The 72,089-nt window shown below is 32.4% G+C and overlaps 1 protein-coding gene across 1 annotated transcript; it reads right to left on the minus strand.

Moving 5' to 3' along the window:
- Positions 1-8,885: 8,885 nt before the first annotated feature.
- LOC124368752 (odorant receptor coreceptor) lies at positions 8,886-54,102 on the minus strand. Its single transcript, XM_046826096.1, has 8 exons — positions 53,770-54,102; positions 35,042-35,320; positions 31,217-31,430; positions 29,109-29,289; positions 24,810-24,909; positions 21,261-21,365; positions 11,727-11,882; positions 8,886-8,936 (listed from the first exon to the last, which is right to left on the minus strand). Exons 1-8 carry the CDS (start codon positions 54,097-54,099, stop codon positions 8,886-8,888), a joined length of 1,416 nt encoding a protein of 471 aa, XP_046682052.1. The 5' UTR covers positions 54,100-54,102.
- Positions 54,103-72,089: the final 17,987 nt, after the last annotated feature.

Raw genomic sequence — 72,089 nt, forward strand, 5'->3', positions numbered from 1 at the left:
TTGAATGAACTGTATGTCTGAATGAGAAATGGTATGCATATTTAAAAAAGTGAAGGCTTACACAAATTGAAGTTTGTTACGCAATTATGAAATAAACGGTTTTCGCAGTAGAAATGAATTGATTTTATATTGATTGTCTTTTATTTGCATTTACTTATTTATTTTAAGGATAGGCTATTCCCCTTTTAAGCTTTATTCTGACCGTCCTCAGGGGTCACTGGCCTATACGAGGATGTTACCAAACAGAAGGAGCGCGAGAGTCGGTACAGTAAAAGGTCGATGGTACTGATAAAAAGTGCTTCGGTCACAGACAGAATTTGCACCTGTGCTATCTCTAACTCAGACAAAGTCAGACGTCTTAGACCGCTCAGCTATCGGTTCTCCAAATGCAACAAACCCATTTTGGTTTTCGATACTTTTGGTCCATCGTATTCAATCATAGTAACTCCGAGCTGTTTCCGCTGGAGTTTTCAGATAATGACGGTTCAAGGTTGAAAATAGTTAAGGGTGCTCGAATTATCTCTATATAAGTCTTTGGCATTTCCTCTAACCATAGCAGTTATTTAGTGGATGTGACGTCAGAGACCTACTTTAAGTCAGTTATAGATCAGATGCCTATTGGATATTTGAACTCTTCCCAAACAAGTAGAGACTTGTATAACTTTGCTTATAAAGCAATCTTAAAATATTCTATCATAACGTAAACTTGACGGTCACATATCTGAAAATAGTGATTTTTGACATCTGTTGAAGCCATCGTGATATCATGAGTGTAATAGTAAGATTTAAACAACTAGCTTACGGTAGCGTACAATTCGGGCTAACCTCACCTATAAATAAAGAAATTAAAAGAAAGCAACGATTTCAAGACATTTTCTATCGTCATTCATTATTCACACAATTTTTCTTTCCACCTAATTTGATTTCAATAATCAAATGCCTTCCTTTTTGGTAGGGACAAAAAAGAGTGGTACCCTTATTTATTTAAGTCTATATATATATATATATATATATATATACAGAGAGAGAGAGAGATATTTATTTATTATTGTTCCATATCATGATTTAAATGTATCAATAGCCTCATCTAATGTTGTAACAGGCAACGTTCAGACTGAAATATTTAACTAAAACAATATAACGTTTTATAAATATAATTGTTTACACATTTTCATGTAATGCATTTAAACACATGTGTTTGTGCAAATATGAATAGTGTATAAAATAAACTCTAATATAATATTACATGTACTGTATGAATATATGGAATACATTATATTGCTTGACACTTATTTATATTCATGTGAAATGAAACATTTTTTTTCATTTATACAAGCAATCTTTAGATTTTTATCCCATTTTACATTTATTTCCCCCCTATAAATCATACTTAAATGTCATTTACACATATTTCTTAGTACTAACATAAGTTTAAAAAGCTTAATAAGCGTATCCCATAACCTAATTTACAGTCTCACTCATTCAATTATTATTATTATTTTTTTTTTTCAATATAGTTTCAACTTTTATGTGTTTACAGTGTTTCAAAAAAGTGCAATAGTTCGCTTTTATTTGTCTTCATTTAATTTTTAACTCCATCTATTATCTAAGAAACGAATAGTATATGCTTAAAAACTTACATTACTGTTATCCACTTTTTTCGGTTCATTAAGAACCTAATCCGATCAGACCAGTATATTCTGACTAAAAACGTTAATTAATCCTAAAATAACCCTTAATTTGCATATATCTTTTATCATTCTTCTGGCACAACTTTTTTTTACTTTCGCTACATTTTACCGCTAAAAAAATTTTTTTTCTGAGTACAAATCGATGATGGGATACGGTTTTATGTATATTTACATCTCTATAAAAATAGCAAGTAGAATTACTCTATACATTGTATATTTATGATTACTGTACATTGTATTGGTTGGTATATTACACAAACTTACTTTGATTGCAGTACATAGAACATTGTTTGTGAGTATGTGGAAAATAATTATCTCTTCTGTTCTACTTTCTATAAATAATTAAGTATGCGATAAAAATTAATATAGAACTCATTACACTCTACTACACTTTAAGCTATGTTTTTAACTATTTCTTACAGATTTAAACTACAACACCAATTTTAAAATTGACGAATTATCTTGCTAGTTAGATATAATAAGGTGAAAACCAAAACTTCAATAACATTTATTAAAAATGGTGAGCTTTTAAATCTGTTTCATCTATTTAGGCCGTTCGTGTTCTACTTTTTATTAGAAAGGTTGTACTAAATCTAAGTCACTCAAGACAAAAACAGTGTTGAGAAAGGTAAATGGTTGAACGGGAATTTCTCTCTCACGTACAGAACATTGTCATTGAGAGGAAATTTTTTTCATACCTAGTATTTTGTGCGATAATGCGGTACCTAGAACGTTCTGCGAAAAAGTTATATTCGTTCTGCTTGAATGGGCTAGCTTTTAACTCTAAGAATATTACTCTCTTGGGCTAGTACGGGTAATTTTGGGATGGATTTTATTGTTTGTAGGATTTCATTCTTTTGTTCAAACACGAGGCGGAACTATATGAATGGCAGGGACTGGACCTTAACCTGCTTTCTTGGAACTATTTCAGGATCACGGGGTGCATATTCCTGTTCTATGCTGGAGTGTACTTAGACCTGTGTTTTTTGTTTAGCATGGGGTGTTGAACGTTATCCTTCGATTAATTGGAACTATCTTGCTTGCTCTCTTAGGCTCACTGCTTGGCCACTATTCATTAGGTGCGGAAATATTTACGTTATGCTATATCGGAACGTTATACAGGTTTTCAAACTTCTTTCGATAAACAAACTCACTCGCTTGCTGATGCAAAATGAGAAACATCTATTTTTTCAAGTTAAATTTTGGTGTAACTTTTTTCATCGTCCTTCTCTAGTGCAACTACGAGGAGTACTTGATGATATTTTACACTATATTGTGTAACTTATCACCATGCTTCTCTAGTGCAACTACGAGGAATACTTGATGATATTTTACACTATATTGTGTAACTTATCATCATGCTTCTCTAGTGCAACTACGAGGAATACTTGATGATATTTTACACTATATTGTGTAACTTATCATCATGCTTCTCTAGTGCAACTACGAGGAATACTTGATGATATTTTACACTATATTTTGTAACTTATCATCATGCTTCTCTAGTGCAACTACGAGGAGTACTTGATGATATTTTACACTGTATTGTGTAACTTATTTTGATTCCAGAACTACTAATCGGTTCTTCTGGATTTTTTATTATTTTTCGGGAATTATCTTTCTATATTTTGAGAGCTCGTAATACATCTTTGTGGAACATTTTTGAACGTAACTTAACTGCCCTTAGTGACCACTTTAGTCTAAAATATGTTTTAAGAATCCGTGCATCAACCGGGTTTTTTTTATTTCTCCTGTTAAAATTTGTCCTGTTACAACTTCGTGAAACCTTCTTGAGCTCAATCGTGTGCTGGGACTCATTTTTTTGGAAATTCACATTATCGATCGCCATTTTTCTGTATAAAAAAAATCAATATCTTAAACTCACTTTTTCCTGAAAAACTATCTGATCCCTTTCGACGCCTTGTAATATTGTTCTTATATACCTCACGCGAAAAATGTCCCCTACATGAGCTTTAGTGATTGGAAATATTAAGTTTTGATACAGGTTATTATATTATAAAATATTGTACCAATACTATTCAACTATAATTTGCTAATTATTTACGGTCACGTGATATATATATATATATATATATATATATATATATATATATATATATATATATATATATATATATTTATTCGATTGGAACATACAGGATTATGTTTTAGCTTTTGTACATCTAAAACCTCAAAGAGTTTTTATCTTGTTCAAATTTTTTATATTAATTTTCACGTATTTGCCTTCTTATTGGTTCCAGGCCTTTTTTGTCCTTAAATATTTATACACTAATTGTAACAGAGAAAAGCAATTTAAGGGAAGAGGAAAGGAAGAGTGTAGATATTCCAATACCAACTTTATATCGTAAATGAGTACTTCAATTATACGTATGATAAATATAGTTTGAGGTGTATATTATCTTTTTAATTTTACACTTCCACCACCTTTCTTTCATCCAATACAATACAAGTCCGGAAATGTGTTTTTTCAACTCACACATAGAAGTAATAAAACGTGGTTCATTGAACAGTTCGAGGAACGTAGATTCTATCTGTGACACTTCGATAAACTACACAGGTCAGAATTTCTGTAATATAATAGATACATATGTGCTTTCTACAGTTATATAAAATATCATTAAATCTACAATCAGGCCTAAAATAAAAACATAAGGTTTTTTTTTAACTTTATTGGCGCAAAATAACTCACAGTAAACTATTTTTTGATGGCCTGAAATCGAGAAAAAAATTAAAAAATAACGCATTTTTTCAAACTTTATTTGTGTATAATATGGCCTTAAATCGAGAAACTTTTCGCGTCCAACTAATGTAACGAGGTTCATCCAAACAGTTATTTTCGCATGTGCTTTACAAACTTAAAATAAACTATCTTTATTCTACTATCTTGCCTAAAGTACAAAACTATCGTAATTTTTCAAAGTTTATTTGTGTGAAATATATCAGAGCATAACATTTTTATGGCCTGAATATTACAAACAGGTATTTTGCAAATCAATTTATTTTTAATATGGATATTTAGTTATCTGTATACTAATGTATAGCAATCCCCACGAATGAAAACAAGACAAGACTAACGGATAAATACAGGGATGGGATAATATAGACATTTTGTCTACTTTTAAGTCATAGTTTTGTTTGGTACAGTTTTCTGTTCAGGTTCAGACGATTAAGTCTACTTGACGAAGACTATAGTACTACAGCTTACTCAGTAAAACATTAACGACAAGTATAATCCGGAATAAATTACCATGTTACAGTACGATACAATTGTTTAAAGAGCAAAGGTATTACAAACGTCTTAATACTGTATAAGATATGTTCATTTATGTTTGTGTATGAATGTTACAAATAACGATGTTAGCTTACAATTACTACCGCATTAAAAGTCTTATTCATAAAAAAATTAATAATCTTTATTATTAATCTTGCTGCTACTTTTTGATTTTTATTGCTATTTTTCTGTCCCTAAGGAAAACATTTTGTTACTTGATAAAAATAAAATAAAACTGCGACCACTAGGAAAGCTTCAATGTCAAACTGTATTATTCAGTTTATTTATATTTGAAAGAGTTAATAATGCCAAAACAAATAAAATGAAAACGTAGTGTACATTTGAAACCGATTTATCATTAGGAATTCAAGCACTTCTTAAATATTTATGAACAGCAAAATTAAATGTTAGGGAAAAAACATAGGGATAAGAGCATAAAAAGTAAACTTAAAATAATGAAAAGTAAGTTTATCGATTGTTAAATAGTGGTTTCTTTTATATAAAAGTCACTGGTTTCATAAGTTCCAGTAAGGGCTATTTTTCGGCAATAAAGTGAAGTTTACCGCACAATATTACTAGCCCAAAAGTGATCAGTCAGATATTTTTTCGAAAAGTATAGGTGCTATAAAGTTAGATGTTCAACTAAACAAAAGAACTGTCGTCAACTAATCTATATGTTCGTACATCAGTTAAAACTTATGTCAGCGCAAAAAAAACAAAAGAGTGTGAAGAATTTATGCTGAAGAATAATCCAAAAGAAGTCGCCTAAGAGTTCCAGCTAAATATTCTACAATAAAGCATAACCGTTAACCACACAATAATGTGAGTTTTCTATCAAAAACACACCCATGTCATCCTAAGAGTGGAATATTGCTTTAGTACAAAATAATGAGAGCCAACACATTAACAATTCTAGCCACCATATACCCCATGCAACCCAAAAAAATTTGAAGTCTACTCCAGCAAAACGGAGAATAGAACAGACTGCTATTTTAAAACATTCAGCAATTTTATTTAACGTGATAAGAATTCATTCTGGAGTAAGATAAAGATAAATGGTATGGAAAACATGAACTGGTAGATTGGAATGACAGTGCTGAAAAAAGATTTTAATTTTGACTTGTAAAACCAATCAGGACATATCCCTCCTAATCTATTAACTAAGCATATACAAAATTTAAATTGTATGGGTTGTTTAGATAACAAAATAGGATGTCTGTAATAGTGCAATTCATATAAGGTTAAGAAAAACCCCTTAACTTGTGAATCGTTTAACGCATACTTGTTTCTAATACTTATATAAGTAATAACGAACTGTGTTAATAACACCAAAAAACATTCTTAATATCTGCATATAACATAAGTTATAGAACAAGAAACATTTGCTATGATCCTAATAAAAAGTTAAACCTAAACATGAAACAAAAAGTCTCTCAATATCCTGTCTGTCAATAACCGTAATGATTAGAAAATACTGCATTTGATAGAGAAGTAAATATTTCAGCTTGTGATATGAGGGATATATACAAATCTTAAAATTAAACAACACTATCACTATGAAATATAACTTTGCATTTTTTTAAATAATCACAATTTATCAATTATAAAGGTATTTAGAATACATCAAATTGAGAAAGGGAGTGAACAACTATTGTAAAGAAGAGCTACGCATTTATTTTAATTGTATAAATCGCATACTAAGCACAAATTAATATGTTAAATACAATGCAAATAAATATCTCAAATCCAACATTTAGACCAATTCCAAAATTAAGACACTTATCCAAGATTGCAGTGAATTTTATCAACATAGTTTTGTAGTTTTTATAATATTATCATAATATGATTTATAATTTTGATTCTAAAGTGTGTTATTGAGTCCTTCCTTAGAAATAATGACGAATATATTATATTCCATCTCGGTATACATTTATCTGTACGTTAACATTAATTTTTGAGTTCTTTACAAAAACTTGTACTATGAATATAAGTGTTTAATTTATTAATACTGATGAATGGATCTATCTGTATAGCATTATATGTCTAATAGTTTATTTAATAATGTGTATCAAAGATATGTCTTTTATCATTACTATAGTCTCGCAGCTCCCAAGTATAGGTTTTTCTTTTCCTTTAGACTTTCTTCTACTTAGCTGTAGCTTACAATTTTAATGCATTTATAACTTTTAATGGTTCACTCAACTGTGTTAGCGATTGAAAACAATTACGCCGTATACAATTAGTTTCATATGTGTTACCTTAATTATCTTAATGCTTGTGATAAAAACTAATTTGATTTATAGCTATAAGAATACTTGAATGTATTTGTATTGTTATCGTATTACAGATGGTAAAAATTCATTTTAATCAATAATCTTTTACACAAATTAAAAAAAATTTATAAGCAGATTGCGTTTTTTTATAATGACTTTAGGTACTAAACTAACCATAAATAGCATTTGATGGGTTTTGCTAACAATTGTGTTTTTATTATTACGTTTTATTATGACTTTATCAATTATTATGTTTTTACTCTTATTACGTCATTTTATATCGAACACAATAGTAAAAGAAGAAAACTTTTGTTCCACAGAATAAAAAGCTTTATTTCAGTCCCACAATTTACTCAAATACATTAAATAAATACTTCATTATATTAATTTATTATGTTATTAATAATTACTTTTTGTTTTTAATAGTTGGGATGGATTTGAGAGACTTGGAATACGTAGTAGTGCAGAAGCTAAATAAATATTAAATTACTTGAAATATTTACTACAACTAGATTGACTTACAGTTACGTATTACTTTTAATACAATATCACAGTTTGAGCTTCCATGGTTAAATCGAAATGTTAACATAAATAAACCTTAATACTGTAATGTATAGCTTCCAGCAGTTTAATTGTGTTTAGAATCATTGCAGATATTTATAACAGTATAACATCTAGTAATTACTTATTATTCGAGTTACAGCCGACGACAAAAGTTTTGCAAGCAATAATACTTTTAACTGAGCAAAGATAATATGAGCATACCTTACAATTGTTTGGTGTACTTATTTAAAGATATCATATACTTAATTTTCTTTGTTCCTTATTTATCTTTGTTTTATTTCAATAATGGATACATTATTTACCTACATTTTTACTCTAAATTTTGGTGCAATGTGTGGTATTCTCATTATCCTCAGATTCTTTTATTACATTGTACAACAACTTTAACATACAGAAATTGGCCTGTAAAACACAAGCCAGGTAAAAATGTATTATTTGATTACAACGAAGAACTTTTTGTACATTCTGATAACTTTATAAATATCTACAATTTTGCTACATATACAATACGACTAAAAGCGCAAAAGCGATAATTTTATTATTCTACAGTTTGAACTATGCAGAGCCAAGTTTGCACATAATGCAATTTTATGTAATAAATAAACATAATAAAGATAAATAACATAAACCAACATCGATATGTCTAGATTGCGTGCTGTTTGTACACATTTGTACATATGTGAATTAATTATGGAACTAGGCTACATTGTGTTTTGTGTTCACTAAATATATTTCTTATGCAAAAATTACATTGGTTAACGCAATGTATAGTACAAGTAACAAAATAAAATATCAGATTCAAAATTAACATAATTAGTACAATAAAGATTTCTTCATATCCTGTTTTTTGTTCAGAGGATTAACTGAAATATTAGGGATTTGGCTGGGCCCATGTAGGCTTACGCTAACATACTCGCAGCCCCACACAAGTGTACAAGTATGTAGACATATATATGTGAAATACTTTATTTAAATCTACCACGACAGACTACTGCTATAAATTAATGAACCAACAGAAAGAAACTTTAAGAGTGACCTGACTCGATGGAGCTGATTTTCACGTTTCTATTTCAACTGAATGAGCACCATGAAGTACGTCACCACAGCCCCGAGAACCTGCAACCAGAATTTTATATAGACATAATATTGGTTGAACTACCATATACATGGGTATATTCCAAATTAGATAATAATTTACGATACCTCACTGTTATTAGCCTGAAATTAAACTGATATATAAAATATATTGGATATATACATCATCCAAGCGAGGTATCGATGAACCAAACAGTGCTTCGTACATAAAACGAGAAATAAAATGAATAAAGTCAATTATGGTAAAAAGGAGAACTATTTTCACAGTGATACAGCTAATACCTTTATGAACACGTATACATGCCAGTGCGAGCACATAAAAAATATCTTTTTTTGTTCTCTTAGGACAAGAAACTGAGAAATGACGCTTAGTGCTAAAAGGACCTTCGCGCTGCTTCCGGAGTGATAGGACGTTCTGGATGGGTAAGTTTGGGGGTGAGAGCTGCATCCTGTCGAGATCCCTAAGGCAGGATTGTGGCCATTAATCTGTCATTTACCCTTCAAAGGAGGCGAAGCCAGTTCTGTAGCAGCCTCTCCAGTCAAAGTGTAGTGGCACACCCTTATGTCTAGACTAGCAACAGCCCTTAACACTTAGGGAGCCCACAAAAATTTAACTGTCATCTCCCTCTGGAGACTAGACTTATTAATCTACTACCCTTGCACCCCAATATCTTGAAATTTTCGGATTAAATGACACATCGGTTTTTACTGTAGCCTATCAAGTTTGGATTCACCTGGAAGTAAACCTTCCTGGGGATAAAATACATCTTTCACCTGCCCCTTAATTAGTATTGGCATTTTTACAGTCACAGTCCTTTAAGACATCTTCACTGACATGAATTGTTAAAAATTTCAAATTATTCAAGTTATTCAGAGAAATTTGAAATTTTGCAAATATAAAGCTTCGATTTATACGTAGATGTCTTTTAATACGAAGACCTATGAGCCGACTTTAAAATACTTTTATTTTATGGACAGCATCTTGTTTAAGAAGTCGATAATATTTTTGTTATATTTCAGAAGTCAGTGTTTAAAAAAATACAAAGCAGTGTTCTGTATAGTGTCAAAAATAAATCTTAGGCACTTTCTAATAAACATAGCCTAACCTCCTACGGACAACTAGTCACTGTTGTACTTCACAATTTTCTGGAAATGTATTCTCATACTGACAACTAGTCACTGTTGTACTTCACAAGTTTCTGGAAATATATTCTCATACTGACAACTAGCCACTGTTGTACTTCACAATTTTCTGGAAATTTATTCTCATACTGACAACTAGTCACTGTTGTACTTCACAATTTTCTGGAAATGTATTCTCATACTGACAACTAGTCAATGTTGTACTTCACAATTTTCTGGAAATGTATTCTCATACTGACAACTAGTCACTGTTATACTTCACAAGTTTCTAGAGGTGTATTCTCATACTGACAACTAGTCACTGTTATACTTCACAAGTTTCTGGAAATGTATTCTCATACTGACAACTAGTCACTGTTGTACTTCACAGTTTTCTGGAAATGTATTCTCATACTGACAAATAGTCACTGTTATACTTAAAAAGTTTTTGGAAGTGTAGAATACTTTATACTACACAACTAGGCATGGTATAGTATTGTTCATGGACAAAAAATGTAACTAAATCAGCTTAAACTGCAAAAAAACATCACAAGTAACAATAAACATGAACATTACCAAAGCCTAGCAAGTGACAGTGTGGTAAGTCCGTCACGCGCCTGCAACTAATCAGCTCCAACCCAGCAGTGCACGAGCAACGGCACGTCCAGTTCTCTTCCATCATGGTAAGCAAAGCTTATCTATTTTCCTGAGCCATTACTTGACTGGTAAAAAAGTGGCTGGTACATAATGGTACAAAATTTATAAAAAAATATGATATAGTTTATTTTAATTTATGACAAAGTTGTGTTTCTAAAATGTAGACCTGTGAGCCCACTGTTTAATGGATAATAAGTTTGCAGTAATTGGCACAAACATTTTTTTTCCAACGTAAATTTAATAAAATGAGACTTAATATTACAATTGAATTACATTTTTTGTTACATAGTCAAAAGAGTTCGACATAACGCAAATATAAAACATTCTGTTTTTATTTTCTAAAAATTATTTTCTGTTATCAGTTTAGACCCTTCGTTGAGCTACGTTAAATAATTGTTTAGTGAACGCCTGGTATATGCGTAAGGTCTGTAACAGACTTTGTTTGTCGTTGTGAAACTCATCTTACCGTTTGACTCATCTTATCTCACCGTTTGACGTTGACGTTTTGCACTCATCATAAATATGAGAACTAGGTAGTTACTGGCTAGTATCAAAGACTCGTTCGTTATAATTGGAGCGAGCTGGAAAGAAGGTTAGAACAATAGTATAAACAACAAAGATGGTCGTTGTTTAAATTACAAAACACATTCTTGAAAAATATTAAAACTACGTTTTGAAACTGGTCGTTGGTAATACAAACTATGAACACACTTTACGTTATGAACCTTTGAATTACGAAACACATTCTTGAAACAAATAATAACATGACGTTTTGAAACTGTACGATTTTAAATGACAGACGTACCAACATTAAATATAATAAAAACCATACATTTGAACTTAGACTACCACTATAACACTTTTACACATGGTAGTACTGAAATTTCCAAAAAACACTCTTTTAATCACAGGTTTCCAAATATTTGTAGGATAAACCAAAATCCTATTCTACAAATAATACCATCACGTCATTTGTACCTATGTAAAGGGAGCAAATAGAAAAAATATATTTAGAAAATTTGCTTTTCTTACCGAGGCGAATAAATCCAGTGAGACAGTGAAGAACTTCGCCCCGGATACGGACAACGACTTTTGGCATTGCTGACACACAATTTGTATGAATGTCTTTGCTTCCTCTGAACCATCATACCAGTGGCAACTGTAGGCAGCTTCCATCACTGAAGAACTCTACAATGAAAAGGAATATTTCACATTTGAGACATAGCTTGTGCAAGGTTTCCACATACACATGCTTTTTTCATATATTAAAACCATTTATAAAAATGATACCTACATACCTGATGATGGGGTTTTAAATTATATATACATAAAATGTTGAAACCAATGTTATTTTACTTTTTTCTGATCTTATTTCATGCGGCAAAGGTTCGACATTAATGAAAGGTTCGACAAATTATAATTTATAACTCAGTACATGCCTGTTTCAATTTTGTTTGCATGCGTTGTTAAAATGTTATATGTGTAATTGTTTATGTATATTTTGGTGCCGTCATTCCAAATCACATCAAATAATTTAATGCCCACGAACAGAGTGAACTACAAGCCCTCTAAATATAGACACCTAGAAGTAAATTCACAGAATGACTTTTACACATATCCAGAACAACAATCGTATTAGATATACAACAGCTCATTATCTAACTGTGCAGAAAGAAGGCTTTTGACTCTGTGCATACGCCAAAATCTATTGATTTATTTTTAATTGCCCTAGATTACGCCTCTCTACAACCTGAAACTAGGATAACCTCTGTATTGTAGCATGTCTTCATCCCCGTCTCTCAAGTCAAGCGTCTTGTCACGTTTTGCCTCAATACTCGGGTTCCAGTACAATTGTCACTAGGGATGCTCCATAACAATCTTCCCCCGCCTGCCGTCATATACTTCGATCGCCCACCTAGATACCTTAATCTCTTTTTAGATTATGCTCCGATAAACCACATGGATTTTTACAAACAGTTTGAGAGTTGGGTAAATCACCAAATATATTATCTAAGCCCCTGCTTTTTTATCATGGAAGTTTTGTTTTATCCCTTCTACAGAAACCAACCCACGCTACACGTTGATCTATCCTACCGATACAACTCGTTTTATATTTTGCTTTCTTGCACAACTAAAACTAACACACAACCTCACCATGCCATTTGACATATATAGATACGCCATTCTAAGTTGAGGTAGGCTACCTTAAGGGCTGCGTTTAACTGTCTTTTAACGCAGAGCCCCATCCCTTTTATCATCGTGTCTCCTGCCTGACTTTGTATCTCAACAGTGCCCTGGTCTAAAATGCCTTTTGGCGTCATACTAGTTATAGCCGAAGAAGAAAATCACAACCAATCGAAAACCTTGAATACAGCTACGTATTGAATCAACCCTGCCCATCATAGCTACATTACGTGTAGAAAACTCGGTTTCTCAACCATGATTAGAGATAGCGTCTAAAACATCGTAGTGCACTAAATTTTGCATTTGATGAGCCAAGGAGGATATCTCTTCATCTGAATTATAATTTATGATGTCTTGATTCGTCTCTGATGACGAAACGAAGCAAAGTTCGTTCTGAACTTTTTGGAACTCTTCAGACTCACGTTGACTCCAGAAGTCAAGTCTTTGACAGCGTCAGGTTTCAGATGCTGCATTACATAAGCGGAAGGTGAATTGGAGCTTAACTCATATCATTGGTATTCTGTGAACATTTGCCACCATAGCTACCGTATATTTATAAATCGAGGTGTAAGAAACTATAGCTATGATGTTTATCTACGCTTCTGGTGATTTCCAACGATTATAAATATTTTATTCGTTCTACATGGCTCCCACAACACAATACGTTCTGTATTTTGTCTATGGTTCCTGGCTTCCTGTATGATTCTAGCAGTAGTTTGAATTTCTTCTGGTTTTCTATTTATTTGACGATTCTATGTAGTAATTTATAGTTCTCTTATTCGTCGGTGGTTTGTGGTTTTTTACAGCTCTATTTATTCTTTATGGTATAAAAAGTATTTTCAATAATAGAACTAAACCAACTACCTGGTATTATTCATGATCTGGAGGCTTTCTATAGGTCTGCGGGTATTCTAGAGTTTTAATGGTTCTCTACTGCTCTCGTGGTTAGGATTCTTTGAGGTTAAGTCAGCTAACGATTGACCTTTTGTGAGAGCCGGTGAACGCACGTTGTAAGGCATCAGACTTTTTATTTGAGTTAGGGGATAGCGCAGGTTCAAACCCTGTATTTGACAATTTTTATCAGCATTATTGACCTTGTACTGTAAGATTTCCCCCTTAGGCTGACCGCCCATTTCATCGAAATAAACGTTTTATTTTGTTCCGTTCAGCTTGTCGAAAGTGATTGAAGCTCTGCATCCGACACGAGACAAGACACGACACTTACAACACCAATAGAAATGAAGTATGGGGTTCCTCAGGGCTCCGTACTCAGTCCAATCCTTTTCCTGGTATATATCAATGATATAGAGTCATCACTACTACACGGGAGACTCATGCAGTATGCTGATGATGACACGACTCTCTGTTTGAATGCAAAATCAAAGGAAGTGTTGGTAAAACAGGCTATTGTTGACCTGAATAATTGCGTCCAACACTTCTAAAGTCTCAATCGCACAACAAACGCCTCAAAATCCAATTTTTGTGGAGATTCTGGGTGTGGGCCTGCCATAATGTTGGCAGACTCCGTTCTAGAAGAAACAGAATCCACTAAATTCCTTGGAATACACCTTGATCAAGGGTTGACATGGAGTGGTCACATCGACTCAGTTTGTATCAAATTAGCCTCAGGCATTTATGTTATGAGGTCTTTAGCCAAATACTGCCCGAGTACAGGTCCGATGACGGCATATTATGGTCTGGTTCACCCACATCTTACCTACGGATTGGTGTTGTGGGGCTCTAGTGTAAACAATCAATTTTTGAGCCCCACAAAAAAACCCTATATTATTATTATTATTATTATTCGAATAATTGCAAAATTGAGTTTTAGAGAGTCGTGCCGACTAGCTTTCAAACTCTTGCAACTCTTGACTCTACCCTGTCTATACATCCTGGAAACAGTTTCATGTTGTATGTCCAAATGTACCCTGATGAGGGCCCGTGACGTGCACATAATGAGACAAGAGGCAAAGACAACTACCGTTCTTGAAAACATAGAACAGGGGTTTAAGAACACTTGCTTTCGTAAGCAGGTGTCCATTTTATCAACAAATGGCCAGCTTCCATTAAAAATATACCAATGCCTAAGGGTTTAAAAACCCGTCTTAAACGCTTTTTAGAGTCAATGGCATTTTATAATGTCGGCGGGTTTTTGGCATGTAACTGGGAGACCACCCATTTTGAAAATAGACCCTGGCGAAGAAAATGGTAAAAATTGGCGAGTGACTGGAATTAATGAATGCAAAATATGTATGTATGAATGTGACACTGTAGTATATTTACAAAATTTTATACTAAATGGCTGACTTTTACCATATAATGTATATTGTTTACGGTAGTAAAAGGTTTGAATTTGAAGTTTAATTTGAACACGACAAGTCACGACACCACGGGACCCGACACGACACGAGACGAAACGACACCACGCGATACGACACGATACGACACTACGCGACACGACATGACACCACACGACACGACACGACACCACCCGACACGACACGACACGAGACGACACGGCACCACGCGACACGACACCAGGCGAAACGAGACGACACCAGGCGAAACGACACGACACCAGGCTAAACGACACCACACGTCACGATACGACACCACGCGACACGACACGACACGACACCTAGCGGCACGACACGAGACCACGCGACACGACATGACTGTCTTTGGTATCTGTCCAGTTGACCTAGATGGGACTTGCACTGTCCTCAGACATGAACGAATAAGGTAGTATTTTGTAATATCCCTGCGATTAGTTTATTTATTTAGGCGGTTAAACTACGGTACGTTCTTTATGTTCACATTTAGCCTTGAAATGATTGGTATCAAAATTATTTAAAATGTACTGCAGAGAAGAAGAAAAGGGCCTTTTATATAATGTTTTAGCTATATAATAGTATCGGTAGGTGCTCACTGAGGTACTTTTTAGAATGTTTAGTTTATTTTTAAATTGTCTCAATAGTAGATTTTCTTTGTTAAAAAAGTGAGACGGATTTTTCTAGCCTTATTCTGTCCCTCCTCATTGCCTGTATACTTGTGAGGGGAAGTCATCAAACAGAGTAAGGAGAAAAACCAGTATAGTAAAAGGTCGACAGGGCTGATGAAATGTGCAATGGTTAGAGATAGGATTTGAACTTGGGCTTTCTCAACTCATATGAAAGTCCGATGCCTTACACTGCTAGGCACCAGGTTTATCAATGGCACTTCATTGTGTGAGAGAAAAACAAATAGTGCTGTTTATTTTTTGGTAAAAATTACTCCTCCGTAAAATAAAATAATAATATTATAAACAATTACGCAATTTTAATCATGAAAATGTTTACACAACGGATTTATTAAAATACCTTTTCTGATAAAGCACTATTTGCTTTCTTAATCTAGATGTTTATTTTTTATTTTTCTAGATTTCTAGAATTATTTGAAACAGTTGTTTTTATAATATGAACTACTATTTTTTACCTGTTGTTAAAATATAAAAACACCTATATAATCAACCAAAGCTGATTTGAGCCGAATAGGTATGATGTTTACATATAGATGTAATACAAGTTAGAGGTTTAATTTGGATTAAAATTAGAATTTATCAACGTCCACATCATTAGCAGAAGATCAAATATCGTCCTTTTGATACATGTTATACAGTGGACGAACAAACTCGGCGATTCTTTCGTTGTACAACAAACCGCAAATTCTCATAGTCCAAAACTAACCAGGGTCACGTGACTCGAAGGACACACTCCTCATGCTAAGAGGTGTTTGATAGGATTTGGCGCAACTTTCGATACCGTACTCAGATAAAATACAAATTTTCAAAGGCGTTCTATCGTGGTTTTTTTGCAGTGTGCAGCAGTTAAATTATTCATAAACACACGTTGTCAGGCGCCTTCCACCTAAATATCATGCAGTGTCGTATTAAATGCAGTGGATGACCAGCCATATTCTGTTTTATAAAATCCTCCCACAGGCCAATGTACCATAGGGATGGGCAGATTAAGGCTAAAATGTGGGTTGACCCCCCATTAAAAAGGCGGATATATATGGAGTCCTCTGCATCAAACTGTTAACTGAGGTTCAGAGGATGTTAAGAGGTGAAGGTGGTCCTCTGATGTGATAATGGGTAACCACAGAAGCCGCTACTACAAGGTGCGGTACATCGGGATTTGCTCACTTCCACATGTTCAGACATTGAGGTCACTCGACCCATGGATTGACATGCAATTGAGATGGGATTCCCTGATGCGGTTCAGGTTGTATTCTGGGGATTGTTCCAGTATTCTCATCAAGTTGGACTAGTGGACAGTTAATTAAGCTAGATTATCTAGTTCTGTTTGTGGTTCTATCTAGGTCATGCTTCGTTTATGGCCACATATAGCTTTGGGAGCACTCATGTATCTCCCACATCACTCACCTTAACTTTCTTCTATAAAAGTAAACATATCCTTTTTAATTCAATTTTAACTCGTAAAATATACAATTTTACATTTAACTTATTGTGATTAACATTTGAAGAACAAAGATGATAGAACTTGTTTTTAATGTGCAGTACTTTCTGATTTTCTATGCCGTTTATTTTGTAAAACTACAAGAACGTTTTATTTCAAGACATTACCTGAAAAACACTTTCTATTCAAATCGTAATAAACCTATTCCTGATCCTATGGACTTTAATTTACTTTATGGTAAGTTTCTGAATGGCTACAGTAATAAAGTATTGCTGGACAAACTATGTACGGATAAAGCAAAATTAAATTTATTAAAGTGTTGGTAATGATGCTTACACTTTGAGAATATGCAACATTACAAAAATAAACAAAAGCTATTATAATGACCACTAAAATTACTCGATAATTCCACTAAATAGATACCAATCGCTGGATTGGTCCCAAGGAGCCTAGGGACAGAGCTTATTTCACATGGCCTCCACGTTCACCAAACCTGACGCCATGTGATTCTAACTTTTGGAATTCATAAAGGATTGTGTGTATGTGCCTCTGCTACCAGCTGCTACCCAACTTTAGGAACAGGACTGAAGCAACAATCACTTCAGACACATATCAAAGTTTTGGAAGAACTAGACTATCGACTTGTGTGCTGTGTGATCTGGCACCACAAGTTTAGCACATCTTAAATTGGATAAAATTATTTTAAATACAACCTATGTATGAGATTTAGGGTAGTTTCATTTGGTTTCTTTAACATAGCATTCATTAACCGTTCACCTAATATAAGTTTAGGACTCCTTATTTGTCTAACTCTGTGTATGTTAAGGCTAGTAAATATATAGCTAAATGCATATAATCTAGTGTTGCTGTTCGTCACTGACTGATTCTGACACTACGCCGACGTATGCGTGTTCTTCCTCCTATGGAATTTAAAAACACAAAGCTATAAAGAAGATATTTTACCAATAGATGTTACTAAAGGTCTCAAATAATCCCCAGCAAAGGGGATGAATAAGTTCTTATCAGTAAAAACCTGACCCTGAATACTTTAATCGTAAATTGGAATTTATTTTACAGATAAATAAAAAAAAGTGCACGTGCTGCTATTTCCACTGAACAATCCCTAAGTACAAGCTATCATTTATAATCTCAAAGCATTTTGAAACCAGTGAAATGCTTTTTTGGAATGTACCATTCCAATCCAACTATGCCTTGTACATTGTTGTGTTTTAATGGTTTTTCATTTAGAATTACGATACAATTTGAGGCCTTGCTTCGGGGCTTTATATTACTGGGATATTTTAATATCGACTTTCTCAGTCAAAGATACTTAATGAAGAGATTCAGTGATGTATTGATGTAATTTTTTCTCCCGTGGTTGGTAAACGTAACGACCGAAGTGACAGCCGTTTTGAAACTATTATTACAAACATCTCCATCACATTAGTCATTATTAGGCTTGCATCTCTCATCACAATACACAGGAAGCTATTTACGCCTATATTCTTTTATGCTTTCCGTAGGCCAAAAAACCAAGTGATGTCCACAAAACGGGAACTTTAATCTGACAATGTTACAGTTGGTTTTTTTAAGGAGGTGTCAAGTAAAGTAAGGATGTCTTGTTTTACCAGGCAAAACTAGGGCTAAGAAGCCCTCTCTAACACTTAACCTGGGGACCAACGGCTTAAAGGTGACTTCTGAACCACCATCAAAGGCCGGGCAGGCGGGCTGCTATCAAGAATAGGATCGCTCAACGGTCGCCCATCCCAGCAGCCACGTTCGACGTTGCTTGATCCGGTTATCTTGTGATAAGCGTTGTACCCGCTACACTGCGCCATTGGCCGGGGTGTGGTACGTGTTTAAAGTGTTTCATAGTGTTTCTTACCTTCACGTATAAAATCTCAGTCTTTTAAAATCAATAACTCAAAAATATCTTAAACCACTAAATTTATAAATTAAAAGCCAAATTCGACATCCATCAGTTATGGCAAAGTTAAATCTTAAAATGATTTAATCAGCTATACGAAGAGGGTCTCCGACGTGTTTAATTTCTTCCACTGTTCGGTGATTTATCTGAGAAGGAAGAGAGCTTGTCTTGGCTGAGATAGATATGTCTTATATCACCCTACTAACGACACAAACATCAAAGTGAACCCATTCCCTGATGCTTCCTACATTTTTGGGACGCTGACTATAATAGTCAACTGTCCTGCATAATTTTAAATCATAATTTCGATCATGAAACATGGTAAGATTATTCCGATTTCCAAAAACTACTGTGTTTATACCATGAAACACTACCACCCAATTTCTATTCTTAAAATAAACTGTCTTACGAAACAATGCAATTCTTAGGAAAATAAATAAGCACAATAAAGTTCTTAGAAAACAAAATCTTCTTGCCAGAAAACAATTTGCTTTTATAACTGATGTTGACAACAGACGCCATAGTGAGTTCATATTAGAGATCGAAAACTACTTATTTATGCGTTTCAATCTTTCTCAATTATTTAAAGAACTTATAAAATTACCACTCAATAAAGTGTGATTATATAGTGTACTTTGAATGTGTTTACCATACAAATAAATGTTTATAAGTCATACATTAAAAAATAAATTTAGTAATATTTATAGTTGTTCTTTGAACAAAAACTGCGATTTATTTGTGAATAAAAATGAATATGTAGAAGAAATGAACCTTTTAAGAAATAAATATCCAAGGAATTAAAATTTTTTCAATAAAAAGTAAATATTTATTTCGGATTTTCATTGTAATACTTACAGAACTATCTAATTCAATAAAAACAGTATTTATTAGTTAATTTTGGGAAACAAATTAATAGTTAAAAATTTAATTAAAACAATCAAGAAATAAATATTTAGTTGAATTATACAATTTATTTTATGGAACCTTTACATAATAACATTAAATATACATTATGTAAGGAAAATTATTTAGTAAACTTAATTTTTTTTCTTTAAATAATCAATAAAGATGTTTTAGACCTTTAATTTTTCTCTAATTTTAATAAATTACTTTTTATTTCGTACATGCAGGTAACAAATGAATAAGTGAGTAATGTATGTGACATATGGCCATATAAGTAGGAACGATAGTAGAATTTTACGTAAATCCTGGCTTATGATGAATTTATTCAAGGCTTTGTTGTGTATTTCAATAATTAAGGTTTATTTTTAATACTATTATTTCTGATTGGATATTAAAAGTTTGAAACTATTTCAAAATCAATAGTAAACGCAGTATCAAAGAATATAATTATCCTTAAGAATAGTAAACGAATTAAATAATGGAAAAATGATTACTACCTTGATTTTAAAAATGGTGCATGTTGGAATTTGGATATTGTGGTAAAGAAAATTGTATTACAAATCAACGTGTATTTTAGTTGATCACTTTTTAATTTTTAACACTGGAATAATGTTTATCTTTCGATCACAAATACATCAACCACCCAAAAGGAAAATAATTGTATTGTAATATAGTTTACATTTATAATACATGATTATTATGCTCATGATAATGCATATTGTACACGTGTGTATTTAATAACAATCAAACTTCTTGATTCGTGATTCTTGATTCAACATTCGTAGAGAGTTCTTTGTGTACTACAATTATAATATCTCATACCTAGGATGGGACGAAAAACAACTAAGTTAATAATAAACTACATTTACAAGAAAGAAAAATTGAGATGCCAATAAAACCTTATATATAACCAGCATTATCAGAGCGAGACTAATAGATCTAGATTGACGGGCTCTAAGATTCCTTTGTTTATTTATTGTTCTGTAAAGCCGCAAACACTTTGTTCTAAAATGTTAATATACATTTATCAAATTACTTTGCTGAAGCAGCAGTAAGAATTAAGCACAAATTATAGTAGCATATGTAATAACTCACTTCTTCTATAAGCTCATTTCCATGAATGCAGAACACAAACACTTGGGTCAATGAGTAGAAGAGGTAGCTGATGACATAAACCGCAAACAGGTTAAATCCATCGATCTGCAACATAGGGTTTGTCGTTACCACAGACAATGTCTATGAGCACTGGTGGCAAATATTGAACTTAGTGTATAAGCAGAGAAACGGCACAATCTACTCTTTGGCCAATTATATTTCTATTTTTTATCATCAGATCCCCCTATAGGTTTGCTTTAGTTCATTCAGAATGGACTAACTTACTACACGAATGGGTTGTTACGGCATCACTGAACAAGTCACGTCTTATAATGTAATTTCAAGAACCTTTAATTGCAAGGCATATAAATTCCACAAGATAATTGTGTTAATTAGCAGAATTATTAGTGTAGGTTATTCAATGGAACTAATTTATAATTTACATGAACCATAGAAATGTTTCAAAAACATAGAAACAAAATTGAATGCAGTAATGAACAAAAGTATCAATCATTTTCTCCTGTTCTTGGAACTGTTTTAATCGGAATATTGAACATTTTGTCTGTTAAGAGATCCCTATATTTGGGTTATTAAAACTTTATGGTGTAACAGGAGTAGCTGAAAGTTGAAAATTTTCAATCAACTTATCTTTAAATTGTTGGATTAAGGTGAAAACCCAAGGTTTATTGCCAATATTTGAGAGTTTTATAGAACTCAGGTTTAATCATTGTAAAAAATCTTGTTCGTAATTAAATATTATAAACATCAAAAATTAAATGTGGAAAATACATTGTTCTGTTAACACATCATGGTATCATTAAAATGTTATTTGGAATGTTTCGCTTGTAATACTATCAACATTATTGTCACAATATCATAAAATTTTGAAAGAGCATTTTTAGAATTTCCGTTCCTGTAATTACCGCATTATCGTTAACTTTTGTGGGATTTGTCTTTCAAAAACATCTGCGTGGTGAGTAATAAATATATCTATATTGAAATTATTGAACGATGAATATTATTTGGACAATTCCATGTTGAATACATGAATTAATTGCACAGAAAATTATAATATATTTTATGCCAATCTAACGGGGCCCTTTGTTACGAATCTTGCATCGACTTTAAGTATACCAATTTTGAGAAAACATCATAAATACATTAAAACACGTAGAAGTTATTCATTAGTGTTATTATTAACTAATAAGGTACGTTTTCTTTATCAATGTTTATTATTAACGATTGATGATTTATTAAGATCCTTTCAAAATAAGATATGCTACAAGAAATACCAAATAAATGGTTACCGTATTACATTGGCTTGGAATACAACAGCTCCAATACGCATAACTTATAATTCATCATGAGATTATACTTTCAAACCATTTATTAACCAACAACTTAATACCTTTGTTCCTAAGCAGGTTGGTTTCAGGAAAGGAGTCTTTGTACTATGCAATCCCCAGGGATTAAATTTCCTATTGAAAAGTAAATTCTGGTCTTCCAAACTTCATATTTCCAGCAATAAGATATTTTTTTCACTCACCCCTCATAAATCTTACTACTTAATTCTAAACATAAACAGAATCGCACTCGCTGTATCTTATCCGAGTGCCCTTGTAATTTATTTGTGAGTGCAAACTTTCTTAAAACATATCTGAGAATTTGTTTAATTACAAAGATGATAGTTTGGATAAATCCAAACTCAAATAGCACACCCCTGAATCAGGAATAGATACTGCACAGAGTACCAATAATCGTGTATCGATTGAGGTCCGGAAGGACTACGATAGATTATCACGAGAGTTTCTCCAATATTAATTGTTATTGCCTTTCTGATGCCAGTAATAAATCTTTTATGAGTTTTATATGGCTGAATTTCATCGTCCACAATATGTACTTCATGGCGTGAACGTAAATACCCATTAAACTGTTCTAGGATGTAAGGTTTTTAATGGTTAACTATTATGGTTATATTACATGGTACCTCATATTTACCTTTTATGACTTTAGTTTGTCGTATATAAATGCACAATATATAAATACGGTGTTTAATCAGATAACTATTTCTATCCGGGTGATGGAATCAAATGAGTTAAACTACTTTTCTATACAGGCTGTACATTAAGTCCTGATACGCCTGGATATATTCCAAACGGATTGAGGTATCAATGTAAACTTTTCGTCATGCCTATTAAAATATTTTTGGCTTTTTAGAGCGTAAAAATATTCGCCCTAGGGTAGAGGGGGGACTCTAAATGTTTCAACTGCAATCCCTATTTGTTCCATTTCATATTAAAGTTCTATTCAAAAGAAACACAATGACACTATCGTGATCGGGCAGATAAGGCAAAAAATAATAAATTGAAGGCACAATGCCGATGTCTTGCGCATATGAACACAATGCATGCGTGATATATTTTAGTAAGGGATAAGGGACCCAGCTTATCCCTTTATGTAATGTTTCTTGTGTGTAAAGTTTTGGTAAGAGTTGTCTTTTTCTTGGGGGCATTATAATATAAGTGATTACTTGCCTTTACTTTTGCTAGGCTCGTTCTAAACCTGTTTTTTTTTTCATGTCATTGTGTTTCTATGACATTGATATCTCAATCCATTTGGAATATATCCAGGCGTATCAGGACTTAATTTACACCCTCAGTTGTAAGGTGTGGTTTGCCCATAACCATTGCTAGGATCGCTGTAGAGATTTGTTTAATCATATCACTATGTTTCTTTTTATTTTCCCTTTCAAATGGCATGTCACAAGATAGGATTGGCAATTAGACCATTTAAAGTGATCCCCCTCTAACACCCTTTGAAAAAGTGTGGGAGGAATATTTTTATCCTTCGAAAATTCCAAAAAAGTATTTTAATATGGTGAAGATTGTACTTCGATATCTCAATCCGTTTGGAATACATCCAGGTGTATTACTTAACTTACACCTGTATATTCTTTCAAGTAATTTTAAATACTGAGACCTCTTTTAATAATGCATGGACTCTATCAATTGTTTAGAAAATAACAAAAAGAGATGTGTTTTATTAATTCCACACATAAACCCTAATTTGTTCTTACATATAATATAATGGCAAACTATTTTAGTCCATTAAAACTTACACTTATTTATTTAGATAGATAATAAATAAACACGACCATACATATATCTTTTATTTACTTTCAACAAATCTTTTAGTCATATCGAATTTCTAGTATATTCAGTAATATATTTGGTTTAATTCCTGTTTATCCAATGTATTTACACAATCAAAAATATATTTTAAGTATTTATTGGCCAATTATCCCTAAACTTTTTAAATATTTATAGTTTGCAATTACTTATATTATTTTTAATAGAAAGAAATATTGTGAAAATCTAGAGTTTTATTAAGGTTTTCAGCACATGATCCTATAACTAAAATGTATCAGACAAACACCATGCATTTTCACCACATTTTTAAAAATCACGTAAAATTTCATCATACATAAAATAGATTAAACACTCTACAAAAAATACTCATAAGAGAAGCGTGAATCGTAATTGTTACGACCTTGGTGGCTTGGTAGGCGAGAAGGGTCAAGGTCACTGTACTGGTCAACATGTGGAGCAGAAGCGCTGTTCCGTAGAAGTCACCAATGTTTGTCACGTACCTGAAAATTATGTGACAGACTTTTAACGTGTGATTAACTCAAAAGTGTGTTTGCGCTGCTGCAGGATAAAGGCTCTATTTTCAGCTGGGTGAACAGTTGTGTGCTGTTGAAAACTGTATCACTAAATGCAATATGTCGGAATAATAAAACAACTACTAAGTGATAGACATGTATATCTAACATACGTGTATAGTTAGGGAAAATTTTTTTTATTTTTAAATTCATTACTAGAATGACCCTTTACTGGGTATTGATGTATAACCTATATATACATATGTATTTGAGAACTTATGTACACATGCTCACTTCATCAGATGTTACTTATCTTTATAAAATTACATTGTCACCTCTAAACCTTTTTATACTAAGATAGGTTGCATTGCAATTAACTGGAAAGTACAGTTTAATTGCAGGACAAAAAAGGATTGTTAATTAATTTAAACGTCAGAAGAGGTGTTGCCATCGTTTAAAGAATTATGTCGGCTGCTTTAGGTCTCGCTTAATAGGTATAATTGTATCAGATTCCCTTCAATAAAACGCAAATTCAGTCCTCTTAAATGTTTATGAATTTATCGATATTAGTATTTCGAGTTATGTGTTTCTTTTGTATCACGCTACTATCCCTCGAAGAATCAGGATTTTCCGGAAGTTTCGAGCTCCGCAATCCGACCTCTTCCTCAAGTGGATAACTAATTTAACACATAACTAAAAGTAAAAAATGCACATCATTGTTGACCCGATTTGGGATTATAAAATATAATATCTGAGGAAACCCATTTCCTTAAAAGGAAATTAATCGAGGCTTCACGGAATTAATTGGCACATCTATAAGTAGTCTCATTTAGGCTACTTTAGTTGCCATTTCTAATAAACCACTGGGGGTCAAAATATAATTTTGAGAAGTTAATCTAAAATGAACCAGTAATAAAAAAGGCCCACCCCTGTTTCCTGATTTGCCACAATTTTTGTTTCTGCTATGACCATTACATTTTTCTATTTCCAAAGGCATACACCAAGTTGTATTAACAAAATACAGTATTAAGAAAATCAATTGCTTTACACGCAGAAATAATTACAACATTGTAAATGGTTACAAAATGAGTTAAAAAGTACAAAAACTTAATAAATAACAAGAAATATTACAGTCAAAGGTATACATCGCAACAATAACAATGGGGTTAATATACAAAATAGTATTAATAATAATAATAATGTCAAAAGACAGATATGGTTGACAGACAATAAAGCAAATTCACTGCAGGTTGTTTTTTAATACATATTGAGGGATTTAGCTAGATAGCTATAAAAATTATAATAATAATAAACCAAATAAAATAAATAATTTACGGTATTAAGAATAACGAAATGAAATTTAAAGGAACAACAGTAAGAAACTTTATATGAATAACAAAAACATACTACGAAAACTTACCAACTAAATACACTTTAGGAGTCACAATAATAATGAACTTTGGAGAAAAAACGTCGATTGAAATCACAAAATAATATTCATAATAATAAATATATAAGAAACAAAACATAAAAAAGAACCTTGAACAATAAGAAACAAACCAGAGATATACCAAGAAGCCAGAACAAGATTAGATGTGACCCACATTGCACTGGATCACTTTTTAGCACCTCACTTAAAGAAATCCTCATAGAGATGTCATATCCAGATCTCTGAAGTCGTGAAAGGCTAGAGTTGTAAACCTAGCTGTTTGGAAGGTATCGTCTTCTGAAAATTGATCTGGACCGGGTGCCTTGGGGATTGGTGATGTCGATTTCGTTTAGGAGATCAGGACAATCAAATTAGGCTATTTACAAGTCTGTAGAGTGTGAGGATATCGAAGTACTTGTGTTTTAAATGCAATAGTAGGAGGTTGAAACGCTTCATGAAGTCATTCACAGGAACAGTGAGGTAGGTGAAACCCATCCGGCAGCCCACCGCCCTTACGAAATATGATTGGATGGACTCAACCATCGTGATGTGGTTTTACTGGTATGGTGACCAGATTACCGACCCCTGTTCCAATGTGGGTAGCACAAGTGCCTTGTAAAGGCCCATAAGAGGCCCAGGAGAGCCCTTTATTGGCGTCTAGTTTGTTTTCAGTGGTTGGTTGGTAATTGCAAGGTCTATTGTGTTATCTGTATTCGTTCATATTTTAGAGCTAGTGTTCATGGAGATCACACATTACCTCTTTTTATTCCTAACTTACGCTTGTCAAACGCTCTGGTATAGTTTTTAACATAGGTGTTAGTATATCGGGATGATAGTTATCCACCTGAGGAAGGGATCAGATTACAGATCTCAAAACTTATTAACACCAATTTCTCGCATCACTGAACGATGGAAAATGCCCTTGAAAATCCTTCATAACAGAATATTCTAGAGGGTTTCATCACGAATGTCTACTACCAATCGTGCGAGCAAAGGCAATACCATCATATTCCGAAATAGACTGGCAGGCTAGATTTAGAGAGGCCTTAGCAGTATTAATAAGAGTAAAAAGCACTTATAGTCAGTAAAATTAAGTATAAATAAATACTAAATAAATAAATAAGTAATTATAATAAAATCTAAATTTTTTTACTGCGACATAAAACATATTAAACCATTAACACCTTATTTTAGTCAAGTAGTACAGATAAACCCCTGACTCCTGGGGTTGAAAGTACGAGAAATATTTCTTTATTACCTTCAGTTTTACACGCGGCAGTCATTAAGTAGAGTACACGGTTCTCTAATCGTCGCTTGTGTCGACAGATTGCGTTTAAGGTTAGAAGGTTCACCAGCTTCATATATATTATGTATCAATTACACTGTTTGGAGCTTACAGAGATCATTGACTATGAACAAATCTATTCACTTTCTATAGTGATAAATTTGATCAAGTTCCTTATTTAAGCAATTTCAAAACACAGGAAGAGCGTAATTTCTTGTTGAAAATATCAAGGACTTAAAAATGTGCAGTTTCGATAACAGACGAATTAAAGTTCTAAACCCATTAGAAATTCTTAATTTACACATTGCGCGCTGATAAATATTTTCAACCTGATTGAGAAAATGTAGCTCAATGTCAATTGTGATTCCTAAGAATTTTCATCTTGATCAAGTCGTCATTAATACATTCCACAGCTTGATAGACGCCTGAAGGAGGTACCGGTACGGTAACAGAAGTTGAGTGCCGTCTGCATACAAATAAAGGGATCAATTAATTTGCAAGGTCAGCGATGTATAAGATGAATACCAATGGTGCCACAAACTAACCTTGAGGGACACCCATAATTTTCTAAATAACATTAGAGTAACCAAACTTTTCATTTTTTTGTCTATCCTTTACGTAAGAACTAAACGAATTCGTAAAACTGTCTGTGAACGTACAGATTTTTAATTTAGCTAGAAACTATTCAATTTTTACTCAGTAAAAAGCAAGAGAAAAGTCCAGTGTACTCCCATCTCTGTATACAGCTTATCCGTAATGCTCAATAAGGCCCATATAATGTTTAAAAACATTCTAAATCATATTGATTTTGACGGATAATGTTTTCTTCTTTACTGAAGGTCGTTAATTAATCAAGTACAACCTTCTCGAGAATTTTAGTTAAGTGAGGTAAAATTTATGTAGGTCTGAAGTGAAATACCAGGTGAGGATTTTTTATTTTGGGGATGGGTGTAATAACAGTGTGCTTCAAAACTGTTGGGTTAAATGGTTGTAAAGCAGATTTTAAGTAAGTAATTATATTTTGCTACAAAGCTGTTGCTTACTTGACAACGTTTATTTGCCACTCCAACCAATACCTGAAAACTGAGAAAATCACCAATAAAATTAAATATAAACTAAGTAGTACAGTTTACGACAATTCCAATACTTTCTCGATAACATGTTTGTGCCACTCGACCCAATACTTGATGGCCGTGCATGATATCAGTAATACAAAATAAACTAAGTAGTTACGTTTACGACAGTAACGATGCTTATTCAACAATATGTTTGTGACGCTCACCCCACACTTTATGGCCGATCAAACTATCAGTAATATAAAATATAAACTAAGTAGTTACAGTTTATGACAATGCCGATGCTTGCTTCCTAAATTATTTGTGCAAATCAACCCACTCTTGATGGCAGATCAAACCATCATCAAAATTAACTAAAAACTTAATAGTTACAGTTTACGATAGTGTGGATGCTTACTTGACAACATGTTTGTGGCGCTCTACCCAGTATTTGATGGCTGAGCGAACCATCAGTTCCTGTTTCTTGGTGAGACCGTTCGGGTTGAAGGATTGGCGGTTGAGGATACGAGACTCGTACCCATTGTAGTCTGGGGAGTTGGAGTAGAGGAAACTCCCTCGCATATCTACGTCATCTTCCTCTGCATCAACAGGCATAATACTTTATATCTTGCTTTTTTAAACAAACGTGGCTCAAAATGTGTTTTTAAGTGGTTTACTCCTTAACAACTTAAATATGAATTAAGAAATGTGACATCTAATAAGTTTCCAAACGGAGCATTTCACCAATAAGTCATCAAACAATAACCCTGTAATTTAAGTCATTATGAACTTATTACGAGTATATGAGCTAAATAAAAACACAAATACATCTGAGGAGATAATCCTTACTTACAAGTACATTAATAAAGTAATCTCAAGTATAGGACTATCATTTCAGGTTTAATTTGCACGTTTTTAATTACACTTGTTTCCTCACTGTGATGAAATTTACGAAGTATGAATATTATTTTTGATACAAAAATTAAAAGTGTTAGTAACATAATTTGCATACACTTGTAACAACAAGGTATAAAATATAGCGAGCAAACTGTAGCCAAAGAACCAACTATTATCTAAAGTAAAACTATGACTTGTGGACAATTAAAAGATTTGCCCATTTTAATAAGTAATATAATAATTATAAATTCAATATATGATCAGTTATTTTTATGGTTGTTAGTATTTCTGTTTTTAATAAAATAAAATACGATCAACCTTTGACTTTTGGTTCCCACAAAATATTAAACCCTAGTTAGTAATTCTAAGACTACAAACGGTAGAGTGTACCGTCAAAGCCCATGCGGCTTTATTGGATGTTTTATTCCGCCTTCTAAGGTAGAATAACGCAAGATAACGCCATTCAAAATCTGTTTGATATTTAAACCGTCCCTAGTACTGTGAAATACTCTAGTTCAACACTTCTTTTGTGGAAACTTTGCCAATAAGTCTACGTCACATGTAAGAGCAATCCGAGCCAAATCAATTTGCTTATCATGCTACAAGAAAAAAGGTACTCCTGAAACAACCAAGGACGATGATTTGTACAGTCTTAGCAACATTCTACACATGAAACTAAGGATGGAGGGAGAGAGGAGACATGCAGTATAAACCTGCAACGACCGGGGAGGATGATTTGTATAATTGTAGCAAGATAATAAACATGAAACTAAGGATGTGTTACGGGAGAGAGGAGACATGCAGTATACCCCTGCAACGACCGGGGAGGATGATTTGTACAATTGTAGCAAGATAATAAACATGAAATAAAGGATCGATTAAGGGAGAGAGGAGACTTGCAGTATACCCCTGCAACGACCGGGGAGCATGATTTGTACAATTGTAGCAAGATAATAAACATGAAATAAAGGATGGATTAAGGGAGAGAGGAGACTTGCAGTATACCCCTGCAACGACCGGGGAGCATGATTTGTACAATTGTAGCAAGATAATAAACATGAAATAAAGGATGGATTACGGGAGAGAGGAGACATGCAGTATACCCCTGCAACGACAGGGGAGCATGATTTGTACAATTGTAGCAAGATAATAAACATCAAACAAAGGATGGATTACGGGAGAGAGGAGACGTGCTGTATACCCCTGAAACCACCGGAGAGGATGGTTTGTACAATATTATTAAGATACTAAACAAGAAACAAAGGATGGCTTAAGGGAGGGAGGTCACGTGCAGTCAAACTAATTGACAAATGCGATCAAGTAAGCATTACTTTCCCAACAGTAATATCGAATTGCAAAACTGTAATATCGAAGGGGAATGAAAGCAAATACATATTGTTGTTTGTGTTGGTAAAAATGCACACCTTTGAGATTCACACGTAGTGTGTAACACGCATGTTATTCTAAGGTAAATATGAAAACTAGGCACCTTTATCTTCGTTACTTTACAGATTGGGAAGAGAACATAAAACATATTTCCCCTTAAATAATATTATTTTAAAAAAATATTATTTTATATTTAGAATAAAAAAAAATAGCATGCTGACATATTTCTTGGCGATCACATACGGTTCGCTATGAGAGGAATGTTTGAATCTGCTGATGAGACGCGGAACAGGTTTCCAGCATTCGGCACAACCGAGTCTAAGGCAGCACTGAGCTCCATCAGAGGTCTCATGATTTCCTTCAAGTGCTTCAGTTGCTCACAGGCGAAGATGGCGAATGAGCAGAAGATCACGTCAAGCAGGTTGCAGTGAACAAGGGTTAAAAGCACCCAGTACAACTGTTAACAGAGCAAAGTTTTTGTTTTTTAATATACAACATACTAGTTAATACACTGTTACATATGTAATAACTCAAACATATTTATTTAAAAAAATTACCATCCCATAATGAGACATCGGATATTTCTTCCAAAAAAAACATTACTTTGACTTATATTAAGACCGTATGGTATTCATTAAATAATAGTTTACTAATTTATCGATGTACACTGTCATTATATTTTTTTTAATTTGTAGTCTGTACAATCAAGTCTGGAAAATTTAAATTAAAGGAGAGTAAATTTTGTAAATTCTAAATTTTAAGCACAGCTCAGTGACTTCTAATTTATGAACTTTACGTAAAAGCTTAGAAACTAAGGAAAATAGAATGTTCTTTGTAACCCGTATTTTCTAATGCTACTAATGGATGAAAATAATTGATATCTAATAAAAATTTCCGGACATTGTTACAAATTCTTGAAACAGGTAGATTGTCATTACATACCAGCATAACGTTTAACAAATGAGAAGTTACTGAATTGGGCTTAAATTTACAATTTTTAGCTTTTCCATAAGGTTAATTAGGTATAGATTGTAAATAGTTAATTCTTACTTCTAAAACATTCAACTAGAGGTGACATCATTAATAAAAGAAAAAGTTAAACATCCGAGATTACTTAATGATTGTTGATGTCGCGACACACAACATTAGTATACTCCCTCTCTCATCAACCTTTATAACATTTGACACATCGACTTCCACTGACTGCGAATGCACTGGAACCAGACATTACCGCAACCATAATACAGTCTGGATTATCAGACCACACAGCTCACTTATGTAGGCTTGGCTATCAGAAAGAAAAATATGACTCAAACTCACCGACTACAACTGAGAAAAATATTGACATACTCTCAACAAAACCATGATATGATATTTATGACGTAGTTGATACTGAAACCACTAATCCAAGAAGAACTGCACATTGCCCTAGATATATCTTGACCACTAAGAAAAACGGGGCATAAAATAAAAAAGATCAATATGACAAGCAATCAGTTGCTATAACAACCTAGTTATATGTATCTCACAGCGCCCTAAAACATTATGAATTTGACAGGAAATAGACAAGATATATACGTTAAGTTGAGAAGAAGGAGGCTTATGACCAGACAGGATACGCGAACAATGCAGAGTTCATAGAAACATCTGATAATAAACCTAAATCACTAGGGAATCTCATTAATTCTGAGAGATAGTGAAATCAAATTATTCAGTCTCGTTTTAAACTAACTGTTAATAACAAAATTATAAACATTCCAACTGAAGTAGCTGAAGATCTCAACACGTACTACACCCAGATATCAAATATTGATCTGCAGAAGTCTCATCCACAACAGAAAAACAAGAGATTATTGAAAAGGCATCAACCAGATACTACACTATAAGTCCTCTCGTAAAAATTTATTCATCTGCCTTCCAAACTCAGAAATAGTTCAAAATCTGTAAATATGAAACCTAAAATATAGATAACGTAGTAGTGTGGATTAGTACTGAGCTAAAACTATAAAACACTGTGCTAAATAATTATTTCAAACCCCTCATTAGAATTATAAATAAATTCTCTTTAAAATACAACCCAAATAAAAAAGTACCACCATCAGAACCTAAAAATAATTGTCAAAATTAATGATATATTGGTTTTGAACAAGACTAATGAACCATTTTAAAAAACATAGCGTAATTTATACCATGATTGCGATCATGGGTTTCAGAAACAGAAACCAAGACTGCTATCATAAACCTATTAGATACAACTATTGACAATATTGATGACGAAAAATACGTGACGGCTTTACTCGACTAAAGCAAGGGTTTGGACCTTTTCGAGAACAGCCTTATCTCTGAACAATGTACATCATTAATAGTTAGAGATATTGCAATAGAATAAATTGTGAGTTATATGCAAGAACGATCTTAAGTTGTTGGGCTGCAGTACACCGCATCTGGACTTACAAAATCAAGTCAAATCCACAGCCAATCACAATAGGAATCCCTCAGGGATATGTGTTGGGCACTGTAGTATTTATATTGTGTACTATCGACTTTCTATCTTGCATAAAAAACTACAGCATTTACTGAAAAATGTATGCAGATGACACAAACCCTGTTTAAAAACGACTTTGCAGAAGAACTTTATTCTAACTCCTTGATATCTCTGCAGAATACCTTCATTTAGATTAAAAATAATGAACTAGCACTAAACCATGAGAACTAGCACAGGAAGTACACTTCAGTAAAAGAATAGGCAAAATATCAAGTACCCCTGATGGGATAACCAGGGGGTTATTTTAGACGGTACCTTTCACGGACAGAGGATGTAAATAACATCGCCAAAAACATCAGCTCTATGGCGTCTACCTTGATTGAATAAAATATATTGCAACCCAGTAAGCTGCAAAATCAGCATTAGTTGAATGTCATATGAGATACGGGTTGGTATTTTAAAGTAACTTCTCTGGAAACCTCAAAGTAAAACTCATGCTACAGAAGAAAGCAGTTAGCTGGCGTAGAATTTCACTTAGCATACTCAAACATCTATGAAACCATCTTACATGTAGAGAGGCTAAACCTACAAGCAAATGGTGTTGTCATCACCTAATTCCTCCAGTTCATCCAGTCAAAACATGATATCTCTTTTTTTTATTTTTATCGGCATATTTCGACCTCAATATGGACAGCCCATCCTTAGTGAAGAGATTTGAAACAGAATTTGCCAATAATAACACCCAAATATACAGGTAAGTTGGTAAGAACGGATCTGAATCATGATTGGCTAAAACCTACTCAATTACCAACTGGTACGATTAAAAAGATTACCAGTGACTTTTGATAGTTTAAAAGACGGTTATTTATTATCTGTAATAAGACAATCAGCTTTCTTCTAAGGCAATATTAAAAACTGGACACGTGAGTATAAGTACTAAGAAAAGCAATTTTTTTTATTATTCGTGTATTTTCTCTAATTACTCTTAGATAATACTCGCAGTCTAGTGTTATTAAGTTTTTTAAAGTTTTTATATTGCATATTTGATTTCTGTGTTCCGCTACAGATGATTTTATTCGTTATCGTGACGTTTTATAACCCAAATAATACTGTTAACCCAATGTATACTGTCACATCTGCAACAAATTTTGTAGGCTTCAGGCGTACACAGTGGAATTGTGTCACTGCAACTATCAAGCATAAATAATGAGCGTAAATAACACTTTATTGCAAATAAAAATGAGTATTATAAAAGTAGTCAACATATTTTGTTCTAAAGAGAACATTTATCTGTGTGGTATGCAGCGTACGGTCGAACTTAATTTGGTAAGTTGCCTAGTTAGTTGCCAGAAACAGGTGCAATTCTTTGCAATGGGCTCGGTCTAGTGGGTACCGCGTTCATCGCCTGATAACCAAGTCAAGGAACGTCGGGCGTGGCTGCTCCTCGGATGGGAGACCGCTAAGTGATCCCACTGAGGCAAAATCAGCCCACCTTCCGGGCTACTTCGGTGGCGGTTCGGAATTCCTGAGGCTGCTTTATAGCTCTAAATCCACCAAATAAGACATTCTTTGCTTCCTCTCACCTGGTACAGGAACGTGAACACGTAGGCCATTCCATCGTTGGGGTCCCATATGTAGTGAGCTCCAAACATGAGCCTTGGCACTTCGATGAGCACGGTCTCGTTAGGGTTGAGAGGGTCGTGGTAGGGTCGAACTGAGTCTCCTACGAAAGTGACTGAAGCCCAGCAGAACACAGTGGCCAGAGTCCCTATTCCGATGATGACTAGAAGTTTGCGCGTGCGCATCAAAGACGTGGTCCGATGCCGAGCGTTTGATTCGGCGAACAGTGGGTGCGAGTTCATCTTAAATATAAATGAGATATGCAATGTATATCCACTGTAATAAAGTAATAAAAAAGAGATGTGTGTTTACAGGAAAGTTAATTCATTAACATTAGGTTTTTCTGTACACATGTTGGGACATGAGTGGTGTACTGTTATGATAATGGGTTAGAGTAATTATAATAAGTAAAAACACTTCCTCACTCGTCCTCTTTTATAACACAGAAGTCTGAAACGAGTTATGTAAAACATGTTATTTATAAATATCATTTAAAAATATCGCAGGTGTACCACTGCTGTTCTAAATACTTGGAGATTAATTTTAAATCGTAATTAACACTAATACAATTCAAATATAAATAATTAATTGTTAGTAACTAGTATTCTAATAGTCTTCTTAGTTAATTGTGATGACAGTCCGATAGCATGGCAAATATATAAAGCATTACTGCTAAAACTGCACTTTGCAATACTTAATGTAGTTCAATCACTAAGTGTACTTGCTATTCAAAATTGTACCGACATTTTATCCTACTATAACTGGTTTAATCCTCGGACAGTACTATAGACGTTCGCCGTTGTGGGCCTAATAACTAAAAAAATGAAGAAAAATTCTTCTCTTATTAAAATATTGACCTAGCTAGTTTTCACAGTATTGAAACAATTGGATATGCAATATGCGATGAAATTACTTCTTGATTTTTATATAACTAGCGAGTGATGTTATTGTGAATTTTATAATTTCAGTTATGAATATTATAATGATTTAACTGTGGAACCAACACATTATATTTTGCTACTGTAATAATATTTTATTTGAATGTGACTTTCTTTGAAACCATCTTGTATACTTTACAAGCCAAAAACTACAGTATATTAAACATTATCGATCTTCGGAATTATAGTATGTGTAAAATTACAACTGTTACACAAACAAGAACAAATAAACAATATTTACTGGCCTTAACAGAAATTGATACAAGAGTACACGATAAACTGTGTGATTCAATATAATAGTTGGAAGAGCTTAATAACTAAAGGAACTGTGTTGGGTCGAGGAGAGAGTTAACAATGTTTCTCTGACGATGCTGGTGTTTAAGTAGATACGTGTCCGGGAAAAAGATGATAAGGTGAGGAGAGGTTGAGCCGCTAAGTATGTGTGGCACGTCGGCCAACCTGTTACCTTTGATGCCAGCCACTTGGAGAACTTATATTGCATTCTCCGACAAATAGAGCATTCTTACTCTCAAGCTTCCTTCTCTATATTACCTACTTATGCTTTATATTGGCAATCAACCTGACAATAAAATATTCAGAAATAAAACATTCTTACTACCAACTTTCCCTCTTTAATTTAGTTAATTAATATTCATATTTATGATGTTCCTAACCATAAAACATCTACAAAAAACATTTTAATCCCAAATTTCCTTCTTTATATTACCTACTTATTCTTCATATTGGTAATCAAGCTAACATTAAATACCACAAATCAAACATTTTAACTACCAAATTTCCTTCTGTATATTAAATACTTATTCTTTGTATTAAAAATCCACCTAACAATAAAATATTCACAAACTCTTGTAGTCTATGGGTCATTTTATATCATTCAGATAGTTAACTCACCATACATTTTACATAGTCGCAAGTAGAAAATTCTCACTTTTTTTTCTTTACTATTTTTACTACCAAGTTTTCTTCTCTAGATTACCTACTTATTCTTCATATTGATAAAACACCTCGCAATAAAATATTCATAACTCTTGTAGTCTATGGATCATTTTATATCATTCAGATAGTTAATTCACCATACATTTTACATAGTCGCAAATAGAACATTCTAGCTTTTTTTCTTTACTATTTTTACTACCAAGTTTTCTTCTCTAGATTACCTACTTATTCTTCATATTGATAATCTACCTCGCAATAAAATATTCACAAACTCTTGTAGTCTATTGATCATTTTATATCATTCAGATAGTAAATTCTCCATACATTTTACATAGTCGCAAATAGAACATTCTCGCTTTTTTTCTTTACTATTTTTACTACCAAGTTTTCTTCTCTAGATTACCTACTTATTCTTCATATTGATAATCTACCTCGCAATAAAATATTCACAAACTCTTGTAGTCTATTGATCATTTTATATCATTCAGATAGTTAATTCTCCATACACTTTACATAGTCGTAATCCAATTCAAAAATATAACAGTAAGAGCAAGATAAAATACAACACCCTTGTACATTTATAGCACTGTTTGAATAAATATGTTTGATTTATCTTGGATTTCAAACTTCCCCCCATACAACTGTGTGTGTGTGTGTGTGTGTGTGTGTGTTTTGCTTTTACAAACATTCCCATTTAAAAGATGATTTGATGTTCTTTGCTTACTATCTAATCTCAAGACTTATTAGCAATCATCTGTCTTCAAAAAGAGAAACTCCTCGACTTAAACACCTGAGTATGTAAAAACATACGGTGTGTTCCAAATTTTATGCAAACTGAAGGGATCTTGGAAACTAGATAAAATATATACATCCAATATTAAATGGGCCTAATTGTACGTAATAACCAGACCGACTAATTAATGTGGGATTATTGGTTTCTTCGTTCACTCGCTGCAATTAAAAAAACTTATTTTTGTCCAAACTTTTGAAATGCCACAGCTCTTTTATAAGTACCTATATTCAAACTTTTTTGCGTTAAACCTGCATGACATTTCTATTAGTTTTTAATCATTATAATTAAAACATTTTCAAGACCAGCAAATTTGAAATGTAGGATTAGAGTTGAGTATTTTTAATGCAATGACCCATTTTTTTACATAACCAAAAGCAAGGAGATTTCTTACTGATTTTAAAATACCATATATGTTAATACTTTCCTCGTGGTTTTCATCAAATCATTTATTAAAACACGTTTTTGTATTATAGTGAGAAGGGAATTTTCATTCTATCATTCAGATAGTTGGTCAACCTGAAAGGTCACTGCACACATTGTTGGAATCAGCTGCTCAGTAAAACATAGAAATTATCCGACAAGGTCAGTCTAAAAATTTCTGTTACTAACAATTATGTGATTGATTAAAACAATGTATTGCTAAATTCAAGTTGTATTGTATTTCATAATTTTATGAAATCTATACATCAACATATAAAATTAATGAATCAGCGTAGTTACATTTTAATGCAACTAAATTTATTACTAATATTATTGAGTTAGTAACTCAATTGTTTTATGTAATAGGGATGTAAACGTAACGACTACGATTTCAATACAGCGTGTTACTCTACGCGTATAAACCTTGTTGGAGATTTATTGCCAAATACAAACTACCCAATTGTTGCAAGTGCTGTGGACGTGAGGGCCAGCGGACTTTTATTAGTTACAGTAAAATAAGCTGTACTCAAATTTAATTTGTTTCATTGTATTCATACGAAGGCTTTTCTTTTTAGTTTTTTTTTATTTTAAATTATGACACAATTTGAAACTAACATGCTTTTTTTAATCAATTACAAAAAGTGTCAGTATTAAGTATTTTTAGGTTGACCTTGTCTAATAATATCTGTTTTATTACACCGCTGATTCCAACAATGAGTCCAGTGAAATATCAAGTCAAATCCACCAACTTGTTTTTATGAATCATTTGATGAAAACCACGAGGAAAGTATAACATAAATGGAGTTTTTAATAAGAAAACATTTCTTTCTTTCTATTAAGTACAAATTGGGCCGTTGCATTAAAAAAGTTTACTCGAGGTCTAAACCTCATGCTTGCTGGTTTAAAAGATTATCAATTATAATATTTAAAAAGTAGAAGAAATTTCATACAGATTTGATGTAAAAACGCTACAATACCGGTACTAATAAAAGAGGCGAAACCGTTTGAAATTTTTGTCCAAAATTAATTTTTCAAGCCAATGAGTGAACAAAGCAACCAATAAACTTAATCACATTAAATTGCTGGTCTTGTTCTTACGCACGATCTTGTCCATGTAATCTTTGGCAAGTACCTCTTATAGTCCTCCATATCCCTTCAGAGTGCATATAATTTCTAAAACATATAAATAAAATAATATGCTATCCACGAAACCCTTTACTGACTCGCTTTTCTTAGAAAACCTCAAGGCAATCAATCATCTGTTTCCAAACGAGAATAGTAACAACGTTTACACAAGCACAACAAGACAAACACCTTATGTTACCTTGTTATGTTAGCACAAGGTATTCAACATAGTTTTTACTTAACACATACTCTCCTCCTAATCACCTGAGTATATAATAGGATTCAGACATTACTTTTATTGTCATTTTTATATTTTTTGTTTGTTTTCATTTTACCCTCACGGTTCAATTAGACGCTACATTTATAAGTCAGATCACTTAGAAGGCGCCTGTGGTAGTTTATGTTCGTGTCTCAAACATATACACAAACAAGAACACTGGCCAGTATGTGGGTACCCAGAGTTTGTGTGTTGACCCGGCACCCCTACACAAACATTATCACACAACACATCATCGACGTTGCACCACTGTCAAGAGCAGACATGCAAATGTAAACTGCCGCTAGTTCCGTACCCGGTACCTTTCACTAAAATACTTATACTTTTTTCATGTGACTTTTCCAAATTAGTGACACAATCTAAGTAATATGACTTTATACGTTGTCCAACAGAGACTTTTTAGTTGAGTTACTACAAATGTATATAATTTCCCTTTTGTGCGTCTGTTCTTAAATAATTAATGTATTTTTAAACTTAAATTTTAAATTACACCAGTCCGTAATGATGCTTTAATATGTACTGAGGTCAGTACTCTAGCTGTGATTCAGGGAGTAAAACGATGGTACTGTATTTATACCTTACACAGCTTGTCAACCTCATTGTGGCTTGCACTAATATTTTGTTTGTTTTATGTAATTCATGACGAATTTGAATTACTCTATAAACGTGTTCTTGACATACCGCATTTTCAATGATGCAAATAGGTTAAAACCATCCTGAACCATGAAGCAACAGCAGGGTGCACTAATTGGTATTTAGTTGGTTCATACCTTCCAATAGAACCTATAATGGGTACAGCAATAACCGATGCGTCACTTTAATATGGTCAATTCAATGGTTGTCCTGGAGCGACACATCACTAACCACAAATGCCGATATATTGTGGTGGAGGGGTGCATCGGTAGGTATAGTCTACTGCGGGGAAAGACTGTTGGAGTGGGTGGAGCTCTCTTTTTATTAAATGCTCGGATATAAGGGAGTGCTGTCCCCTGCCGACTTTGACTGGAAAGGCTGGAACAGAACTAACCTTCTCTCTTATATATATACACGATGGATATCGGCACGATGCGGCCCCTACTACAACCTGTGTCCTGTCACTCTTCTCTCTCTGTTGCGAATGTCCTTTTAGGACGGAGTGCAATGAGCGGTCAACTCCCGAACCAAACTGGTTCGACAGGAAGAGTTACATTTGTAACAAAGCTAACGTGTACAGTACTATAGGGGAAATGTCTATAATAATATAAGTGTCTATAATATAAGTAGCTACCCTTCTGTTTTAGAAACAAGCAGATATATCCAGAAAACGTGTTACCAGAAGAAGTGAATTTAGACTCGATATTCACTATATTAAGTGGATGGGCTGAATAAAAATCAATGCATTACCTTCTTATCCCAGCAGAAGAGTAATCAATAGAGGTAAATAAAATATCAATTGAAGTATAGAAAGAAAAAGAAAAAATTCGCATGTTGCCAACGTTTCATATTTTATTTAGAAGTACTGATAATGAGACTTATTACAAGATGGGAATGATATATTCATAATGAGTAAGTGTGCTCTAGCTTATAATATTGTAATATTAATTTTGGGAAAGATATTAAGATAACCCAACAGGGATCACTTCTGGCTGGCTAATACCTTCCAGTTGAACCTACCACTGGGCGCAACAAAAACCGATGTGTCACTTAAATCTGGGCAACCTTGTGGATGTCCAGGAGCGGCACATCACTGACCGCAAATGTCGAGATTCTGGGGTGCAAGGGTAATTCGATAGGTCTAGTCTACAGCGGGAGATGACTGTTGGAGTTTGGTGGGGTTCGTTCCCTAACTATCAAAGGTTCTTGCTAGCCAAGGGTGTGTCCCCCTGCCTGCTTCGACTGGAGAGGCTGGTTCAGAGCTTGCCTCCCCTTCTTCCGAGGTGGCATGACTTTGAGGTTAGTGCCCTAATTTTTCCTTATTCCTCATGGATTCTGATAGGAGGCGGCCCCTACTCCCTAACCTTACCCATCCTGAATATTCTGTCACTCCGGAAGCAGCGCTAAGACTAATATAAGACTAAGTGCAATTTATAAGCTTCTTGTCCTAAGAGTACAGAAAAAAGAAACAAATTTAGTTTGGTCATCTTTTGCAGGAAATAATATTACCATAACCATTAATATGCTTTGGTGAGTAATCTCATTACCTAATATTTTTAATCTTCTGGTTAAGCTATAAATCTATGTGTCGTATTTCAACTGTTTCGAAATAATGCCATAGCTACCAGTAGTAACATAATATCAAATATTATTGTTGGCAGCAAAGCCAGGGGCGAGACGAAACAATAATTGAGTATTGTCTTTGGTGTTTTGTTCGTTTACTTAAGGGCAATGGGAACTGCTAATTGAACTTACAGTAAATACGATGCATTTCCAAATATATATTTCACAATTGGTTATTAATTTGATGAGAATTAGTGAATGTTTCGCGTAGTAAAGGACGTAAGTCTATAAAAATCACTAAAACTAAGTATTAGCATAATTAAATATTTTTAATTTCTTCAATTATGACGGAACCTGTAATTGAAGGTTTAATGACTTAGGGACGAGGAAACGGAACGAAGGGTTTTAGGAATAACATTTTAATAACCAATTTACATTTTACAGTAGAGCAAGGACGTACACAATACGTACTCCAAGGAATATTATGAAATCTGTACATAGTTCATATTGAATGGTTTGGCATTCTTCTAAAATGACACACAGTATAGTTGTAATGAAATAAAAGTATTAGAGTACAATTTTATTTTAAACCTTCAACCTGTAACTACAAGGTATTGTGTTAAAAAATATATATATAATACCATGAACTTGTCTAATATTTCCCTAAAAAATATTAAATTTTAGAGAAAGAAACTACTGTGACACCCAGACAGATGTTTATGTAATTAAAAACAAGATAAATGACGGTAAAAATTACTCGTGTGTTACGACTTGACGTTCAATCTCCAGTTACATCCGCATTACAAACACAAATTCAAGTTAACGGGTGTAATCAAGTTAATCCCCAGAACACATGGCGCTTTCAAGTCATTCCCCTGGAGATTATTTTTTCCAGGACGAGTTACTAGTGTGATAAACACAATGTTGAGGCATAATGTATTTCTTCTAATGATAATCCACTGCTGAAATAAATATTTGAAGATACATTCTAGTCATTAATTCAGTTTGGGACTATAGTTAATAATTTGATTTTGAATTAATAATATGTTTCGCAGTTTGAAAGATCAAAGACTTGAAGACAATAATTAAATCTAGAGTTAGTAAATCAAACTCCCTCCACTTTACAGTAAGATTAAAGTAAGTTGTACACTATTATTAAAATGCTGAAGAATGTATTCTTAAATTTTTGAAATAGGCGTGATTGTTTCCTTCTCTTTTTAAAAATCTAAACGCATTTAGTTAGTTTTGAGTCCATCGAGAATATGAAAAAACATTTTCCTGCATATTATGGATTATTATTATTATGCAAACAGCGTAACGATTATATAACACTTTTATATAATCTCTAAATGTACCCCAATTACTTTAAAACTCAAGGTCACCAACGTTTATTGTCATTTAGTTAAGAAGAGTTGTTTATTTTACTTTAAAATAAAATATACTGTAAATATTTGGAAGGCATGCATACGTGTGGAAGGCTCTGAACTGATAGAGAATAACACAATAGAAAACTGTAACTCTGCTTCAGAAAACGGCCTTTGTATCAATGATCAGTGAAGCATCACACAAGAATATTGATGAAAAAGATGGGATTAAAAACTAACAATTCACAATCCAACTACGTCTAATCTCAAATAAAAGAATAAAAAACTCGTGAGCTAAAATGGACTAAAGTGGGTAGGAATATAATTTCAGCTCGTCCCTCAGAGTCAATTATCCTGGCATTTTCGCGATTGTTAGAGAAAATGTTTATGTCATCAGCATAAAGTCGGAGGCTTCAATTTAGGATGGATGTTACAACATTACATGCAGCAAAACAGAGGGTTGAAATTGGACCCTTCAGGCACTCATGAACAGGGTACGAAACTGTCAGAATACACTTCACCAAGTTATACCCTGATTCTTTTTTCCAACACGTAAGAATCCAATAAAGGGAAACCTCTTCAAAAGAACCGGGTGTAGGTGTATACACAGTGGGAAGCCCAGGTAGATAGTATCAACTACTACGCTAAGTGCAAAAACTATATAAGTCTGTGGCATCCGAACGATTTCCCATGAAGCCGCGTTGATGGGGAGAGATAAAGTAGCAAAGTGATTTATTAAAAATGTACTTTATTTATTTCAAATATTTTTTGTGTAACCACCACCCGGAAAACTGTGCTAAATTTGATGAAGTTCGGGGATTTTTCCATTCCTAATGGAAAAAGTTTTGTTCATTATACGACCACAGGAGATGTAATACCGGATTTTCTTTTAATAACGAATGTAAGAATACTGTCATTCACACAGGCCGGACGAGTTTTAAATTCTTAACAGCAGAACAGTTTCAACCGATGTGAGGAGACTGTCAATTTTGAAACAACAAGAATTTTACACTGTCATCAATATTTATAGCAGGAATAGACGGATAGTTTCCCGAAATTAGTCAAAAATTCCAGAATGTTGACGTTTATTATTCAAGTAGTTTTGCGCCATTTCTAAAATACTCTCTTATCCACGGATATAGATGTTCTTTTACCACTCTGCACAGAATTGAATACTACTAATACAAAAGTTACTTAACTCCTATTAATAGGACTCTTTTTTTCAAAGTTAAAAATATTTTTACCTGGTGTCGAATTAAAGATCATACAGAATGAAAAGGTTATAGTCAGTATATCCCTAAATAATCACAATAAAAACATAACTGCTATAGATCATTTCTTTGAAAATCCGCATGTTAGACATCCACCAACACAGAAGATCTGTAATTGTTGATTAAGAGGAGAACAAATGCAACATACACTCAATGTTAACTTAATGCAACATTGTCTATAACCATTTGAAAGAGATATATTTTTTATTTTATGGTACAAATTATAGAATAACGTATTAATGTTGGAATTTGAAAGTTAAACACAAATTTAGTTTCAGAGCTGCAATAACGGGAGTTATTTGACAGTTTAGCCTGTTTATTCCTTCGTTTATACAATATAAAGCAAATCATTTACAAATAATAATTACTTCCAGCGTTTATGTCGTAAAGATTTTTTGGCACTTTTCAACAGAACTAAAATTATAAAAATTCGTAAGTTAGGAATGGTGTCAATTTTATTCTTTCGTGTGAAACTAAATTTTCATAGTCCCTACTGAACTGGTTAAAAAAAACCTCTACAAAGCATCCAAAGTGAATAATCTATGCCAGCCTTCGGTTATTCCACAGTCTTCACTACCTCCTTCCAAAGTTTTAATATTCTTATGTAAAGTAAATTAAGTGTTATGTATCAAAATTTGAGAGATTTAGGAGATTTAGTTGCAATCTTAGTAATAAAATCAAAACATGCATTTTAATCTCCTTGAATAAAATGTGTATTAGACGTCTAAACAAATAATGTTCACCTGGTTTTTAGTAAATGACAACAATTTGTTATTGATGAAGACAGGGAAACAAAGAAGGGCAAAATGAGATTCCTGATTTTGCATTATATATTACGTACGTATTTAAAGCTGTCATAGCAGATAAACCACAGACATAAAAGATTTGGTAGAAAATATTACATCCTAAAGATTTAAATCCTAAATCCATGGTTTTACAATTAAGTCACTAACAAGCCATGGTGAGCAAGTGGGGTTAAGCAATGTAAGTGGTTATTATGCAATGGTTTGTTTGTGATACGCAGATAGCTTTGTAAACACTGAGGCAGCTTCCACTATTCTAACGACCAACCCCGGCATATCGTTAGCGCATAATGCAATCAGCAACACGATCTACTGGACATGCCAGTTAATCTAGTTGATGGCGGCAACAATACGTAAACTTTTGCTATAACCATGTGTAGTGACGCTCCGTTGTTACGTTCAAAATACTTTATCGTAGGAATGGCTGTTTAATGAAAATCTCATTTTACGACTTTTCCGTCAGAAATAATAATTCCCGTACGGCTTTCACGAAATTTCGGAACTTTCACGTCAACATTTTTGTCTTCATCTTTTTCATTTGACCATATGGTTCAGTTGCAGTGACTTTTTAAATTTTTTAAAGTCACCATCAGTCCAGTGATAGATAATAAGAAGTGACATATCCTATGAAGAAGTATGTCGAAATCAGTCTACGTCCATTGTTTGAAGTTTGCTTTTGACGATGGAAGGGTTGTGAAGGAAACAGGATTTTTCCGGACATTTACCGTCGTTCAGTGATACAAAAAAATCAGTTAAAATACGTTTCGAAATCTTTAATCTGATCTCTTCTTCAGGTAAATTACTAACCTAACAGAAAATTAAAAACTAGGTTTAAATAAACAAATCATATCAGGACATTGTGACACGTAAGTCAGGAATCACAACCACCATGTTCTGTGTCAACTTCACTAACTCTAAAACATGCACTTAATAAAAAGACTAAACACAACTACAGAGAATACAGGTCACAATAGCTCTGTTCACCAAGCAACCACCTACAACTGACCAGAGGCCAAAAGTAAATGGCAATCGTCACGGCAGAAACAAGATTGCGGCAAAAAAGAAGGGAACAGAGGTGGGCATTTTTTTATTTTTATTTTTATTAATTGGTCCATGCTAGATTGTATTTTTACCTAGTTTGTAATTATGTGTTAGGTTAGTTATTTACCTGAAGAAAAGATCAGATTGCAGATCAGGAAAGTGCATTTTACTGATTTTTTTGTATCACTGGATGATGGCAAATGTCCGGAAAAATCCTGTTTCCTTAGTTTTCGTCCTATACAAGTACAGTAATACATACGCGGCTCTTTAAATTATTAACAAGAGTTTTCCAAAATGAATCTTAAAACTACAAAGTCTGTGAAGATGATGTTGAAGTGGGTATTAAATATAGAAAAGCTGTATTACAAGCAGTATATACGGAATACATCCTTACAGTTTTAAGATACTTGAAACATTATCTAATCTCCTTTTTTCACTTGTGTAATAATTTAACTGGCGTATATTTAAAGATTTATAAAATCAATTACATATTTAAAAAACCCATCAACCCTAATACTACGCATCCTTCTATTTTAGACGAAATTCTACAAATAAAAATAATACCTGGTATTTTTAATTTTATTTCAAATTTTTGTGAGGTTTCAAAATAAACGTTTTCCACTACCCTAGACATAGAAGTCTGGTGGGTTTTCTAGTATTATATAAATAGTTTCTTGTTTATAAATACTTTATCTAAAAAAGTACACTGAGTACTACGAGTATGTATAACTATGAGAGTAATCCTATCATTTGTAGGCTGTTGTGTACAACCACAGAACTTAATTACACTTCCTAAGGCTCATAACCTAAGTTATAATTGGCGTGAATCACCGGCCTTGCATTGCTTTACAACGCGTTGTACCTAAAGTTTAACAACTTCATTAAAGTTTAACACTTTGTCTAATACCAAAGGTTAACACAGGTTACTGGTTCAAGTTTATGGATATATGGTTCTGCACGAATAAAATATACATAGAAGGTAAAATACGAGTAAATATAGTGAGCAAACAAATTTTTCATAAAATAATGTTTAAGAATTTAATTTAAAAATTCATTTGTACCTTTACAACAAAATCATCATTTAATACTTTTCTGTGGAAATCCACACGAAGCTTCAGAAACGTTCTGGCTTGCTTAGACTAAATACTTATATCTTAATAACTGGCCAAGGTGATCTGTAAATGTATGTATTGGGAGCCGATGTACTCTCATGCTGAATTGATCAAATAGCTTGCGATAAATTCCTCGGAAGTTAAACTATTATCAAAAAAAATTCTATTAACATGTTCTAAAGAAATCCTTTTAAACTTTCTTCAAAATAGGAAAAAGATTTGATACTTTACTGTTTTAATTTGTATTTTATCCAAATGTTTAGGAAAAACACGTATGCATGTATGTTTAAATATCTTCATCTATGATTTAATATAATAGTTATATTATAAGTTATTAGTTTTTATATGGTGAACGATACACGTTGTTTATACATTTATTGTATAACATTCGTTACAATCAATATTTTGAACAAAATACAGCTCTAGTTTAACTTTCGTACAAACAAATAAAAAGTTACATATATATATAAATATAAACTACGCCTGATCGGGTTATAATATTAATTTTTATGGTAGATCAAAAAAGCGTGGTGGGACATAAGCTTATAGAGTATAGCTCATTTGAACAACATGATCTTATGGGAGACTTTATGAGATGTGAGTTGGTATTTGAGACAATTCTTTCATTTCCATGAAACAATTAAAGTCAATTTAAAGCCCTGTTCGTAGTTTTAAACATAATTCATGAAGGTTGAATAATTAAACTGTCTTAAGACAATGCCTTTAATATATCTCTGTGTAAAACCTCAAATATCATTGAGTGATTTCTGACGTTTCGATTTGAGGTCAAGTGGGGTGAAGTCCAGAGATGGATAAGAAAAGTGGGAATGCATATAAATGCCAAGAATATAATCAGAAATTTTAGATACATTTTTATAGGTAGCTAATAAGATTTCCTATTATTAGGAAATATACGGGCTGTCAGTATTTCCATTCGAATATAAATTTGTTGAAACCGTTACTATGTAAAACTTATAAGGAAAATTTTAAAACGTCAAGCTTCATCTCTCAGTAACTAAGAAGTTTGTCTGAATTAAATTATTTTGGTGTTTTAATTCCTACATTTTTATTTAAATTTTTAAAGTTGTAAAAATCTTCTATTGGCTTTTACCGACGAGGTAGGATTATAATGTGGACAGTTTGAATTTAAATCTGTTCGGAGATTTATTGATAAATCAGTTATGGATACTGGCCTAATTTGGCTTACTAATTTTACGTCTTATACAATTAGTTAACAAATACAATATTCTTTAACCTACTTAAATGGCTTATGGTGTATTATCGACGATAATCATCGACAACTGAAGAAAAAAGATTTATATCTAATCAGTACTGAAAAAGGAGTTTAACCTTGAAAATTTAAGACACACCGGAAAAAAGCAATTTGTGATAAGTATTGGAAACAATGTTTTAAACTCATAAAACTCATTCATATATAGAAGTTAAAACTGTTACGCACAAACTAAAAAATATACAACATTTCTATATGATTAAATATTAGACGCAATAATTTGTAACTTATTTTTTTATTAATTTATAGCTCTGAACCTATAAGTAAGATGACATCTCAATTTAACCATACGAAGCAAATTGCTAAAGCATAAAATAGCATATATAGCTAGGGGACTGTGGAGACATTAAGGCCGTCGTATCGAAACGGTCAATCTTCTCCATAAATATTTGAGGTCAAGTCCAAGTTATTGGTATGGGCAGTCGCGACCATCTGTTCCGGGAAATGGATTTTCAATACCGCACACAGCTCTCTACATTTGATTCTAAACTGGAGTTGCATTCTATTGGCCAAGAGTAATCATATGTTTTATTAATGTTTAAATGTATATTTCACAACAGTCCATTAATTTATTGCATAATTAAATCTTATTTGCCTTTAATGCTAGATTTTAGTGCATTAGTTTTAATAACGGCTTTTGCTGATTTAAATCACATATCATTCCTTGTTTTATAATAAGTTAACAATATTTAATAGTAAACAAATTTAGTAATAAATTGTACTGAATATTCACTAGGAGCTTACTAATCAAAAAATATTTTATATCCTCTTGGATGTCTCATTAATAATTTAAATATTAATACTCTGGAATATTAATATATACAATCCAAGTCGTTAGAGAATATTAAAAACATGTTGTATGCCATGCAATACATATTAGATTTAGTTACGTTCTTTATAGAACAATAAACTCTTGGCTGAAATATAGATTTAGATATATAAAAATAAATATCATACAATATTAATTGGCAACCACTTCGGCTTATATAGCAATTGAAAATTAAATATGAAGCAGATATTGAAGAATTTGTTCAGCTCAATTCAGCTGAAACGAGAATTCAATAAAGATGTAAATTGAGAGGCAGTTTCCCGTTTAGTCTGAAAATGCAAACGATGTTGTTACTTCAGGCGAGAAATTATGTTACACTAAATACAGTTCATTGAACGCGTTTTAAACCTAGGTAAAACGGGATGTATTCTCCATAATTGTTTACCACGTATTACAAAGAGAACGATCTTAACAATAAATCGTTTTTATAACCTTTCAATTCATAGCTTTGTATCTCATATATGTAACATTTATCAATGTATTAAATTAGTGTATTTCCTAGCATTAATCTAATGTTTGATTTATATTCTTCTATAAGATGTAAAATGCGTAATATTGTGAAGGAAAAAGATTTTTCGGACATTTGCCATCGTTCAGTTATACAAAAAAAACCTTTTCGCGGTCAATCTCTGGCCAGAAATTTGCTATTGGTATATTTTTATCGCCATTTGCTATTAAAGTCTGGCTGTTCCATATGGTTGGTCGGTGAGTGCAGACTTATTATGAGCTGTATTCTGTATTACTGTTTTGTTTTATTAAGTACAAGTTTTAGATCTGACACACAACATGGGTGTTATGGTGTAGCTGGAGGATGCCACACACTTAGCTATGAATGGTAGGTATATTTTAACATATATTGTTTGTATGTGTGTGTATGTGTGTGTGTGTGTGTGTGTGTGTGTGTGTGTGTGTGTGTGTGTGTGTGTGTGTGTGTGTGTGTGTGTGTGTGTGTGTTAGGTTGGTTTTACACGTGTTAGGAAGAGATTGTACGAGTAGATCTCGAAATGTTTTTTGAACTCTTCATCAAATTACTGCGTGTTACAATACAATAAAAATGACAAGATATTTTACGTTACGTATCACCGTCTCTACACAACAATAGAGAAGTACTTGCAGGCAATGAATACGAAGGAATCAATAGTTCGTTTATTAGTTCGGGATTCCTAAAATAAAAATCGGCCGTCCAAAAGTCTTACACACCCATTCAAATCTCCTTCGGGAATATAATCAGTTGAGGAAATTCTCGACGGATTCCTAAATTCATTAAATAGTGGGTTTTGTGGACATATTAAATATTTTAAATGGGGTAATCGATCTACAAGTACCTCAAATTAAATGTCATGAGAGAAACGACATTTCTGCCTACTCATTCTAAATTTTGCACTGTTCTGACAAAGGTAAAATATTCAATTGGACGCAGCGTTGGGTCAACGTAGAGACTTCTAATTTCCAACTTTATCCTTCTTTCATCAGTTCCTTTCATACCAAAACTATGGGATTACTTTTTTAATCCTTTAATTCCTCTTACAAGCGACATTCTCTGGGAAGGGTAAAAGCATTATACCAGTACCTCCATAGGTGACAATCATTTATATTTTTATCTTATTTTGAAGATTGCGAAAATAATAATAATGTTAAAATTATAAGTCCCTAGCCCACGCCATCCAACATAGCGTCCATTTTAAGATGCAATATTTACCTTTCATAAACAGTGCATAGTATTGACAGAGTAGTCTAAAATTATTGGTCTTAGTGCATTTAGTTTAGTATTGTCAAGCCTTTAAATCTAAAGTATTGTTCGATAGATATTCCTGTTTAAACTTTCTATATTACATCCCCCCTCTATTTTTAAAGCGAATGAGAGGGTAATATTTAAATACATCTAAAATACCCTCAAGTAATGTCATAGCACATTCCCAGTGGAGATTATAAAATGATGAGCTGTTCAAAACTCAAGCTGGATGGGAGGTTGAAATGTTTGTAACACTAGAAATATAAGTTTCATAATACGCTATAGAGCAAGAATGAATAATTTTACTAAACATCGAAAGAAACAAGGAGATGTTCGTATGTTTGACTAATTAAATCGTTTAACCATATTTAGGTAGAAATTACTGGACTTAGTTTATGGGTTAATATGGCTAATATGGTCTGGCGAACAGTACAAGACTAGATTTGCTCACCAAGCGGGAAATAGTGACCTTTAAAATGTAACACTATTCACAAACTATAGTAACTGTTCAATGCATTGGTATACACTGTAACTCGGAACACTAACGATTTGTCTTGTTTTATATGTACTTTTTCATGTTTATAATATTTGTAGTATTTATGTGGTACATTTGTTACACAGCCTCTTATTAATAATAATTAATAGAGCAACAATCTAAATTATTCTAAATCCGTTTTTAAGCCAAGTCTGTTCCTTCACTTAAGTGGATAGAACTAAGGAATACTCCTATAAATAAAACATCAGTGTTTAATTTAATTTGAATTGTATGTTCACCTCAGGACTATAACGATGTATTTTCCTTGAGGATTAAAAGAATGTACATACATATATTTTTTTTTAAACAAAACAATATTAGAATTTGTTATTGCAACTTTATACACTACCACATCAGCTGACTCGATTCAACCTGGTTGTTATGAGCAAATTGTTATGACGTAGTATAACTGATGCTTTTAGTTATAAAAATATGAATTTGTTTCTATAACTTATATTCAAACAATTATAACAACCTAAATAAGTTACAAATATTTAGTTTATGTTAACCCACGTGACCGAAATCGAACTAATTCCAGAGTTTCAGCTCTACAGAGAGCAGATAAATAAATCGTGCTTTAATCAGATGCACTATTCTATTAACTATTGGCACAATTTGCATTGCAAATTTGTGTGTGTGTAGTTTTAGTCATACATAATTATTTGATTATTTATAGTTTGCTTTTAGAGGTGCTTCCCTAGAATGGATAATATCTAATATACAGACTATACATATATATATATATATATATATATATATATATATATATATATATATATATATAATACAGACTAATATTTATTTTTGTTTAAAGGATGGTGATGTACAAATCCACACTGATCGATAGATAAGACAATATTAAATAAGAACGTAACCTGACCTCCATTACTATAAAACAAGGTAAATTATATTTGCAGAGAACAAAAAAATCTTTTTAATAACGGACGCAGAATAATGATTTCGTAGGCTATATAAAACTTTGCAAGGTTTGCTCATATATAAAACAAAGCAGACCCTAAATATCTTGCAATGACTCCTCAAATCCTATGTTTTGTTGTTTGCAAAGTCAAGATATATCAATTAGCCTTATCCAGATTCCTCATTTTACTATTTTTTTTTGTTTATATATAATTTACTCCTATAACTACATTATATTTTGAATGTCAATATATCATATTGATTAACGATTTTAATTCGTTTATTTGGTATGGTTATTTTGGTAAATGTTTCATGTAGTATAACTAGAAACATTTATTTACTAATGATTCATATAACTTATTCAATAATTTATCACAAAATGCTATTAAACATCGAGCGGTTTAAATTTATAATTGTAATTTGAGACACACATTAACGAATTGGCAATTTCGGTATAAAACTACTGAATTGGATTGGTCTAATTTACCCCATCTGCTGTTACTTAATCAAGCTAAAAAGCAATTAGTGCAGTCCTGCAGACTCGTTAAAATCAGTTTAGTTGATCACTTGCTTTCCATTAAAACATAGGAACCCTCTCGGCTCCGCTGCTAAGGACAAAGGGCAACATCCTCCAAAAGGTGTATTCCAAGTATATTGTAAGGTCACATGGTTATTTTGCATATTTTAAAAGTATTTCAAATATATGTTATAAAAAGTAAAGTCGAAAACGACACGGATACAGTATATGTGTACGTGTTGATACATTTAGCGTCTACCCTAAAAAGTTTGTATAATGAAAAAATTAAAAATGAATAAACTGTTGGTAGACAGTTTTTATAAATGTGGCAACTAACGGATATTTTCGTTTGCTTTATCAGAGACGAATTCATCCATTTTACTTCTTTCTGCTGAATTAGTTTAATGAATAACCCACAACCTAGTACTGATATACGTTTCCAACAGAATATTAGTAAATATTTAATATAAACTATACACATATACAGAAATTGTCCGTGTTTATACTGATTCTTATCTTACAACATCAAAACATTTGTATAGTGGAAACATTATTTCGCTTGTTTTACTCACCATGTTCCAGGCTCGCAGGGCGCGATAGAAATACTTGGTTCTGAAAGCGAGGTAGATATACTTTGTAACTCCGTGGGTAAAGAAGAGCAGGGTGATTGTGGTGGACGCCATCTGATCACCAGTGAAGGAGTCGATTATAACATATGCCAAGAGAAAGCCGTACTGGAACAGCAGCAGGAAGGTGGTGCACATCGCGTATATGATGTGAAGGAAACGCTTCATCCCTACAGGTTCCTCGTAGAATTCCAGGATCCACATCCCGGACATCCTCATGAGCCGGATGTGCGGCCAAAGGTCAGTCACCAGCCCGGGCTTCTTCACCTTCTGCATGTCTGTTAGGCTGAAAAAACGTGTACATGTAGCATATTGAAAGTTTGTGGATGTAATAAAGCACCTTTGCACAATGTTGGATAACTCCAAATAAACGAATTTTACAAAGTATACCTTAACACGCATAATCGACCGACACAAAATAAAATTGTCAAAGAACTTTTGCAGTTCATTATAAATGTTCTGTGTTTAACAAAATTTGAAAACTATAACTAAAAAAAGTAATAATAAACAAGTAAATGATAAAGTAAAGAAGCTTACAAATTAAGAAATACTCAAGAATCATCTATAATTGCCTTCAATTATTTTAAACGTATTTTAAAATATGATTTTATTCTTTATTGTGTATTGTTTATACTAGTAATTATCATAAGAAGATCATTAGCACATTGGTATATTTAAAACCTGAATATAATGAACGTTCCTACCTTAAAGAATATTACAAATTATTATATACTCAATAATCCTAATTATATTTAATTTTTTTAAACGTAATGTAGAATATGATTTAATTCTTTATTTTTATTGTTTATACTAGTAGTTATCATACCACATTGTTATATTAAAAACCTGAATATAATGATCGCTTCTGACTTTAAGAAATGCTATTCAAGAATTATGCAATTATTAATTATACAATCACATGTTGCAATAATTTCTTGGAGTGTTTTAACACATTTTATTATTAAACCCGATCTAAAATGTACTGGATCTACAAAATGAACCAGCCTAAACGCAATCATTGCATCTCAATACATATATTAATTTTTGTGCAAGTTTTCACTTATATTAAGAAGTTTCACAATAAATTTCAATGCTTCCGACTAATTAATAAAGTCTACTACTTTTCATATGAAGCCTTATTTATAAATATACGTGCCTTAGCCATAGCTTCGTCATAAAATAGTGGATTGAGCCAAATAATACAAACATAGTTCCACTTTGCTGGTAAATCATTCTTCTTCGATACACACGGGTTAAAAGTCACAGTATGATGGGATCAAGAATCATCCTGGATCAACAGTTAGATTAGATCAAGAAGCTATAATATCGCAGAGCTATGAGGATGGTGCTCGAGTTATATTCGTATATTTTTCTTCGTATTTTCCACTAGTGTTTTACAAAACTACAGTGTGATGAATGCCAAGAGAAATTCTTGGAGAAGGACCGTTTAACTTGTCGGTCACAAATCAACTTGAAAATTAACATTTATAAAGTTTCTTAATGGATAATTATGTAATATGTAGTACTTGTACGCTCTCTCGATGTCAATTTTATTTTTAAGATTTGTGAATGTTATTGTAGCATGTGAGCAGGAAAAGTTACAAGCTAATATTAAACAGTATGTTAAAGAAAATGAGATGAAAGGATTTCATCTTGTATGGTCCCTTCTTAGTAATACATTTCTAAAGTGATGATGTCGTAGGTCTTGATTTTAATTTCCTCACTACTTCAAACAAAAAGATCACTTTGTTGATTCTGTTTGTCTGTTTTTTTGTTCATACAAAACACAATTACCGATTATATTACGGTGATATCATAAAACATATAGCAGATGTGTTATAGAATAAAAGTTGCCTTGATCCCTAGATGACAATCTAATGCAATAAAAGGATTCTCTCCCTCTAAAGGACTATTGGATATGGTTCAAGTAATCTATTGATAATTAATTGGTAAAATTTGATAAATTGAATTTAGAAAGGCCCAATAAAAATAAACCTTATTTTGTCTGTGTTTTATGTCAACTTTGCCTAAAACAGCATTTATGCAATAAAATTATAATTTTGGTTATTGAAATATGAAGAATTTTTGAAATTATCTACAGATTGGGGTCAAGGAAAAGTGTAATCACAAATTTCTTCCTCAAATATTAAAGGTTATTCCTAAAATGATTTAATAAATGAGCTTTGGAAACCAATTCCAATCGGTTTTATTTTAACAATCTCAATATACTCCCACATCTTCTCACACAACGCACTGACAAAACAGCTGATCTTGTTCGTCTTCATATATAATCCCAGATCCCAGCAACTCCCTATTCGATTATAATATCTTTTATGAAGATTAAATATAAATCTACAAGGTGTTCAGCATAGGTATTCCTATACTTTAGGATTTTGTTATACACATAAAAATTAGCAAAAAAGTTCATATGAAGGTATGTCCTGAAACCTTTAGTTTTCAGTGTATCTGTCCGTATGTGTTCTTTATATTTCTTTTTCTTTTAAACCAGTTATGAAACTTGTGAATTGTATTAACCTTTGGTAGAACTTTCTTAGAATAAAGTATTACGAAAATACTATTACCTGTTTCAAAATAGCGGACGCATCCCATCAAAATAACACAAAACCAACTAACGTCCGCCTTTTTAAACGGGTAAAAGGGTTTTGTTAGTATTTTATTTAAAAAAATGTTTACCAACGTAATATAATTCTCAAGTTTCACAGCTTTATCTTGACTGGTTCAAAATATACCATTTTTATAATAGTAACGTAAAGACAGATAAACGGAATACTAAATGTTTCAAGACATACTTTTATATGAACCATTCTGCTAATTCTTATGTGTAGAACACAATCCTAAAGTATTAGAACACTTTTACTGAACACCCTGTATACAGCACACTCTCTAGGATCCTTTACATTAGTAAATTACGTCAGACATATCATGTATTATTACACAACTATTTTGCTACAACCACAGGCCAGTTTTTCATATAGAATAAATAATAAATATACTCCAACTCAAAGGTTACAAAAAATGTCTTAGAGAGCTTTATGATTTAAAAAATAATTTATTACTATTCATCTATTAACATTTCCAGTTCTTCGTTTGAAGTTTATTTTTGACGACGGAAGGAACGTGAAGGAAACTGGAACTGTCCGGACATCGATCAGTGATATAAAAATCATTAACATCACGTTCTGAGATCTGCGTATGTAGGTCTATAGGTCAGATATCATGATTGCAGATCTTGAAACGTACTGTTACTTATTTTTATATGACTTCCACAGTGAAAGCGTATTTCCTTTATTGAGTTTTCAGAGAATTCTTGGAGTGGATTTATATTAGAAAAGTTTCGCCGTAACAAACTAGAGAGCGTCGAGGAAGTGACTCAGTTGTATCGTGCAGGCTTGGCCTCTTTAATAGTTTTTATTGATTGTACTTTATTATGAACAATCAGATTGACAGCATACTCTGTAGAGCGTGTCTCTGGACAGTAAGGTATCAGTTTTAATATTTACAATTAATGATTATTAATTTAAGTACCATAAATAAGTGTCAGTTCTGAATGTATTAAAATATATTATTATTCTTCTCATAATTAAAATTTCGTAAAATTATTTATTATCAGAACGTTGAACCTGGCTTCACTATATTATCTAGAATACTTGTTTAAATATTTATATTGGTATAGTTTACGAATCATGGCAATGGTTTACAAAATGGCTATGGTTTTATGTAATATAACGTGTTTGAAACCAAGATCAAAGCATTCAATGAATTGTCCACGTTGAGGAAATAGAGAATCCATGATTCATTAAAAGAGCTGTGCTCGTCAATTAGCTGGGTCATCATTACAGACAAATTAAAATCAATAAATTTATTGCTAAACTTCCTCAGATTCGAAGTCAGTAGCAAACAAAAGCAACCTTTCTAAGATTTGTCAACAATACTGACAATACTGAGTTTTGTATTCAGTGACCTACCTAGCTGGGAAATGAATTTTATTGGGATAATAATGAAAAACACAAGTATTAAAATAATAATTATTTATCATAGGAAAAATACGAGAATTGACGGGTGAAATTATAAAACGCGTTTAAATTTTATTTTTGGAGTTTATGGTAACATTAATTAAAGGCTTTTGTAGTTCCCAAAACGATTCCTAACTCCAAAAAGGGAAAGTGGGGTGACCAAAACTTTTTAAATGGAAATTTGTAACACATTCTTCAATTTTAAGTAAATGTGAAGTCTTGGAAAGACAAGACAATGGCGATAAAAAATAATAATTTTATGATTGACCTACATTGGCAAAGTATTGTTCTCTGAAAAACTTAATGAATGTGATGAAATGTATGTGATATTAGGTAACATTCCTAGTAAAATTGACTACGACGCTCTTCCAAGTTGCACGGTTTGACATACAGTATACAACTCATTCTTGTATATATAGTAGAAATGAATTTTCATTCAAATTCAAAGTGTACAGGTGAAATATTTCTCGAGATATCTTTGTTACATTATCGATCAGTGTGTTACGTTTTATAGCAGTTTTAAAATCAAAGTTTCAGTAAGCTAGCGATCATAAATAAAGCAAGAGTGCGCTGCAATCAAATATTGTCACCGGTCTCTAAACATTACTCCAGTCTATTATATTTTCTTTTTACCCTTTGAATAAAAGTCTCACTTGTTAAAATCTCAAATAACTGTACACAGTTTGTTTACAAATTTATTTATTCAGCATTTTTCCGATGCCATAGAGGTTACTCATAAATAAAATTACTCAATGTAACATTATTCGCTGACGCTCAGCCAAATCTATTGGGTGACATGCGCCATCACCGAACACTCACATAGAAGCTTCATGCAAAATTTCAAGTCTATAGGTCAGTTCCTTTTTGAGATATTGTGCGGACAGACAGACAGACAGACATCAATGATTCTTTTGTTAGCCCCACGAGTAATAAGTTTTGCTAGCGCTCAGCCAATTATACTGTTTTCCTACGGAAGCTGTAACTTTCAATAGTGGAATTCAATTGCCACATCAATCGCTACAAAGTCAAACGTTGAGTATTTATTGGTTGCTTCTTAACGTTGGATTGTACTGATTCTTCGAAAAAGAAACCAATTTGTGTTAAATATACAACGTTTGCCTCAAATTTACGAAAAGGTCACGGTTATAGGACGTTAAAGTGAAAATTGTTGTAACTTCTTTAGCAATAAATTTCCATTTTTATCTCAACATTAAATATGCCGGTAAACATGGATAAATATGGATTATGCCGGTAAATATGGATTGATGGGAAACATGTATCAATCAGATATTTCGAAATACAGTTTTAAACAATTTAATATAAAGCAAAAATTTAATTTTCATACAATTTTAACGAAAAAAGCGGAAATTACGTCACAACGAAAGAGTTCTAACGGTATACCATTTTGAAATATAAAGCAGACTGCAAGTTGGAGCATTCTACCAAGAAGTACATATTATGTTTGAATTTTCTTAGCAAATGGTTAAAACGAAAATTTATTTTCCAATGCAGTCTTGCATATATATTTATATACCAGTTTGTGTACCAAATACTTCAACCTCGTTTAGATTTAGTGGTGGAAAACTAAATATTGGAGATGTATATACTATATGCATACATACACACACACACACACACATATATATATATATATATATATATATATATATATATATTTCCAATATTTTGTATTTACTATGTATATATATACATAGTATGTTGGTAGTCTTGTTTTCTCTTTTTAATTAGTAAAGCGAGGAAACATTTCGGATAGCTTGGTAGAGAAGAAGGTTTAAAAAATTGCCCATTTCATTATCGTAGCTAATTTATAAATGAATATACATACATGAATTTATATAAAAGTACTAATCATTATCGTGAGGCAGAATTTATAGGCATTAATTTTCGGTAGCAATTTTGTAAAAATGCTTTATCTCACTGTTTCAATTCAACAGAAATATTATTTCAGGAATTTAATGTGTATATCAAGTTTAATCATCTTATAAACTATAGATATGTTCTAATTGGTAATTATAGGTGTGTATTTTGAGTATACCAAAAAATAGTGTGCGTTTCAGAATCAATTGTATAACGGAATTGAAATTGTAATATTTGTACGTCATAAAACAAAACCTCCTTATTAAATTGTTCAAGAGGTAACCACAAGTGATATATAAATTGTTCGTAACAGTGTTCTACAAAATGCATTAAATTTAATTCATTGTAACTGACTACCTAATTAAACAAACCTTTAATGCTATCTATAGCATAGGAGTTATTGTTGAGTGGACTATAATATTTATATGTATAGGAAAATTAAATTGGGACATCCATTATATTTACATTGAGACCAATATGTAAGTAATTGGAGAGTAGCATATATTATTCTATAACATTTTCTTATAATGCAATTTTTATGGTTCAAAGTAGCCTTGCTATTTATGTTTCCTACCCAAATACATATGATATGATCTTTAGCTGCAAAGAATGACAATATTTTTATGGTATGGTTATGAAACGATGATAGAATAAGAATAAAGATTACACTTTAATTCACATCACGGTCCCTTAAAAATGTAAATACTTTTTTATGTATATTGTTATTCAGATTTATTTTATATTAGACACGTATGACATTTCATTCCATAGATAATATGTATTAAAACTTTATTTACACAATAAGATAAATATAACTTGATTGTAATATATTTAAAGCCCATTGCTAACTACTAAACTATTTACATTCTCTGAACTCTACTCATGAATGTGCAAGGGTTGCTTCAGGCGTTTTTGCCGTGAGGAATTTAGCACAGGTTTGCTCTTCTAAGGATAGCCTATTTTGGCCTTTTATATCACAATTTGAATTACAGCATACGCCTTTGGGGTAGATATGCCAGGATCAGATTCAATAAAGTTTTCAGGCTTCAGAAGAAAGTCATTAGAATCACTTGAAAATTGAAACCAAGAGAGTCATGCCGCAATGCTTTCAGGGAACATGGTTTTCTGACTTTACCCTGCCTCTATATTTTGGATGTAGCTCTGTATTGCCGATTCCGATGTGAGTTAGTGCGGGGCAGACGTCCACAGGTATGATACTAGAGGTGGGGACAGCTACAGGATGCTCATCATAGAGCACTGGCATCTGAACAACTTCCTTCAAAAGCTGGTGTCAGATTAATTAATAATCTCTCTGAGGGCATAAAAATTTTCAACATCCCAACCTTGTTTAAAGCTTGATTAAAGGACCTTTTAGTGTCTGAAGTGTTTTAACGTGTAGATAATTTCATGTTGTTCCGCTGGGACCACTAGTTTTCGTAACTAAGTACCGATACTGAAGCCATGTATGAATGAGAAAGAGGATGTAATTTAATGTATGTATGCGTGCAATAAATGAATCTTAGAATAGTAAACTGTTTCCAAGCGCAATGTAAAATTGTTTGAAAGCAATAAAATATTATTGATTAGTACATAAGGAAAATAGATCATATTTATAACTTGGAAAAGATTATTCCTCATTTAATTCTTTGGCAAAATACATCAAAATTTTCTGCATTCGTAATCATTGAAATGTTGACGTTTTGCAGATGAGTGCTGATGTAAGATGTTAACCGATGTATTGGATATACGTGCATGACTCGGAAATGAAAGTCACGTAGCGCCGGTGTAAGTTAAGCGCGTAAACAACAATTGATGTCAAACCGGCACAGCACCCGATTGTGTTAGTGAGATACCAATACTTGGGTGTAATACTGACCTTTATATATTGGCCGCACTACCTGACTGGCTTCCTAACATTGGAGCATTGTTTCTCCAATTCACAATAATTAGTGGGGGTGGCAATATACAGCTTTTTAAGCTCCCAAAAGGGCCAAAATAATACACTCTTAAAATAAAAGAAACTGTAACAACAATAGTGTAGGAAATTGCTGGTACATATAAGTGAAATCGTTAATGTTTGTTTTATGTGCCCTGCATGTTTCTTATATAATTAATGTTGTATAGAATAATCACTGTATTGAAAATTTAGAACATCCAATATTTAAAACTTATATGGATTTAGTGTGCATTTTCAATTCAGTGACTGCAATATGAAATCGATGTAAGCTCCATCTTCAACACTGTGTAGTTTTCAAACTAAAAAACAAAGAATTAAACAGTTCATACTGTAGCATGAATACATTTTGACGTACATAATTAATGCTCTTGCAAAGTTTTACTAACAAATATTTTAGAAAACCTTATTATTTATAACAATCAATATAAGTGAATTTTATACTAACTTAAAACAGATTTTTTTGACATCAGCAATCTGGTAAAAGAAGTTTTTGAAATTGTAGCATGTCTCTTTTTCTTATCACGCCACAAAAGCTTTATATTATTTATTAATGCCCTATGTATCAATTTAAGTAACAGAGATACACATATGCAATATGTAATAATATATTGTATACTAATTGGAACTTACAAGGTATTTAGAGCAATTTAGTACCATATTCTATAGTGTCATTATTCCACAATTGGCATTATTCCAAAGTTGTAATATAACCGTCGTGATATTCCCATCGACAAAACTCATTTAAGTAGAAACTTAATCTAAAAATTAACAAAATCTAATTTTAAAAATAACTGTAATGTTTTACATAATTATGTAAATTTAGCAATTTATTAGGCTTGTTTTACAGTAAATTTATGAATAAAACCCATCAAAACACTCACACTCCTTTTAACATTTTTCAATGATTTTAAAATGTAATTACATATTCCTTGTTTGTTTTTTTGACAAATGGTTGATGTATGGAACCATAATATGATACAATGTTTATATACAAGGTGTTTGAAAAGTCTGGGTACGGCTTAATATTTTACAAACATTAGCAGATACATCTATAAACTTCACAGTGTCATATGGCCTTGTAAACTATTTTTCCTTGCTATTACCATGACATGCCAAACATGGAGGGACGGCCCACAGAGGAAAACATGGAAATCTTAAATTAAGCATGGGTCGAGTGAGAGCTCACTTAGTAGAGTTGAATGCCGCAAACCGCATCTCAAAAGGTTTATCCAATCAGAAATTGCGGGTTGTTTTAGGTACACATTGTGAAGTACATTATGCGCTGCGATTTCTGACTGGATCGTCGTATTCTGATGCGGTAGGCGTCGTTTCACTCTACCCATGCTTTAATTTAAGATTTCCATGTTTTCCTCTGTAGGACGTCCCCCCATGGTTGGCATGACATGGTAATAGCAAGGAAAAATAGTTTACAAGGCCATATGACACTGTGCAAAGATTATAGATGTTACCTGCTATGGTTTGTAAAATATTAAGCCGTACCCAGACTTTTCAAACACCTTGTATACAATACACAATACAACAATAACATAAGTATATTAGCAAAACTTTGATATCGGTCTGAAGATCAACTGTCGCTTGATAATCAGAGATATACTTCCTCTATACGGACACAGTATAAGTTGATGAATCATATAAATGTGACGGTCATATATATATATATATATATATATATATATATATATATATATATATAGCACATCATAACAGGTGATATATAGCACATATAGCAGGTCATATATATATATGTATATATATATATGTGGGTGTAACTTTAATGTTTATTGTATGGTTGGGAAAACATTCATGTACTCTATACAAAAAGAGGCCAAATCGATTTACTGTGTTGACCATTGTGTTTTATACTTATTTTATTATAAATGTATATAGCTTTCTATTATATAATCAATATTTCTTGTTTTTGTTTATTTCGTTTTATGTATATTTTTTTTAAATTTTTGTCTTTTAACTTTTATTTGTATAAAACTTTAAATAAAAAGAGGTGACAAATTTTGTATAATTTAATCATTTTAAAAACTCAATTTTATTTCTTCATACTCTGTACTATGTGCATATATATATATATATATATATATATATATATATATATATATATCTTTATATATGTGTTAGTTTATGTGTATACGGGCGGTTTGTTAATGACTTAAATTATGTGCCATCCGTTGCGTATATTGTGATACAAAAATTTAGGTTCTAATAAAAAGAGACAATAACGCTGAATTCTTGGCTAATTCTGTTAATACACTGACTTTGCTGTGTGAAGAAGTTAATATATATATATATATATATATATATATATATATATATATATATATGTGTGTGTGTGTGTGTGTGTGTGTGTGTATGTACAAAATGTTGCTACTTAAACTTTGTCAATTTATTACTTTTTATAACTTAATAACTGAAAACAATACTTCGTTTCACGGTGTTTCGTAACTAACCATATAAAGTGCTTAAACTATGTTTAACTATAAAATATTGTTTTTTAAATGCGATATGGCTACCTTAAAAAAGTAATTGTGTTTACTTCTGTGTATATTTCTCCACTAGTATTTTAATTTTGTTAGTGATATCAAAACTTTACAATTAATTTCTTATAGCATTGGTTACATAGTTTATATTTTTATAGGAATACTGAGCAATATTCTTTTATTTTGAAATTCGTTTAGTTATTTGTAACTCATTATTAGTCAGTTTATAATTCAATGCACTTAACCTCCTAGTATGGCAAAGAAAGTCTCTTACTGCCCTATGAAAGTAATGCAATATGTTCTCTTTTAAATGGACTTTAGTATGTGAGATTCTTCGTAAAACTTTCTGTAAAGGAATCGATCAATAAATAATAGTATAAATATTCATAAAACTTTGCAAAATCCACACCAACAATACTTGGCATCTTTAAAATAGCGAAGAATTGAAATGACCTTGAAATTGTTCTTTCAGAACACTGTTTTAATATACCACAGTTAAATTCCAAAAATCATCTAAAAAAGTGGATTTTCTCTAAGAGAATAGCCACGCATTCGATACTTTATGTGACGATTACTGTATTATATACAACAAGAACTAGTTCCATTGAGAACTTGACTAGAGTAAGAGGTACCTGGTGCGTCTGCTGGCAGAGCAAGAAGCGTTATGAGCCGTCAACTGTCAGTAAGCGACTCTTGAAAACTTAAGTAGTCTGGCAGTTGGTCACACCTCCTTGCATACTCAACAAGATACGACCTAATGTCCCAACAACAATCGATGTCCAATATCATCTCTTCCATGACTCGCCTTGTTATAGACCTCGCGCAGCTGTTATTTCACGGCTGTGCCCTCTTATTACCACTGTCATTGTTATTGAGAATTTAATATGGCATTGGCGGAATTTTGTAGGAAGTTAAGTGAGCAAAGGGTAGTATTTATAATTGTGAGGAGGATTTTACTTAAATAGATATTTGTAAGTTTTTGCACAAAGGCGAAATTGGCCTTTCTTACATTATTTACTAACCTTGACTTATTGAACTTAGATTTAATATTATTATTTTATCATTTCTTAATAGCATTATAGTGTCTGAAAAAATAGATACAAGAGAGCGTAAAGGACCAACAGAACGTAAAGTTCCAATTCCTTCAGTTAATTTCATTTTTTTTCAAACCAACCAATCCAACTCAGCAAATTTATTGCACATGTAAATAACTTTCTCAATGATGTACATTGATTAACTTTTATAATATAATCAGTTTGTTTACAAATTTGTTTATTTAGAGGTTTTATCGTAACAATCATGGTTAACTATAAGTCCAATATAAAAATGCAGAATTTAATTTTCACATTCAATCTTAATATTTTTAGCTTAAAATGAACAGCTTTTTTTCTTGAATGATAAGGGACCTATGTGACAAGTGTCATCTTTATTACCTTTCTACAAAGGGTTATTGCATAGACAATCAACGACTCGATTAAGAGGGACCTATTTGATTTTTGATAGTTCACATAATCACAAAGTAATCAGAGAAAAGAATCACGTTAAAATATCATGAACGAACAAAACAAAACTTCTTTGCGTAAATACACTCCCACATAGGAATATTGAAGAGTTTTCCACTACCAATATGCGGCACAGTAAAGGATTTATTCACAGTCCTATAGAGAGTAAGGAGTGCAATATTCAAGCACGAGCGAGCAATAGAAGAAGGAGAAGTTGGTGGAAGAAGGAGGGTGCAATATAACGATTCAGTACTCTAAAATAATACTGCATTAAACTATTTCCAAGCTTCAATTTAACTTATTCTGCTTGAAATAATTATAAATATAAGCGTTGCGACAGTAACTTATATTATGGCAAATGTTTTAAATACACGTTCATATTCGAATTTCAAATATCACTTAGTTTTAATTAGTGTTGCCATTAACAATCACTTTCATTTCAGCAATTTTGGAAAATGTCTTTTAAGTCATAAGCTTTTATGAGATTACATAGCTGAACAATTTCATACAATAATTTTTTTACGGATAGCTTTTATTAAAGAGGGAAATCCTAACAAATATCAACAAGAAATCTGCCATTGCAATTAATATGTTGTCTAACATACTTTAACGTTGAATTATTAATTATATATTAAGGTGGTGTAATCGGACTTCGATTGGGTAATTTTTAAAGATAAGGATACAGTCCATTTCTGATAATTTTGAAACTAACTATCTTTCGATTATTGCAATAAAAATGGTAGCCTAACCATTTAAAGTATTTGGGCTTTATAACTAAACCGTCATAGAATAGGCTGAAGATAAGTATTTTAGATTATTACAGAATATCGCATATGAAAGATGAATGGACTGATATTTATTTATTTGTAAATGTGTAACTTCCTTAGGTATTATTTTATTAAATGTAAGACATACAAGTGCAAGTAATTTTGTGCTTAAGAGTTACAGCCCACCTAATTTTGTTAGATTCCATTTTATTTGAGAAATCCCTCACGGCTGCTTACAGTAAATTTAACTCAAAAATAATTTTTAAACATAAAGACCGCGTAGGAACTTAAATTTAAAATTTTTGTTTAGGGTTTTATTTTTCTTGGTTAGTTTGGTCCTAAATAAAAGATAGCATATGTTCAAATCCTGACTGTGACAGTGGCCTCTTTTTAGCATCATCGACCTGTTAAGGTATGGACACTCCTCCTTACTCTATTACTCTATTTAATAATATCCTCGCACAGGCCAGTGGTTCATGAGGACGGGCAGAATAAGGCTTAAAGAGAATCGGCCGTCCCTCTGAAAAGACTTGCATTACTATAAAAGAACATTCAGTAATACTTGTTGTGACTACTATACCTGCAGCTATACTACGTTGGAAGGTAAACATTGAACTATAATTGTATTGTCCTGTATTTAACCAAACAGAGACATTAAAGGTGTCATGCCTAAAAACAACTTACAACAGGTTTTGTTATGTTTTAGTGTAGTATTTTGTAACTCCTTCCTTAGATAAAATATGGATTTCTAAATTTATCTGCAATGGAGTTTTAAATTTAACTCATTTTTTGTTATATATCTAACCAAATTAACCAATCCATAAATTGCTTTGTGCGTAAAAAAAGCCATACCAAAAGTGTAAGTACTGTCTTTGTTTAGTTTTAATTGTATAGAAATTATGGAATTTATCGAGTTGACTTGAATTATCACCATGTTATTGTCTACCTCTATAAGTTTCCATTTTGAAATTTTTAAAAGGATGAGCATATGGTTTTGAAATTGTTTAAATTTTCTAATAATACTCTGCTACCATGAGACCACAATGCACAAAAACGAAAAGAAATCACAGAATCTTCGCACAAAGAGCAAAAATATAAGATAGATATATAACTCTGATAAGTCGTTACTTATGAAACGGCAACTTGTCTAATCAAATTAGTTGACACCTCTGGAGAAACAGAGAAGACGCTACTTATTGCGTCCGGGAAGCAGGTACATTCTAACACGACACAAAATTTATTGTATAGGTTAATTATGTAGAAACCATAATGAAATAAACGGGTATTATTTTCCATAGGTTTGTAATTCTAATATTCCATTGCTCTCTCACTTATTCGTAATCAGAACCTCCAGAATTGTATTGATTGTAGGACTGTAGGTCCACGCCTAGTTTTGACGAGGGTGGCTGACGTCACTTTTCTGCAGGGTAGGACAGTTAGTCCACGGGTGTCGGCGTGGACTAACTGTCCTACTTTTCAAAACTGACCTGGCCGTGAAATAACTTTTCTACCTGCGCTCAATCTTCAATCTGTGGAAGAATGTGAGTGATACTTCCACTACACACGCACAGCGTACTGCTTAGGCAGTAAATATAACAGCTTACTCAAACCAAAACTCAAGGTATCACATATGAAGTGGGTTGCTAATTGGGATTAAATTTGAACAAATTCCATACATCACTACATTACTATCTGAGTAATTCGACAATATCCTAATGAATGATAAACATCTACAGTCAGTTTGTTATAATTTTATTATACCTTAATCTTGGTCCATCGTTTAGCGTAATACGGTATATGCAAGTAGACACGTCCACTCATAGTAGGCAACACGTTAATTGAAATGGATAGTTGATTGTTTATTATTACTGTTATTAATTAAAACTACACTTTAGATCATATTTAATATATCACATTTATAATTGTATCAAATTACTTTAAATATATAACTATAGATAGGCAAAATATTGTATTACCTTAAATAGTGGCTCTTGGCCTATAAACCAAAATTTCCTCTCTTGTCTTCAGAGACATATTAGCTTACCACAAAAGAGTGCGAGTATATACGAGTACTAACATGTCTCAGGAGGTAAGACGTTATTAAAAATTAATCTTTTTAAAATAGGTATAACTCAATTAGGGAAATTTTGTTGATTATTTGTACTAACCAACGAACTTTATGTTTATTAAAAAACAACTTGCAGTATAGACAATTTTACAAAGTGTTATGAAAACTAATTATGGTCTCATATTAAAAATTCTTATTTTTGAATTTACCAATACATGATTAATTACAATTTACAAATAAATGCTGAATTGGATAGTACCGCTAGATTAACCAAAAATGTAAGTTAACTTTCGACTTACAAATTGAGTATAATTTTTAGAAGAAAATTACTTTACCGACGGATACTTCTTATTGAAGAAAACAATAACTTATACAAATTTAATAAGCGGGACTATTGCCCAAAGTCCAGATAGGTGATAAATTAAAACAACGTATATTACTCATATATGTATTTAATATCCATAGTACAATTTTAGAAGGAGGACGATTAACAATAGAATAATATTTTCATACAGAAATGTTATGAACATGAAATTTATTGCATCTTTGTGTGTTTTATTATTGTTTAGCGCTAGAGATTTATATGTTAGTCTTAAAATAAATATTATACCTCTATTTTTAAGTTAAACTGTACATTTACAAAGTTTAGAAATGTAGCTGATAAAGAAAACACCTGTATACCTATTTTATGTAACATGTTCTGCTCAGTGAATTGCTATGTTATTTGGTATTCACGGTTTGCTGGGGACAAGTTTAATCCTGTCATAATATAAGTGCTAAACCACAACATTTATGACAATCCAAGTATTATCTTAAAAAAACTGACATCATATTTTAGCAAATTTGGATTTAAACAATCGTATCATTACATTTACAGCGAGGACAGTATTTAAAGGCATTTGACCTATTATATTTTAGTTGATGATAAACATAGGTGAGATGACATGCCCCTTTCATATTACATGGGAAATGTTTATGTGGACATTAGATCCACTTAAAGTAAATTAATTTCTAAAGAAGGAAGTCCTTTAAGCATTGACGCATAAAATAAACGTATTTGCACCGGACACAAGAGATTTTTAAGTTCCATTCAAACTTGCAGTTGCTATTCATGGCTATATGCCGTTACGACATAATTTTAAGTTCGTTCAAATCCCGGAAACACAGTATATAATATTTTTAGTTACTAGCAAGTTACCAGCGACTTCGGCCACAATAAACTATTTAATAGCTTCTTAAACCCTATTAGTTTTATTCCTCTTTAAAATAAATCAAAACCGTTAAAAATGTGGAACATCTTAGTTAATAAAAAATACAAATGATGTAAAAGTGTTGAAAGGCCACGATTACAATATGTTAAAACTAGTAGTTCCCTGCGGTTTCTTACACAATTTTAGACAGCTGTCGTATGACCACTTCTGGTTCGCATAATTCATATTTCCGACACCAACGTTGAGATTTCTTTGTTCCTACGATCCAGGAAATATGTCTAAAAGTGTATACTTATAGTGATTGTATTTATTCCTGGCTTAAATATATTTTGTGCCTTAGTTCGCTTTGTTAACTTTGTTTGCTCGATCAAGTTTGCGTTTTAGAACAGTCTTTAAATTTATAGTAAAAGTTATATAGTAAAATGCTTCTTTGATATCAGCTTTACAGTACTCACTCACCAAACTCTGCATACTCAATATTTGCTAAAGTGTACAATTAAAAGTAGATCTTTATTACCAAAAACTTTTTAATTTTCTTATCTGAATATTTTTGTTACTATGTGTTTCAACAATGGTTGCATAAAAGGTAATAAGTAGTGGTTACTATCAAACTAATTCTATGCTTTCAACACCAAATATAAATAAATTGAAAAATAATGGTAAAAGTATTACACATATGATTGTGCTATCATACATTTAAACAGAACAGTTTAACAGACTCGTATTATATAAAATTCTTGTTCTAATTACCTAATTTTTTCCGTGCATTTTACGATAGTTTTAATAGTTGTTTTAAAAGACCATTATAATCGTTACAGCAATTCTTAAGTTATAAATGGTGTATTACTTAACAATATACTTAAGAAAATAAACCCGACTTTCATTTATGCATTTAGCTTTTTGTTTCATTCTTTCTGTAGCTGTATACTGCAGCTAGTTAGAAAGAACTAGTAAAAAACACAGTAGCCTAATGAATAATAGTTAAAATATACAGAGTATAGATCTCGAAACATCCGTTCAAGGACAGTAGAGTGAGTACGGCGATCCCCTGTCAAACCCTCGTCAAAAGAAACCTGTGAGTCGGACAGTAGGTCCACGGTCCCGGCCTGGGGACATACTGTCCATCCCTTAAAGAAGTAGGTAAGAAATGCTTCCGGCAGTTTTACGACGTGGACCTACAGTCCGTTTACCAATTGTATTATGTTACGTGATAAGCACTATCTCGAGGGATGTTTATCTTTATCGCCATCAATGCGGGGCACCATCACAGGTGCTGACGCATTCCGCATTGATGGCCAGAGGCATTAGTAGATAAGATAAGATAAGAACATTTGTTGAACACCATTCTTGTAAAACAAGGTAAATTATACTTCCGCAGAACATGAAACCACATTAATAACGATTACAGTGTGATAGTTTTATATAGAAGACTATGCTAGGTTTAATGAGGTCTAACATAATAGACCCGAACGAAGTAATAAAATAAATACCAGAAAGTTTAGTAAACAGTATTAGGTACCACACTTGTTAGCTATTTAATAACAAAACAGAATTCTTGAATATTCACGAGCCAGTGGATACGTTCTGATTTAATTTAAATCTAATTCCTTGTATTGTTTCTTTTGCTGTTGCAGAGCTGTTTCTGCTGAATCACATTCAGTAGCCAACAGAATTACTGAATCGTATTTCAATGTAAACTTTACTATAAGAAATAACGGAAATTTGCGATTTTGAATATTTTTAATCGATCAATAAAGTATACATTAGCGAGGGTTCTCTTGAAAATTTGTATTGTATATTAATTAATATTCACATTCATATACTTTATAGTTTTGGTTATTAAATTTAACATTACATTTTAAATGTTATCTTATATTAAATCTGTACTATATAATCATAATGGCATATCTTTTGAAGAAACAATTATGTATGGTGTCAATTGATAAATGTATTACTGAGTTTATAATTACTTAAAAATATCAATCATTTAAATCGTTATTATTAAGTTTTTGTTTACAAAACACTACTATGCATGAACTTTTTAGGTGAACTTTTTTAGGGGAACCAAAACCAAAATAAAAATATAGTGCTTAAGTAAATTAAGTTTGTTATTGAAGCTAGTCGCCATTTTGGAAAATTGAAAATGTAATTTTGCTCAATTCACGTAGGGCAACGTACAAAGTTTATGAGAATGGGCAAGGGCCGGATTGTAACTCACGTAAGTCTGGAGCAAGAGCCACGATTCAAACTTATCCAAATTTTTGGCAAAAGTGTGCTTAATTATACAATGGGCAATGTTTAGATTTTTCTGGTATTTCAAGGCAAAGACTAACTTACAT

The sequence above is a fragment of the Homalodisca vitripennis genome, chromosome X (assembly GCF_021130785.1).
Source record: "Homalodisca vitripennis isolate AUS2020 chromosome X, UT_GWSS_2.1, whole genome shotgun sequence".
Classification (NCBI taxonomy): domain Eukaryota; kingdom Metazoa; phylum Arthropoda; class Insecta; order Hemiptera; family Cicadellidae; genus Homalodisca; species Homalodisca vitripennis.

Coding starts and splice junctions, on each gene's coding strand:
- LOC124368752 (XM_046826096.1), bottom strand. CDS start 54,099: ATGCAGAAGGTGAAGAAGCCCGGGCTGGTGACTGACCTTTGGCCGCAC. Junction 29,290..31,216: donor CATTCCTCTCATAGCGAACC/GTATGTGATCGC, acceptor CTGTTGATGCAG/AGGAAGATGACGTAGATATG. Junction 24,910..29,108: donor CGCCACAAACATGTTGTCAA/GTAAGCATCCAC, acceptor CATAATTTTCAG/GTACGTGACAAACATTGGTG.